A 72,089-nucleotide genomic window follows, 5' to 3' on the forward strand; every position below is an offset into this window, starting at 1 on the left:
GAATTCATTTGTAAAACCGTTGCATACATATATAGTGAATTTCTTTAAAACTTTGATGTTTTGGATGTTGAGCATTGAGGTACTGTATGTTGTCAAGAGTGATTAAAAAATCAGACCGTTTGATATAGTATAACTGGGGAAGATATTGAGCAGTTATAAATTTAGTATTGGTTGAAACTGGTGATTTTTTAAAATCATATATATTGTAATTAATTAAGCATTACATTTCATATTACATGTTTTGATATATCAATTGTTAAATATTTATTTTGAGCTCTGGAAAAGAAAATCATTGAGCTTTAAATCTCGAGTTCATCTCAAGCTCCAAGATTTACCACTAAATCAGCAAATGAATAGGGAAAACCAAAAGCTCATCTTTTTCCATTACAACACAATACAAACACGTCAAAATAAAAATGAGAGAGCACCAAATAGTACATGTTAAAAGGAGGGCATACCATTTTTCCATATCTCATAATTGTAGTGAACATTAAGCATCCCAGAAGGTAGTCCTTTTTCCTGTCTTCGACACCGTCTGAAGTACCGCATCGGGCTCGACTTGTCCCTTCACAGTCACTTTCTGCTCTTTTAAATCTACTTCATATGATTCCACACCTGAAATAACACTCCTTTTATCACAAAATATATAACAACAGTAACCGATCTTGGATGATGACATGTCTCATGGTGAAATGCAAAGACATAGATTCTCAGACAATCTGAAATAACCGGGTTTTTGAATGTTTCCCTCGCATCACGCTTAAATCGAAGGTATTAAGGATTTGTTACCTGCAAATGTGCTTCGTTTGATTCAAACTACGGACTTCTGACTTAAGGACGGGATCAATGGATGCCCATAAGCTTACGCAGGGCCAACATCCAAATCTCGGTAGGTAGAGAGACGCAAGAGAGGTGTCCTAAAACCCGATCATTACAAAATCCCCACTTAAATGTAAAAAAGAAGCAAATCCTTCACCGATTTACTAGCGAAGCAAGGGGAAATATCTAGAATTATCATTCTAAAGGAAAAAAAGGAAGATGATGAATGCAAACTTTATTTTCATACACCAACACTCCGCTATTTTATTTTTCTAAAGTATGCATGTCTGACACATATTCAGATACGAGTATAGAATAACCCTCCAAGGACCGCCCAATATTTAAAAAAAATAGAAACAAAATATACTTGTATCGAAGACATAGCTCGATATACAATACCGACCTTCCATTTTTCCTAAAACTCTCTTCACGGCTCCGACACAGCCCTCGCATGACATGCCAACCTTGAGAACAACAGTCTGCAAGCAAATCAAAATGAATAAAAGGTTCTATAACTTTATCGTGGAAAAAAAGAGAAGAAACCAACCTAGAAAACTACATTCAACAATCATGAAAGACAACAACAAAATAGAAATTTGGTCAATTTCAATCCTTTCTTTAAAGCATCAAAAAACCCAACTCAGTATCAATGGCATAACTTTATGCATCCATATATACTCAATTAAAAAAGTGGGAAGGATACATATAATCTAAGATTATCACCATTAATTAGAGATTTCTGAACATGGACCGACATACTAAAACTGTATATATATTTGCTGTCCTACATGATTATTATGCTAAATTATCAAATACCCTGAAATATTCAACTACATATATGGAAAAATTCAGATGTATTTAAGCCCAAAAGCATGCATTTTCCCCCTTTATTAGGCTAAAAGTGCAAAAAACAAGAAAAGGAAATCTAAATATGTCAATTGTTTATGTAATGCATTCTACCAAAAAATACCCAGACGAGAACAAAAAAACCAATAAATTTCATGAAATGTATGTAAATAATTAAGCAGAAATCTGTGATGATTCAGCCAATCAAAGAAATATGATAATGAAGAAATGGAGTTGGGAAACGAAAAAGCAAAGAAGAAGAAGAAGAAGGGAAATTTACCTGAGACATTGCTTTGGGTTTGGAAATTAAAATGAAAATTAAGGAAAAAGGAGAAGATTGAGCGTTAATGGCGAAGGTTGAATTTATAGAAGGAATGATTTGCGCGGTGTGAGGGGTGCCTGGACCATCTTCAACGCAACATCTCAAGGAATAAGTGTGGAAAATAATAATTTAATTTTTGCCATAATCTAAAATTTAAAAAATTGGAAAATGATAACTAGACAAGACTTACTTCTCAAATTAAGATAATATAATTTTTTACCATAATAAAATCTATATGTATCAAACAATTAATTATCTTTCCTATTTAATTTTAAATAATATATCAAGTAAAATTTAACATGTAAATTTTTAATATTTTATTTTTCTATTTATTAATTTTTAAATTTATCAAACAACCCTTTATTTTCACCAAGGAGAAATAGAAAACCATATTTGGTTATTTAATGCATTAATATATGAAATTTTTTAATTATTATTAGATTTTTTGACATGTGAATGGAGGGAGAATAAAATATTAAAATTATATTTTTAAAAAATTGAGTTATATGTAAAATGGTAATAATTTTTAAACATTGTATTTTTAGTTGTTTTAGTGAAACATTTTATAATAAAATAGTAAAACATAAAAACATTCTTATATTAATATTAAGTTTTTTATTTAAAGAAAGTTTTTAAATAATTTTCTAGTTAAATTGGTGTCGAGTTGGCTCGTACCACCAATTCAGTAAAATAATTTATTGAAATATAGATTTAAGCAGATGAATTGCTCCACAGTTGTCACATTCTGCTTTACCACCCATCCCTCTTACTATGGATGTATAATTTTGAGAACTAATATCACCTTTAAAGATATTGGATCATCCATCTCCGTCCCACTCTACTCCGCTTTTATCTATTTTTTGCTATTTATCTTTAAAATTTTTCATCTTTTTAAATGCAAGTAAATATTTAAATGTAAATCTTTTAATTTTTTTTGAAAATAAAAGAGCTTTAATAAAATCAAAACTTAAACAAAAACCAAGTAAGATAATCCCAAGCCAATAGGCTTACTCCCGTTCCTAATGTCCATCCTAATCCTAGCATTAGCAATAAGAAACTCAAAAAAGAGAATATAATTCAAACAAGAAGGGATAAGATCCCAAACAATACGACTTCCATATAATAAAGCTACCCTTACTAAAGAATAAGTGATATTTTATTTTAGTGTAATCCTTGAAAACTAAACCAAATTCTGACACTCGTGAACTTACTTGACCCAAAGCATTGAACACTTCCATGCAATCGAGTTTAATAACGACTTTGTCACAGTTTGAATCCTTGATCCATGAAAGAGCCTTGCGCATGCGTCCATGACTCCTTGAAAATGCCTTGACAAAGACCGAATAAACCTACTTGTAGCATCTCTAATAACACCAGCAAAACTGGTCTGGTTCTTGGTGGAAAACGTTGTTATGTCCACATTACATTTAAGCTAACCGTCCTCAGGTGCAGCAAACAGCGTAAGTGAATGTAAAATTAAATTTCCATTCACTGAAACTGTTTGAAGGAGGTTATAGATTCATCTAGTTTTTAAGACTCCTTAGGATTTCTACATATCACTTTTATCTCTTTTCCATCTATCTTATTTCATTTCTATGTTATTCTATTATGTTCTTGTTTAATTGTTTCTAATATTTAATTTGTACTCCTTAATGATTTATTTTAACTGTCATCCTTTCAATTCAAATCATCATTTAGCCAAGGGTCATAAAACACTCAAATGATTATATCATCACCAACTCGCCATCACACTCCCTTTAGGAGAAATTTACTTGCCTCAACAATGCTTTTCCAACAAAACCTAGGATTTGTAACAAGCTCATAACAATTTACTTCGCAACGAGTCCTGATTAGAAATAATTCTCTACCATTGCTTAAAAACCATGGCGAGATTAAAACAATGAAGGATGCAGAAACCCATCCCTCCCCACTTCTTAGGAGCACACAGTTTATTCCAGCTAGCCGAATGGATTTTTCGAACATTACCCTTAGATCCCCACCAATGAGAATTCATCATAATTTCCAACTCGTGACACATACTTAGGAAGAAGAAAACCACTTATAGTATATGTAGGCAATGTTTGTGCAACAGTTTTAATAACAAGCTCATGCCCGACCTTGCTTAAAAATCAATTCTTCCAACTGTCAAGCTGCTGCTGAAGCCTCTCTTGCACAAACCAAAAGCACTTTTTTATTTTTACCAACAAGCGAAGGCAAGCCAAGATAGCACTCATGGTCAATAGGCGACTCAACACCTAGAATAGACTGAATAATACCCGTGGTCACACTATTCATATTAGGCGTGAACATAATACTCCATTTCTGATAATTGATAGATTGTCGCGATGCTTCCTCGTAACCTGTCAAAATTGACTTTATCTTACGACTTTCTTCCTCAGTATCCTTGAAAACAAAAAGCTATTGTCAGCAAAAGAGAGATGAGAAACTCGTGAAGTACCCTTACAAACAGCAATAACATGGATATCTCCATGCTCTTCCGCCTGTCGAAGAAGACTTGAAAGATCCTCCGCACAAATAATAAACAAACAAGGCAAAAGAGGATTGTCTTGCCCTAAACCACACTGAGGCCAAAAAGGACCAAGCAAACTACCATTAAACGAGACATTCTATTGGACCGTCCTCACACCTAACAGAATCAAATCAATCCAATGACTGGCAAAACCCAGTTTCTAAAGCATAAAATGAAGAAAATGTCAATCCACCCAATCATATGCTTTACTAATATCAACTTTTAAGTGTTGCCCCCCCCCCCAAACTTTACCTCATTGTTTTCCTTTCGTGTAGTGAACTATCTCCAATGCAACTAGAACATTGTCCATTATAAGGCGATTCAGAATGGATGCCGACTGAACAGGCGAGATGATTTTCGGCAGAAACACCTTCAATCTGTTAGCAAGAACCTTGACGACAACCTTATAAATGACGTTCTAAAGAGCTATGGTCTCAAATACTTCATAGCCATCGGATTGCTAGTTTTGGGAATTAATACCAAAATAGTATCATTCAAATTATTAGGGAACTCACCACAATTTAACCATTGTTGACAATGCTGGACTACTCCACCTCCACCAAATGGCAACAGTACTTTTGGAAGAAAGCCGGGTTAAAACCATCAGGGCTGGAGCCTTATTTGGATGCATACTGAACCAGTCTCTATCTCCATCTTTGTAAATGGTGCTAACAATATCCTCATCAAAACTCGATATTGAACATGTGAACACTTTGAAAAATCATTAGACCCAGAGCTCAAGAATAGAACCAGTCTTTATCTCCATCTTTGTAAATGGTGCTAACAATATCCTCATCAGAACTCGATATTGACCATGTGAACACTTTGAAAAATCATTAGACCCAGAGCTCAAGAATAGAGTATAGAAATAATTAAGAATTCTATTTCACTTGCCTCAGTACAAGTAAGCTCTTGAAGAGCTCATACTGCTTGGGGATTACCCAGTCCCTGGCAGTTCCAACTAAGGCAAATCATTGTTGTCTGCAAGTCCAGTCGATAAAAAAGAAGTGGAAACAGAAGTGTTGATCGAAGAGACAGCATCTCCACCAAAAGGCTTCCTATCGACAGTATCATCCACAGTAGACCATGGCCTTTTCTTCAGATCATCAGTCTCCATAACAGAAGCTTCAGTATGTTTTATATTGACATCTAGTTCATCAACGGGTCCTACAGAATTATCCCCAAGACCATCACCAACAATATTCTCCTTATTAGCAACCCCTATACCCACTTTTGAACTAAACTTAAATTGCTTAGGATGGAGCGCATATCTCTTATCTATTCAAGAGGTCCGCTTTTCCTGCATATTAAAACTCGAAGAACCCTAAGAAGTAGCCACTCGATCAGCCCTCGAAAACAGTTGACCCTCCCTCCGCCATGGCAATGCATGTTGTTTCTACGCCTGTCGAACCTCCGCACGGATAGTTTCCAGCCAAGCACGCACCACACTTCCCCCTCAACGATATCAATGAGTTTTCTACAATTTGATTCGCTATAACCAATCAAGCCACATAAATAACAGATTGTAGGGATACGTTCATTATTGAAACTTGCATCCAAACAACCTTCGCCTTGTTTCCTTATCTTTTCCAGCGCAATAATGGTTGACGGATATCCAATCTGACCCGTATGGGCATATAACTATTCCATCGATTCCTGTTCACCTCAGTATCAAGAAAAGAAACCAAAACATTTCCCAAAATTTTCGCTAGAGACTCGGAAGAAAAACTCGACGGAAGATGGTGCACTTCAACCCACTAAATGAAAATCAATGTACTCGAGATTCTATACCTTAGCCAATTGATGGACTAGGAGAATGCAGTTGTTGAAAGACCAGGGCCCTCCATTCATAATCTTTTTTCAGATCCGCCTTATGGTAAAATTGAATAAGATATAGATAATCACCCACCCAAAACCCTATTATTTTCCCATTGGATTGGTTTCCACAAACTAAGGAGAGTTCTTTCCATCGCATTGAAATTTATATTCCGATCACCCAAGAATCTCCCGACCAAATAAAGATAATGATTGATCTCCCAACTCCTCTTCCTCTTTCTCACGGATTGACAATGCCTGAAAATCAGACTCCATTACAAACTCAGCAGTAACGCCGGGACAACAATCATTCAAAAACAAACAAATGAACACCAAGCACTAACGGCAAGACAAAATCCAAACACAGAAAGCGGCTGGACAAAAAACCTTGCACTCACAACTACAGAGAGTCGCCAAGCCGAAAACGGTAAGACTTACAAATAAGTTTTCTTAAATTATAATATTATTTGATTTCCGATAATCGAAAATTCTACAATTATAATATCATAAAATTTTTTCTATAACACATCATTCCAATAATGAAACGAAGAAAACATGTTTCATACCCATTTTCACTCTATCTAACCTTACAATCGAAATTTACGGAACAATTCAAAATTTGCCATCAAATATAATAACATGCAAAAGTCGTTGAAGAAACTGAAGATGATTGCATCTCCATCTAGTTTTGATGTACAAAATCACGTCATGTTGTTCTCCGGTTAAATTTTTGCACAAAATGGCATTTACACTTTATTTTCAAAAGGAAGCATTCTTCCATTTTCTTCAGAGGAGAAGTAGTAATTATGATATTATATTCCAATCTCTTGTCTTATCATGAATTTCAAAACATATTTCATACAGTAAAGTAGATGGTGGGATCTAGAAAGATGGTTGTTATATACAATAATTAGCTCAAAAATTCAAGAATGTAGCATAATGTGGTGATAGTTTAAATACTCTCAATATCTAACTCTATTTTTTAAAATAAATTTAACAATATGAAACCTCATTTTCAATTATATTCATAATTTTAAAGCTTAAAACCAACCTCATCTTTGTTTAGCATTAAGTTAATAGAGGTGATTGCAGATGTGAAAAGATTATGTTGTTCTAATAGGGTCGGAAGCCTGTAAATTATTGTACTAAAAAATCACACAAAGTTCAATTCCCAGGGAAGAGAGATGGATCACAAGGATCTCTTAAATACCAAGTCTTTCCTTAGTCAGAATATCCCTTCTATAGTAATTTAATAACACAATTAAATACTACTATTATATCCTCAAATATTGAAAGAAAAATAGGACAAGAAAGAACACAAGAGTTTTAACGAGGTTCGGTAAATTATACCTACGTCCTCGGGCACTAACACCAGATGATAAATTTACTATCTCCAAAATATTACAAAAAAATAGAATTCCTTAAGAATTCTCAAATGGGAGAAGACAGAAAACTAAGAGAGAAAGATTGGTTGGGATGAATTGAAATGGGAAATGAGAAGGCCTATTTATAGTTGAGGTTCAAGGATCAAACAATAAATAGCCCATTATCTCAAGGACCAAAAAAAATTATCCCATGCCACTTTTTCAAAGTCAACTTTAGGGTGCTAAACTTGCACCACTTGGATTGTTTGCCATTAAAATTGTCTGCCATTAATCATAATGTTAACAATCTCCACCTTGAGGATTTGATTATGATAATCACATCTTCACACACTACCTTCAACTCCCCAAATTTGATAAAGCTATCTTTTGTAGTGCCTCTAAATGCGCTCTTGAGCGCCATACACCTGAAGGTGCTCAAATTCTCAGGATGTTAATCAAGTTCAAACAATGATTAAACTTGATTGTTGTTACCACCTTGGTCATCATATCTGCGGGATTATCTGCTGTCGGAATCTTCTGAAGTAGAATTTTTCCTTTTTCAAAGATTTCCCGTACAAAGTGATATCTTATGTCGATATGCTTGGTTCTTAAATGATAGACTTGATTTTTCGCTAAATGAATAGCGCTCTGACTGTCACAATATAGACTAATGTGACTTTGAACAACTCCCAAGTCTTTCAACAATCCATTAAGCCAAATAGCCTTCTTAACAGCTTCTGTAACTGCCATATATTCTGCCTCTGTAGTTGACACTGCTACAGTAGACTGTAAGGTAGACTTCCAACTCACTGGGGCTTTCGCAAGAGTAAACAGATACCTCGTAGTTGAACGACGTTTATCTAAATCACCAGCAAAGTCGGAATCAACATATCCAACTACAAACTGACCAAGTGCTTCATCCTGTTCAAAAATTAAACCAACATCTATGGTTTTTCGAAGATACCGTAGAATCCATTTCACAGCTTGCCAATGTCTTTTTCTAGGATCATGCATATACCTGCTCACAACTCCAATAGCTTGTGAAATGTCAGGCCGCGTACACACCATCGCATACATCAAACTCCCAACTGCATTAGCATATGGGACTTTTGCCATATATTCTCTTTCTTCTTCAGTTTTCAGAGATAATTGAGCACTAAGTTTCAAATGAGAAGCAAGTGGGGTACTTACATGTTTTGTGTTTTCATTTACACCAAAACATTGTAATACCTTTTTCAGATATTGCTTCTGATTCAAACAAAGCTTGCCTCTCTGTCTATCTCTACTTATCTCCATGTCGAGAATCTTCTTGGCCTTACCTAGATCTTTCATCTCGAACTCTTGATTCAACTGAGCCTTCAGCTTGTCTATCTCTTTTTGGCTCTTCGAAGCGATTAACATATCATCAACATACAAGAGTAGATAAATGAAAGATCCGTCATGCAGCTTCTGCAAATACACACAATTGTCATATTTGCTTCTTGTGTACTTCTGCCTTTTCATAAAGCTATCAAATCGCTTGTACCACTGCCTCGGGGATTGCTTCAATCCGTATAGCGATTTGTTTAGCTTACAAACCCAATTTCTACCACCAGCATCTGTGTATCCTTCGGGCTGAGTCATATAGATCTCCTCTTCTAACTCACCATGCAAGAAAGCCGTCTTAACATCAAGTTGAGCTAGCTCTAAATTTAACTGTGCTACCAAGGCCAACAAAATTCTAATGGAGGAATGCTTTAAACAGGGGAAAAGACATCATTGTAGTCAATTCCCTCCTTCTGAACGTAGCCTTTAGCTACCAATCTTGCCTTGTAGCGAACATCTTTCTTGCTAGGAGATCCATCTTTCTTTGCGAATACCCACTTGCATTCGATTGCCCATTTACCTTTCGGTAATTGCGCCGACTCCCAAGTATTGTTCTTCCGGAGAGACTGCATTTATTTATCCATGGCGCATTTCAATTTATCACTTTCTAAGCTTTGCATTGCTTTTTGATAAGTGATAGGAATATCATCATCAACAACGGGAAGCGCGTAGGCCACCATATCAGTAAATCGAGCAGGTTTACGAAATTCTCTCCGTGGCCTTGCAACTGCAACTGGTTCTGGTGTAATTAATGGTTCTTGGGTCAGAACCTCTTCAACCTCTAATTCCTCCATTGTGGCTGGAGAATTAGACTTATTAACTGGGCAAATCCCCATTTGCTCAAACTCCACCTGTTTTGGAGTACACTCCACCTGCTGTGGAGTATCGCTCGTCTGAATATCTTTATTTGCTACCTTTTTCAATGTGGCAGATTCATCAAAGGTAACATCTCTGCTACAGATCATTTTCTTTGTGTCTAAGCACCAAAGACGAAACCTCTTCACTCCAGAAGTGATTCCCATAAAGAGAGCTTTCTTTGCCCTCGGATCTAACTTTGACTCCTTCACATGGTAATATGCAGTGGATCCAAACACATGTAAGGAATCATAATATGTAGCTGGTTTTCCAGACCATACCTCCATAGGAGTTTTTCTTTCTAATGCAGATGATGGCAAATGATTAACAAGATGGCCAGCGTATGTCACAGCCTTAGCCCAAAATTGCTTGTCCAACCCAGCATTGGACAACATACATCGAACTTTCTCCAGCAATGTTCGATTCATACGCTCTGCCACTCCATTCTGTTGTGGTGTATCCTAACTGTGAAGTGTCGAACAATACCATACTCTTGGCACACATCGAAGAATGGATCACTTTTATATTCCCCTCCATTGTCCGTCCTAAGCCGCTTGATTTTCTTGCCAGTCTGGTTTTCGATCATAGTTTTCCATTTAAGAAAAACTCCAAGCACTTCATCCTTAGTTCTCATGGTATACACCCAAACTCTTCTGGAAAAGTCATCAACAAAAGTAACAAAGTAGTGTTTTCCTCCCAACGAAGGTGTTTTGGAAGGCCCCCACACATCTGAGTGAACATATTCCAAAATACCTTTTGTATTATGGATAGCAGTGCCGAATTTCACTCTCTTTTACTTTCCCAGAACACAATGCTTGCAAAATTTTAATTTGCAAGCCTTTGCACCTTTCAACAATCCTTGCTTTGCCAGAATTTGCAAGGATTTTTCGCTGGCATGTCCCAACTTCATATGCCACAACTGCATTGAGTCCAATTCTTTGTTACCGGAAGCTGCAACGATTGCTCCAATAACTGTACTACCTTGGTAGTAATACAAGTTATTTTTCCTGATGCCCTTCAATATCACAAGTGCGCCAGATGTCACTTTCAAAATCCCATCTCTCATAGTAACAACTGAACCATTGGATTCCAAGGCTTCCAATGAGATGAGATTTTTCTTCAAACTAGGTACGTACCGAACATCAGTCAGAACTCTAGTTGATCCATCTTGATTCTTTAATTAGATTGAACCTATCCCAACAGTTTTACAGGCATTGTCATTGCCCATATAAACAACTCCCCCATTTAGTTCTACTAAATCATAGAACCACTCCCGGTTAGGGGACATATGATAGGTACAACCCAAATCTAATATCCACTCATCTGAATGGAACGACGATGATGACGCAACCAGTGATAGTTCAGAGTCACTGGTATCATGCTTTGCAACACAAGCATCTACAGTAGCTTTTCCCTTATTCTTCAGCTTTGGACAATTTTTCTTCCAGTGGCCTTTCTCATGGCAAAAGGCACATTCATCTTTCTCGAGTCTGGACTTTGACTTTGATCTCCCTTTCTGAGTTTTCTTTCGAGTGTATGAACGACCTCGGACTACTAAAGCTTCTGTATCTCTGATTGAGTTTTTCTGTTTGTCCTTCTTTCTCTGTTCATAACTGTATAAGGCCGCACAGACTTCGCTCAGAGATATATCACTCCTGCCATGAAGTAGAGTAGTTTCTAGGAACTCAAACTCCTCAGGAAGTGACCCCAACAGCATCAAAGCCAAATTTTCATCTTTGAATGTCTCATCCATATTTAGCAAATCAGTGACTAACTGATTAAATTTGGTGATGTGATCATTCATTGTGGTACTTGGGACGTAAGTGAAACGAAACAGTCTTTTCTTCAAGTGGAGCTTATTTTGACTGTTTTTCTTTAAAAATTTTTCTTCAAGTGCCACCCACAACTTATTTGTAGAAGTCTCCTTTGAAAAAGCATACCTCTGCTCTCGAGAAAGGTATGATCGAATTGTGCCACATGCCAACCGATTGATCGCCTTCCAATCTTTCTCCTGTACATCATCTGGTTTCTCTTCATCAATGGCAATGTCTAGACCTTGCTGAAAAAGGGCATCTAGAACCTCACTTTGCCACATACCAAAATGGCCCATACCATCAAAGATCTCCACGGCCAATCTTGCATTTGCAATTTTCGGTCTTGTCCACATTGACGATGTTGAAGCTCCTACACTGACCGTTTTCTCCATAATCTTTCAATATACCTAAGGAAATCTTTTCTGATGTGGAAGATCAGTTTAAACTGCAACCACAGAGCATACTACGATTAATCTTCGGCTCTGATACCACTTGTTGTTCCAATAGGGTCGGAAGCGTGTAAATTATTGTACTAAAAAATCACACAAAGTTCAATTCCTAGGGAAGAGAGGTGGATCACAAGGATCTCTTAAATACCAAGTATTCCCTTAGTCAGAATATCCCTTCTATATTAATTTAATAGCACAATTAAATACTACTATTATACCCTTAAATATTGAAAGAAAAATAGGACAAGAAAGAACACAAGAGTTTTAACGAGGTTCGGTAAATTATACCTACGTCCTCGGGTACTGACACCAGATGATAACTTTACTATCTCCAAAATATTACAAACAAATAGAATTCCTTAAGAATTTTCAAATGGGAGAAGAGAGAAAACTAAGAGAGAAAGATTGGTTGGGATGAATTGAAATGGGAAATGAGAAGGCCTATTTATAGTTGAGGTTCAAGGACCAAACAATAAATAGCCCATTATCTCAAGGACCAAAAAAAAATTATCCCATGCCACTTTTTCAAAGTCAACTTTAGGGTGCTAAACTTGCACCACTTGGATTGTTTGCCATTAAAATTGTCTGCCATTAATCATAATGTTAACAGATTAATCATTTAAGCTTATATATATGCACCTGTGTGCTTCCACAAATATAAATCTAACATGCTTATTATGCGGTCTCTGAAAATTGATTTGTATAATCACATAATTATATTTGGTATATTTGATTTTTGATTAGTATTTGGGATTCTTTTGTGAATGCATTTGCAAGTTGCAAATTGCATATCACCATCATTGTTTTTGTATGAATAGCAAATGATAGATGTAGAGTTGGAACTAAGTTATTATAACTCAACTAATGTATATCCATTCGGTTGACAAGTTACATTTAATATGGACACTTAATTGAAACCATTTATATTATATATATATATTTCCACAATTTGATGATTAGTTTGATATAAGGTGAATTTACTCACTTCATATATTTATTTATTTTTATTAAATAATAAATTTAAAAGTGGAGCTCAATTAAGAATGAATTCTAATATTATGATTTTAATTGGAGAAACTGAAAATTAATTCTAAATGAGATGGTAAACTGTTGAAGGAAATTGAGAATGTTATCCATTAGGGCTTGCAAGAGGCTATTAAAGAGTCCCTCAAGGATTACTAAGATAATTCTTCCAAGTGAAGTAATAATCTCCAAAGAGGAGAGAGAGTTTGGTTGAAAATAGAATGGTTGGAAACTTCTTGCGACACTTTGACTTAATATTATGGCAGGGTGAAGTAAATCTCAAACCCCCATCTTCAACTAACCAATTCAAATAAAAATATATCAAACTACTACATTATTGTTAATTTATTATTCTTAACCAATCAAGATGGTTTTAGTTTATGAAATCAAGTTCCCCCTTTTTTCCAACACCCCCAACTACCTGAATTTGATTAAAGTGGTATTTTTCATTTTTCATACCTGAATTCTCTCCTCTCTTAAATACCCTCAACCTTATACTCTCCTACCTCATTTCCTTACAAAAATGTCTATTAAGATTGCAAGACGGGAGTGAAAGAAGGTCTTATTCAAGTTATTTGACTTAAGAAAGAAGGATTTAGATTTGACCTGTAAAGAATAAATAAACAAATTTAGAAATAAAGAAAATAATAACACTACTAAAAGAAAAAAAATATTTGAGAACAAAGAATAAATAAATAAATATAAACGAAAATTAAAAAAACCAAAGTGGAAAATGGAACAAGTAAATTGATGAATATGATAGATAAGTATCCAATTGAGATATAAATCTCAATAAATTCAATTAATAACTCTAATAAACTCTCCAACAAATAATTTCTTGGCAAATTGAAGGATAAAGAATAAAAAATAATTGTATATTTAATGAGCAATGAAAATGCCTTTATATAGGCTAGCTAAGTACATCCAAATAAAACTCTCAAGTATACTTAAACTCTAATTAATCTAAATAAGAAGTAGTTTTAAATTAAACTTTTTTGTTGACTAAGAAATATAAAACTCTTAAATAACAAAATAATACAATCTAATAAGTACAATATCGGTATCATATATAATAAAAATTAAGCCTAAATATAGAAACCAATATGATTTAAACTCGAATTAAAATTTTGAAACTTGTAATTTCAGTAATAATCCCATCCATAAATTTTGTTTACACAGTATTCACTAAAATGGTCATAACTTGAGCTCCCAAACTCGAAATGAAGTGATTCAAAGTGTGTTTCGAAGATAAGAGATAGATCTTCAAACGCTATGAAGATGTCTTAACCAAAAAAATGTCTGGATCCTAACCAAAAAAATGTCTGGATCCCATCCAAAAACTCATCGCAAGTCAACTAATTTTCCGAACTTAAAAATTGGCACCTTTGGTGAATGGAATTTAATAATTTTCACCACATCTGTGTATGTATCAACCTATACTCAAAGTCATTCACGGTGGCAACATCCTTGTACATAGATATTGTGTCAAGCCAAAACAACAAAATTTCCATCTTCCTTGTCATTGCATCTTCCATGTATAGATTATAGATATAAATCTTATATACTGTCAACCAAACCATAAAATCTTAAATTCCAACTAAATAAAATAAATAAGGTAATGTAACATTTTCAATAAGATGCTATATAAGTAAATTTACATTTCAATAATCACGAGGTAATGTTACCTACCATCCATAAACTTAATTAGACTTAAAATTAGAGCTAAGTGAAAATACACGTGTCCATGACATAAGAAAATTGTATAAAGTTTTAACAAAATTCATGCATTACTACAAAAAAGATGGTTTTCATTAAAGGTGAGCATAATTTGATTTGACTCGAAAAATAAAAAAAAGTTTGAATTTCAAATTATTCGAATAAAATTAATCGAGTTAATTGAATCAACTCAAATTTTTTGAATTTCGAGTTTAAATTGAGTTGAATTTTTGAATTCGAATAAATCAAATATCAAACCCTTTTATCTTTAATAAATAAATTATTGCATTGTTTAATCATGTTGAATTTTTATTTATTTATGTTAAAATTGAATTATTGATGATGACATAAAATAATTTATGTTAATTTTTTTTGTTAGTATCAATTTCACATTTTATTTTAAGATAACTTTTATTAAAAATCACAATTTTTACATTTAATATAATTTTTAATTTCAAAATACATGGTGACAAGAATCAAATGATAATTGAAACAACTAAGCAAGCAAATAAGCTAACCCGTATATAAAAGATTAATAAACAAATTATGAAGGGATGAAAATTAATAACAAATTTGATTACGGTGGGTCGTAGTGACTATAAGGATCCAAGGTTATTTTTTTTAATTTAACTCAAACATATATATTCGATTCGAATTCCATCTCACTCGAATTGATTCGAGAAAATTTCAACTCGAGTTAGGATGATAAAATATGATTCATCAACTCGATTAATTTAAAATTTTTCATTCGAGCAGATTGAACGGTCACTTTTAATTTTCAAAATAAAATAGAGAAAAAAAGGAAGAAGAAACTATGACAAAAGAAAACCTTCCGAAAAATATGGAAGTAAATAAAATCAAAACGACAAAATGGCATATTAAGGACAATAAAGTGTTATTATTAGTGGATTCACCTTTCATTTATATTTCTCACTTTTATGATTTCAATAAAGGTATTCTTTAATTTATGTTTTTGATCATTTTTCTTTCTCCTTGTTTGTTTGTAAAGATATAGAGGAAGGTTAAAAGATTTATGGTTGAATTAGATTTTTGTGGTCTTCTAAACTGTGTACCATGATAAATCTTAAGATTTCATCCTACTTTCTATTTTTTTGAATTAGATTTTTGTGGTCTTCTAAACTGTGTACCATGATAAATCTTAAGATTTCATCCTACTTTCTATTTTTCTCAATTACATTTTTTGATCTTTCAAATGTATTATTCCTTTTGCTTTAAGTTTAATCCATAGTGTTAAGAAAATTAAAAAGAAAAAAAGACAAAGAAAAGAAAGTAAATCTCATAAGTTTAATATCTGAAAATCCTTTTTATTTTAATATTTATTGTAATGAATTAAATTCTATTTAATATATATCTCGAGGTTGTTCTCCATCAAATATTGCTTTTTTTTTTAAATTATTCATCATTGTTTATTTGTTGAGAAATTAAGGGAAGTAAAAAATTTATGGTTCATTTTGCTCCTTTGATCTTTTAAACTGTATTTAATAAAATTGTTATTTGGTTTACAAGAAAATGGAAGGAAAATAAGGGTGCGTTTGTTTGCAAGGATTTGATTTTCCGGAAAATATTTTCCTAATTTTACGATGTTTGGAAGCTTGAAAACATTTTACATTTGGAAAATATTTTCCAAACACGGGTAAAATGTCTTGCAATTTGGGGAAATGTCTTACCCTTTCAAATTCGGTAAGACATTTTCCGAAAAATGACGCCTTCTTCTCCCCTTTCCCCTTCCTCTTCCCCTTGGGTTGCAAATTAGTGCCATTACCAGGTACCCTACCCACCGCACTAAATCCCTCAAGAGCTGCGCGATTTCGAAGAACAGTGCTGAGAAAGTTTGGTCAAGGACCTTTTCCGGTTCCTCCTTCATCCAGGTAAGGCTCCTTCTCTTTCTTCCATTCTTCTTTCCTTTTCCTTCTTCCGTTCTTCATATTCTCTTCCATGTAAAAGTCCGTCGCATATCTTCTCTTCTCAGCATATTCTGTTTTGTTTCCTCTCTTTCTCTAATTCTCAGGCAAATCTACCATGAATTCTTCGTTGGGTCTTGGCTTAAGGCGATGATCGTTCTTTGATTTCTAACATTTTTATTTTTTAGTTTATATTTATTTTGTGTTTCTGGAAACATTGATGTTAAAGGGATCTTATTCCGAAATGCGGAACCTCCTTTGTTGTCTAACTTGTATACTAGGAATTTTGTGAGTTAATTTCGTTTAAGATTGTTGCTTATGTCATATTTTGTTTTGGTTTTATTCTGTATTTGGATGTTTGATCCATCTTGCCATGATGTGGGCAATTTGTTTCTGCTTATCATTTCATTTCTGACTTAAATCCAAAAATCTGCCATTTTGACTTGATTTGATAAAAAAAAGAACAAAAATCAATATGCTAGTAATATAAAGATACTTGAGTCAATAGAGAAAGTGTTGATAGGTGGAGAGAGTGACTCCAGTGCACGTTTCTTAGAGTTTTTGCGAAATAGAAATTAGCTTGCAAAAGAAGCTATAATTCAACTTAGCTAATATAAGAGAAGTTATTTTATTTCTTTTCTTCTTTTCTTTATCGAGTTCTATTCCCCTCAATGCTATGTTACTCAACTCTATGGTGAGTTTCAGATATGGGTATGAGTCCGACATGGGTTTGCTAAACTTTTTCTAAGTTCCTTTGTTTAAGTGGAAGATTAATCCCCCATACTCATTTCTAAATATTTGTTGAGCACATGTGTGGTATGCTTTATTTTAGGGAAAATGAAGAGTCCGAATAACATGTCCTCCAGTTTGGTGGCAATTATACATGTTTTATTTGTGAGCTTGACTTAATTCTGAATTGAGATTAACTTATTTGAATGTCTCTCATTTGGTTGCTTAATGTTTTACCCAAAAAGAAGAAAACTATTCTTCAAAATAGTATTAATCGATGGATTTGTTTTACCTTATGAATTTTATTTATGTTTACATTATGCATGCTACATTTTTTCTTTTCTCTTTTCATTTGCAGATTAAACGAGAAATTTCAACAATGAAACTCATCATACACCCAAATGTCATCCGCTTGTATGAGGTTTGGCACGAAGTTTTACTAGTTTAGTTACTTTATTAATCTCCATGCATTTCTTCCTTGCTTCTCATTTGCTCTCTTTCAAATCTGACTTGCATTTTGTCAGAAGAAGACTTCACTTGGCTTTTAAAAAATATTTTAAGTATGGTAAGGCTATATTTCTTGGTAACTTCTAGCAATATTCTTGGTATAGGTGATAGCTAGCAAGACGAAAATATACATTGTTCTGGAACTTGTGACTGGTGGTGAACTTTTTGACAAAATTGAAAGAAATTTGTGTTTACTCTTGGAATGTAAAAGTGCTTCAGGAATCAAATCTCAGTTGTGTATCAACTTTTTATTACTATATATTAATCTGGTTTTTATTGTCTTGTTATCTTCCTCTACTAGGCAAGCAAAGGGAGGTTGAAGGAAGATGTAGCTAGAAAGTATTTTCAGCAGCTTATGAATGCTGTGGATTACTGCCATAGCAGGGGTGTTTACCATCGATACCTCAAGGTACAATATATATTTTGTGTTGATTAGCTTCTTGCTTATAAATGTTAAATATTTTAACAATTTGTATCATTGGTGCATCCATCAATTAGTGTTGATTGTTCGATACTACGTGATTGTTATGAATCATTTGCAATGTACTGCTTTGGAAGATACCTTGTTGCTTGCTTGGGTATGTTCATTTCAAAGACCTTGAACTTCAAATAAAGATTTTATTTTTTATCTCTGGATCAGCCTTGCATGATATTTCATTTAGTTTACAGTTTTTGTGGTGACATTGTCTTTGTTATTTACTTTGCTTATGCCTTTGAATCTGAATTTTGGACACCTAGATATTATTTTCAATGTCATCGAATAGTCATTTCAACACTCTGCTATTTCATATCTTTACTTTTTAAGAATATATAGGTTCTTCTGATGTCTAACATACCATAATCATAATTCCCCTTAATGCACTAAAAGGAATATGCACTACTTTGTTAGTAAGCAAGGTACAGGATGTTGTTGAACTTTGGCCTGCAATGCAACAGGAAACCAACAGCAAACCAGCATCCAAGCTGAACCAGAGAAGCAACAGCATTTTTTTTATTTTGTTCATTTGTAACTTGATTTAGTTCCTTTGTAATTTATATTTAAAGTTAGTAGGAGTAATTGTTGATTTATGTTTGATGTTATAGCTGGTATGTCAGCTACATTTTGTGTGTAATTCTAGCTAAGCTTTAGTCATGTATTAGTGGGAGCAATTATACATTAGGTAACTGCTATATTTCATTGTAACATAAATGCTTTTCAAGTCAATGAAAAAGATCTAATTTTTGGAGATCAAATTCAGTTTTCTTCTTGTTCAAACTACTTTGCATTCGTTTTTCTTTTTCTCCTTTAGTTTTCTGCTAAAGAAACCAACACATGTAATCTAGACTACTTATGTATATGGCATATAAATTTATTAATATATGTAAAAACAACTCTTCCAGAAAATATTTTCAGGAAATCTGCCAAATAACAGAAAAATATTTTACATAGATTTATCCAAACACCAGAAAAGTAAATCATTTCCAGAAAAGTAAATCATTTTCCAGAAATTATTTTCCAGAAAACATTTTACTGGCAAACAAACGGAGCCTAAAGTAGAAGTAAGTGAATTGAAGATTATAAATTCTAAAATTCATTTTTATTTCTTTTTTTTTTTTATTTTCAATAAAATTTATGATATTTTAAATGTATTCCTTTTGCCTTTAAGTTTAATACATGTTTTGATGCTCAAGAAATTAAAAAAGAAAAAAAAGAGAGAAGAAAATAGTTCTTGTTCTAAGATTCCTTTTGCTTTTATATTGTTGTATAATATATTCTAATGAATTAAATCCTTCATTGTTTGTTGATAAAATAGTGGGAATTTGGAGATGAAGTAAAAGTGCTAAATATGATATTCCTTGTACTTTTATGATATTCTCAAAGTGATTGTAAATTGTTTGTTAAACAACTGTTTGGATAATTATTTATGATGAATCTTCCATTTACCACTTTAACTTATTTTTGTAATAAATGTGTGTTTCGCTATACAATTTTCTTGTACGATTACTGGATAATTGCTATAAAATATACATATCAAGAATTTTTCCTTTTAATAGAAAGGAATTTATGCACACGTGCATGCAAGATGCATTGTAACAACTTTTTGTTATCGTCGGTGTATTTGATGATTACGTTTTTTTATAATATTCTGCTGAAGTTCGATAGGGGGATTTGCAACCATTGTAGCGTTTACACTTGGCAATTACATGTTGGTTTTGATTTTATTTTTCTATTAGCAAATATTTTGTTGATGAATAAGTATTATGAATTCTTGAGTAGATTTATTATGCTATATTACTTGTAAATATATTCACACACGTCAACTGAAGTGAATCGATGTTTATACCTTTCTCTTTATTTGATGTTCATATAAAAGGCGGGGATAAACTATTTAAAAGAAGTTTGAATCAGGAGAAATAATATATGATAGTATAGTATGACAAAACTCAACCAAGGAAGTGACAATAATTGTTGATAGTGACTATAATGAAAATAAGGAATCGAGGTGTTTTTGTCTTTTTATGTTTGAGCAATACTAGTTACATACCCTCTAGCATAACCTTTCCCTTCATTTTTTTATGTATATCATCTAATTGTTACATGTATGATATATATATTTGAATCAACTGATACTATTATTGAATTGAAGAAGCATTAAGTACGGTTACCAATCTTAAGAGAATGAAACAATAGCTGTCAATAAATAACTGGTCACCAAAACGATGCCTTAAAAACTCAAAAAGAAACAGAATTAAAAACTACTCAAGGAAAACTTGCAAAGAAACTAAAACGGCAGAAATGAAGACTTAACTCTGGTAACCCTTCTTCTCCCACATTTTAAACCAAAACCACCCTTGTATCAGCAATTGAAGAAATCGATTTTCTCCCAAAATCAAACCTTTCTAGAACCACAATTTCTATCATCGAGTTAATCGGGCAACCAAAATCCACTGAGCCCGGACTCTACCTCTCCATCTAACCTCTATAGACACCGTTTCTTCTTTCTTGATTCACCAAAACCTCCACTGCGTGCGGCACCTCCTCTATCCAATATCGGGGATGCTCGAATCGGGCTCCTTCCTTTGCTATCGCGTGAGTTGTTTTATTGGCTTCCCTTGGTACATGCTTGAAATTCAATCTTCTGAAATTGAAAACTCTCCCTTTGATTTTTTAATCAAACTACTAATACTCAATCTATCTTCTTCCGCAGAGTTCAGTTTTCGTATAATAGTTAGTGTATCTCCTTTAACAAAAATGTCCTAAAACCCCATCTCTTCTACCATAATAATGGCTTGTAAACACGCCCTTGCTTCGGCCATAAATGGGCCTGAGATGTTTTCCCATGGAAAGGTACAAGCTACCATTGTCAAACCTTCTTTATTTCGTGCAATGATTCCTGAAATAGAACATCTTGTGATTCAATTAAATGAGGCGTCAAAATTAATTTTTATGGTATCATTATCCGGTGCTTTCCAGACTGAATCTTTACTTGCATGTGTATTCTTTAAGATTCCCTCATATTAGAAATTTCTGCATAGTAAGCCTTGATAAACCCAACAACTTCATGCACCTGCTTTCTTACTCCTTCATGATATAATTTGTTGCGATTATACCAAATGGCCCAGTAGGCGATGGATTTGATTTTGCATGCTTTTAAACTCTGATTGTCAAATTCTGCTACTAACCATGATTTCCAATTGGCTTCTCTATTGTATGTTGAAAATGACGTTTCCAAACCCCGCAAAACCTGTTGTGTGAAGGAACAATCCCTAAAGAGATGGTCCACTGATTCCTCTTCAAATTGACACACCGGGCATAAAGGGTTGACAGCTAATTGACGAACTTTTAGATTATGCAAAGTGGGTAAATAGTTGTTAGCAATTCTCCATATAAGAATACGAATTTTACTTAGCACCTAAAGCTCCTATAATTTTGTAAAGAAATTAGTAGGAATTTCATTATGTATTCTAGTACCCCCATCTGGAATTAGCTATCTGTAGCCGCTCCTTGCTGTATATATCCCAGTATTATCCTCTCGCCACACAAGTGTATCCCTTGGTCTACTGCTTGCTAATGGAATTGTGAGAATGCACTTCAACTGCTCTTCACTGAATATTGATTGAATGATGTCTTGCTTCCAGGTATTAGTTTCCTTATCAATTAAATCTGATACTTGAGTGAACTTGATATCCATATTCTGACATCTTATTCTGCACTGCCAGGTCTCAGAAGCCAACTATCGTTCCATATATTGACTGAATCCCCATTACCAATTGCCACCCCATCCCCTCCTCGAGAAGTTGTCTGGCTCCCCAAATACTATGCCAGGTATACGAGGGGTAAGATCCTAACCTAGCACTCATAAAATCTCCTTTTGGGAAATACTTAGCTTTCATAACATGTGCAAACAAGCAATCTGGTTTCGTGATAATTTTTCATCTCTGCTTTGCTAACAGGGCCAAGTTAAACTTTGACAGATCTTTAAAACCTAACCCTCCCTTCACTTTGGGGATACACATTTCACTCAATTTACACTAATGAATACCTTTATTTGTTTTACTAAACTCCATCAAAATTTGCACTTTAAATTCTCGATCTCTTGACAAAATGAAATCGGTAGCTTAAAGCATTGCATTGCATAGGTTGGAATTACTTGTAAAACAGATTTTAAAAATACCTCTTTTCCCCCAATTGATAAAAACCGCATACTCCAGTTACTCAATAATTGACACAACGCTCTTTAATAGCCACAAAAGCATTACTTTTTCCTATGTCCTACCATGGTTGGCAACCCCAAATATCTTTCTAGATTGTTAGATATTCTTACTCCCAAAATCCTTCCCACTTGTGCCTGTGTTTCAAAATCAACATTGCCACTGAAATAGATAAGAGATTTGTCAAAATTGACCAATTGTCCCGAGATCTTTTCATACTCTTGAATCACACCTTTCATATTAAATGCCCATTCACTTGATGCCTCACCAAACAGCACACTATCATCTGCAAAAAAATAGATGTGATACTGATACGTTTCCTCTTCCCACCCTTGTCCAAGAAAGCCTCCCATCCATCTTGGCTAGTGCAATTAACCTGGAGAAACCTTCCGCACAAATGAGAAACAAGTACGGACTTAATGGATCACCTTGTCGTAGCCCTCGTTGAGGTCTGAATTCTTCTCCCTGCCTACCATTGATCACCACTGTATATGCCACACTAGCGATACATCTCATAATAAGTGAAATCTAGCCCTCACAAAAACCCATGCTGCGCATCATTTTTTCTAAAAAAATCTATTCAATTCTATCATATGCTTTACTCATATCTAGTTCTAAAGCAAATCTTTTCTTTGTTGCTCCTCTTCTTCTTTTAAATGAATGTAAAATTTCGTATGCCACGAAAATGTTGTCTGTAATTTGCCTTGCCGGTACAAATGCCCATTGTGTATTTTCAATGCATAAATTGAGCACCTGTCAAAAACAAGTAACAATTACTTTTGAGATAACTTTGTATATCACATTGCAAAGATTGATGGGACGAAACTTATTCATTGACTTTGGTGACTTCTTTTTGGGAATAAGGACAATTCTTATTTTATTTATCTCTTCTACATTTCTTCGGTCAGTAAGAACATCCAAACAGTATCTAGTAACGTCCTCCCCTACTATATGCCAATATTTTTTTATAGAATATTACAGGAAAATCATCCATTCCTGATGCTTTAAGCAGTGCTATGGATTTTATCGCCCTAACAACTTCTTCTTCTTTAAAGGCTATCATTAACATGTTGTTGTGTTCCTCCGTGATGCATGGCAGAAAAGACTCCAACAATCTACCACAATTACTTACATCTTTAGATGAGAACAAATCTTTGAAATACTCAGTAGCCAAATTCGTGATTCCATCCATATCAGTGATTAAGCTCCCAGCTTTGTTTTCCAACCCTTAATCATATTTTTCCTTTTGCGTTATGTCGCACTCTTATGAAAGAATGCCGTATTTCTATCTCCCATACGAAGCCAATTAGCTCTTAATCTTTGTTCCTAGAACAGCTCTTAATCTTTGTTCCTAGAACAGCTCCTCCTTATCCGCTTTGAAGTTCAACTCTAATTTAATATTTGTAATTTCCTCCAAAGTTTCATCACTAATTTTGCTAGCTCCCAATTTAAACAATTTTCCATTTAATACTTCCGTTCGTCATTCTTTCAGCCTTTTCTCCTTTTTTGCCCAAGTACACAAATTCAATCCCAATTTCTGTAGTTTCTCCAACACATCCAGATTATTTGAGTTCTAATCCCATTTTATCCGTTCCTCAAATCCTGTATTCAAAATCCATTCCGCGTTAAACTAAAAATGCCCCTGTTGCATCCCTCCTTGCAACCCCTCCTCCCCATTTGTATCCACCATAACCGAACAATGATCCAAGAAACTGTGTTGTAAATGACTGACTTTATACCCTGGGAAAAGATCTCACCATTCTGTGTTAGCTACTCCCTTATCTAGTCTCTCTCTAATATTGTTATCAACTAAGCGACCTTTTTCCTAAGTGTACCACTGTCCAGAAAATTCCAAATCATACAACTCACAAAATTCAATTGCCTCCCTGAATGCAGCCATCTATCTTTCCTCCCAGATTCTTCCCCTTTGCTTTTCAAAGAGAAAAGAATTTCTTTAAAATCTCTAGTAATCAGCTAGGGTTTACTATTCCCACGCTTTAAGAATCTTAATAAATCTCATGACTCTCTTCTTTCCTGCTCCACTAGCACTCCATAGAACCTTGTAAACCTCCATGTATCAGACTCATCTTCATTCGCCATATCAACATCAATATGAGATTTTGAAAAACTTTTCAAAGTTAAGTTCAAGCCCTCTTTCCATCCTAATGACAATCCTCTTCTAGTACCAACTGTCTCTACATCTATTCCATTAAAAAAACCACATTGCCTTCTTATTGCTTCCATCTATTTACTTGAAACCTTTGTTTCCATAAGAAACAAAATTTGGGGTCGTATATGTCTCAACTTGTTTTTGAGATGTCGAACGGTTCGTGGTTGCCCCAAACCATGAACATTCCAGCTGAGGATTTTCATTATGTAAAGTCAGCCACCTTATGAGTGGCCGCTAATATATCTTCCTTTAAACCCCCTTCCGATAGACTTCTAAAATCACCCGAAATTCCTCTTTTTGAATTAAACCTCTGCCTCTTTTTACCGTCCAAAATTTTCATTGACATGTCTTTCGATTCCTCTTCTACCCTCTTATCTCCAGCTGTTTCGGAATAACATGACCTATTGTATCCATATTTTTCCTAATCTATTGTGTCAAATGTCCCCATGATCCTACTTCCCTATGCACCTCACTATTATTTGTAACCTCCACCCCAAATTTTCTTATGCTTCTTTCCCTGTCTATTTCCATATCATTCCATTTCTCTGTTTCTGACTCCTCTCTTAGCTATTTGCTCACAAATTGACCTCCCCTTCTTGGCACAGCTCTTAGTGACAGATCCCATCCAAATTCCACTTGCTGATTCCCTACAATAACTTTCACCATGACGATGCCGACCACATATAAAACAAAAAAGAGGCAACCTTTCATACTGGAATAAAACATAAATGAATCTGTTCTGCCTAATACCAATTCGTTTCTTCCTTTTAAATGGTAAACAAACATGAATTATAACCCTAATTCGCATGAATTTACTAACCCCTTTTGTCACCAACGATGTGTCATATTCCACAAATTTACCAACAAAATCTCTAAGTTGACGTGCTGTTTTTTCTGATGTGTAACCAATTGGTAAATTGTGTACTTGAACCCAAAAGACCGTGTGCCAAAGAGGAATTGAATTAGGTTATTCACCCCTACCAATTTGTGAAAGAAAATAAGATGAAGGTTAAAAAACCATGGTAAACCATCCAAGACTCGATTCAAATCAATCTCGTTGTAGAATCTAAATAAAATCCTATTATTCTCCATCTCTGTGATAGTCACCCCTCTCAACGGATGCCTTAAATCAGCTAAAGTATTTTTCAATGAAGGAAAATTCACAATGCTATCAGTAAGAACTCTCCCTACCAAGCACATATCACAAAACTGTTCCACGGTATTATCTTCTCCCAAAACCATCATGGGATTTTCCTCTTCATCCATAATATTGAGATTAGCTAGATCCGTATCCACCAGTTCAATATTGGCACGCCGTACCTTTTTTCCTTGAGACCGATTCCTCTCCAGGTGGTAGTAAGACCCAAAACCCTAGAAAATGCTATTCGTAAAAAAACCCTAATTCGTGCTACAATGTAGACTCTCTGCAATTTTAAGAAAGTTTTGAATAAAAAAAATAGTTCACATAAATTCAATGTTTGTTACCTACATGTATGATATATTTGTGTTGAGAATCTTTAATTATTTGATAACACTGATTAACTTTAGATATTATAGTTGATTTTTAGGGATTTTATTTAAAGATATTTTTTCCTTAATTGATTCAATGCTTCATGTATATATAGTTGTACATATTTATAAGAAATACATACTTTTAAGAGAGTTTTTCCTTAATATATTAGAGTATTCATCTCTAATTTCATCATGGTATCAGTTTTTATCAGATTTTATGGGATTTTTTTTATAATTTTAAAATTTATGCCGAAAAAACCTAGAAATACAAAATTGGTACTTTCCACCCTAGCTTTATTTTTTTCTCTCACCATCTCTACCATTGGAGTCGACATCCACTCATTGACTAAATCCCATAATCCAGTGACCAAAAGACCAGTGCGTGGGCCTCATGTGCTATCGCAAGCTTCTGCATCTTTGTTTCACGCATTGCGCGTGGCCTTTACTTGTTGTCCCCATGTTTTTTCGACACCGTCGCTATGCTCTCTACTTCCTTCCTGTCATTCTACTTTAAGTGGTGGTTTTTTTTGGCTAAGTTTTTTTTGGATCTTTTTTTTAGGATATCTTTTATGTTCTTTTTGGTTGTTTTTTCCCTAATTTTCCCAGTAGCTTTTTTGGGTATTAGTTGTTCCTTTCCAACATTATGTCTAAGGATGAGAAGCTCATGATTCCAATCGATAATCCCTTGTTGCAAATTAGTCCTGTGAAGCATGATGGACATAATTACCTTGCTTGATCAAGGTCGTGCTTGTTGTTTATCAAGGCTCATGGCTTGTAGGGATACATCACCGGTACAATGTCGAAACCTGAACTCACTGATTCAACTTTTAGTCAGTGGGATTCAACGAACTCTCTTGTTATGGAATGGCTTATTAATTCTATGCAACCCAATATTTCCAAAACTTATTTGTTGCTTGATATTATAGAAAAAAATTTGGAATGATGTTTCTCTCACCTATTCTCATGTTGGGAATGATGTGCAAATTTTTGAAACTTGTAATAAAGTCCATGGTGCAAAATAGGGAGAGCTAACGGTTTCTCAATAATTTGCTGAATTAAGTGGGTTGTGGTAGGAACTTGATTATTATCAAGATTTTCAAGTGTCTTGTACCAATGATGCCTAAAAATTTCAAAATATGGTGGAAAAGGAGCACATTTTCTATTTCTTAGCTAGGTTGAATACTGAGTATGATCAGATTTGGGTTCAAGTTCTTGGCAAAACTTTGTTCCCTTCTCTCTTTGAGACATACTTCTATATAAAATAGGAAAAGAGTCACCGCGTTGTTGCTCTATAATCCACATCTTGAGAAAGTCGGTCTCATTGCTAACTAGAATGGTACATCGAATGGTAAGTTTGCTAAGGATCACTTGACGTGTGACTATTATGGTAAGCCTTGGCATTCTAAAGATTCATGCTGGAAGTTGTATTGTCATCCCATTCAAGGTTGTGGTGGAAAATGAGGAGGCAATTCTCGGCCTCAAGCAAAATTTTCAACTCTATGACAACAGAGGACAAGTCTACTTCTGTTGGGAGTTTTACCTCGGACAAGATTCAACATCTCTGATGCTTCTTGTCTCAATTGGACTTTACCTCGATTGCTAAGTTTAATCATGCGAAATCAAGTGCTGTTTTAAATGCTCCATCTACTTATGAATCTTGGATTATTTATTCTGGTGCGAATAGACATATGATAGGGTCAAAGAAAAACTTATTTAATGATACTACTTGTCTATCTAAAGATAGTATGAGAATAGCCAATGGCTCTCTTACCTCCGTTTTTGGAACAAGTTATATTATTTGTATTCCCAATCTCACTTTATCCTTTGTCCTTCATGTTCCTAAATTCCCGATTAGCCTTTTATCTGTTAGTACTATCACTAAAGCCTTAAATTGTAAACTTGATTTTTTTTTCTCAATTACTGTGTCTTTCAGGACCTCTAGACAGGAAAGACGATTGGCAGTGGTAGATTGTGTGATGGCTTGTATCTTCTGGATCGATCGTCCAGTATGTCGCAAGCCTTATTTGGAGACAATAAAGATGTCAATTGGGTCTCCACCTTTCCACCAACACGCTTACAAGTTTCGGATCCAACTTACAGCCTCGGCCTACAAGGGTCAATTGCCAAAAAATGGCTTCCCTCAGGTATGGTTCAGTCAATGGCGATGGAAGACTAGGTAGATTACGAATATGGCAATGTAAAATTTGATCTTCTGTCTATTTACGTAAAAAAAATACAAAATATTAAGTTAATATATTAACAATGAAATAAAAAATTAAACAAAATTGAAATTTATTAAAATTTATTCATACCATTTGTAATTGAATGACGGAAATGTGCTTGTCATCATGTCGGATTTGAGAACCGACCATTGCTAAGAAGACACGAATTAAATTTTTTTAAAATATTAGTAAAAAATATAATAGAAAATATAATATAGATAGAAATAAAATTTAAGTAACAAATTTAAGAGAGAATTTTGAGAGTGGTTTGAGAATATTGAGAGATTTTTTAGAGAACATTGTGAGAAATGAGGAAGGGTGGGGGGCAATGACTATTTAAAATAGTCGTTGGAAAAGTATCCGTTGGGGGGGTAGGGAACACGTCTAGCTGGAAGTGTTTTTCTGGATTTCCCCTAAAGCGTTTTCCCTAGATCGGCCTATACCCGTAAGTAATCTAAAAATCGGCCTATTCTGATAATTTAAAAAAAAATTGGCATGTTTTTTGGTAATTTAATTGGAGTTTTTAGACTCCACAAATAATACCAAAGAGATGACAAATGTCCTATAGGAGTATAATAAAATATTTAAAAATAAATATTTTAAAAAAGAAACAAATGCAAATTTTTTAAGGTTGGTTGTGGGATAAAAAAATGCACTGAGAGTGTACAACATATTAACCTTTAAAAATAATTTAATTTTTTTGAAATTTTTTTATATTTTCTTTTTATGTATTCTAAAAAAAATTATACTTTATAATTTTTAAAAGATTTTCATGTTTTTTTTATTTATAATTTTGATTGGTAAAATTTTTTTTAGTTGAAATCGAAAAAGCAAATATGGCTTGCTGGGAGTGCACCATATCAAATTTTTAATGGAATTGAGCTTTGAAATAACAAGTATAATGATTTGAAACTGTAAGTACTAAAATTGATAAAAGAAAGCGATAACTGGACATAACTTCAGTTTCTAGCATTGTTAGTAATTTACTGGTGTGTATCAAAGTGATAACTGGACACAGCTTCAGTTTCAACCATTGTTACTAGTATATTAGTTTGTATCTATATGTGAAGCATGAGTTAATTGTGTATATTACTTTTATAATATTAGTTTTTATTTAATATTGTAAATGAATTTCATCAAGAAATTCAATTTTTTTATTAAAAAAATAATGAATTTAGAATTACTTATATTAATATTACTTAATCTTAAAAATATTTAATATTGAAAAATCATGGTTAGAATATTAATATTAATTTATTGTAATTTAAATAATGTTAATAATAACTTTTAAATAGGCTATTTATTTTATATATATTATGAAATTAATTTATTTTAATGTTAAAATTGTTATATTTAAATTTTTTATAATATTATATTTATGTTTACTCTACTTTAAACAATATAATTATAATATGTATTTAATTTTGAGTAATACACTATACAGAAGTTATAATTTAAAGTCAACACTTAATTTTTAAGTTATAAACCCATATGAAAATTTGTGTAATCTTTGGTTATCATAGCCTGAATCTTTTTATTTTTTTACCTTTTATTTTAATAAAATAATATAATCTTTGATTATTTTTGGTTAAATCTTTCTATTTTAATATAGAAATATTTGTTTATGGTACCTTATAAGATTTATTTAATGAAATTTATTAATTATAATTGTCATCATATTAGTGTGCCAAATGGCCGTGTATAAGTTCGCCACATAAGGTTTATTTCTTTTTTTTTTGTAGCATTATATTGCTTTTTTAAGGTAATATTATATATTACGAATCAAACAATAAAATTTTAAATTTCAATTAAATAAAATAAATAAAATAATGTAACATATTCGATAATTACGAGGGAATGAACTACTTTTCATAAACGTAATTATTGAAAGTAGAGCCAAGTGATGTTACACGTATCCATGACATAGGAAAGTTGTATAAAATTTTAGCAAAATTCATGCGTTACTCCGGATTATCACAGTAAACCAACTAGAGGAGGGAAGAACAAATGGCAGCAAAAAGAAAACCATACAATAAATATCAATTAAAAAAAATCAAAACCCAAAAAATGCCATATTAATAACAAATAAATAATAATGATGATAAGTATTATTATTATCTCAAATCTATAGCTAGCTGGATTCCCCTCTCATTTAATCTTTTCACTCTTATAATCTCTTTTATGATTTCAACCAAGGTATTGTTTAATTTATGTTCTTTTAAAATTTTTTTTTAGATTTTTTTCCCTTTGTTCATCCTTGTGTGTTTGTTTTGTTGAGATAATGAAGGTAAAATATCTATGATTTATTTGTGATCTTTTTAAATTCTGTATGATGATAAAATTGTTGTTTGCTTTTTTGAAAAAAATGGAAGAAATTTTTTTTTAGAAGAAAGCAAATTGAGGAGTATAAATTCTAAGATTCCATTGTTCTTTTTCTTTGTTTTTTTCTCAATGAAATTTTTTGATCTTTCAAATGTATTCCTTTTGCTTTAAGTTTTATTCATGTTTTGATTTTGAGAAAATTAAAAAGAAAAAAAACCCAAAGAAAAAAAAAGAAAGTTAAATCCCATGAGTTTAATATCTAAGATTCATTTTCCTTTTAATGTTTTAATGTAATGATTTAAATTCTTTTTGGTATATGTTTTGTTCTCGATCAAATATTTTTCTTTTTTTTAAAAATTGTTCATCCTTGTTTGTTTGTTGAGAAAATGGAAGAAAGTGAAGAATCTATGGTTCATTTTGTATATAATAAAATTGTTATTTGGCTTACAAGAAAATGGAAGGAAAAAATAAAATAGAAGCAAGTGAATCGAAGAATATAAATTCTAAGATTCATTTTTACTTCATTTTTATTATTTTCAATAAAATTTTATGATATTTCAAATGTATAAGTTTAATACATGTTTTGATATTCAGAAAATTTTAAAAAGGCAGAAGAAAGTAGTTCTGTGAGTTTGATATCTAAGATCTCTTTTATTTATTTATTTATATATTGCTGTATAATATATTGTAATGAATTAAATCATTTTTTTTATAAAATAGTGAGAATTTGAAGATGAAGTGAAAGTGCTAAATCTAATATTTCTTGTACTTTTATGATATTCTAGAACTGCTCGTAAATTGTTTGTTAAACAATTGTTTGGATCGCTATTTATGATGAATCTTCCGTACAATTTTAACTTATTCTTGTAATAAATACATATCTTGATATATAGTTTTCTTGCACGATTATTGGATGATTGCTATGAAATATACATATAAAAAATTTCCCCTTTACTAGTAAAGATTTTAAGCAGACATGTACTAGGAAAGGTTTTAAGCACACGTGTAATCAAGACGCATTTTTATCAACTTTCTATTATTGTTATATGTCACTTTTTCCTAGTACCCAAAGAAAAAGCTATTTATCCCTTCATCGTGTATATGTACAAGCCCCTGAATGTTTTTGGAATTATATTATATACCATGCATATTTTGCTTTATATGCCACCATGAATTGCTGCAGTATCTTAGTCTAAATGCCAAATCTGGGCCAAGTTTGAGAACCCAATTTCAATAAGGAGCAATTTATTTCTCAATACTACATTATTGGCTTTGAAATTCCATTAATGAGTTTTTGTATGAATGTATGTAGGCTTGCTGAGATTGGGAAGGTCTATCTGTGGTTGTACTTGTCACATTTTTAGTAAATCAAATCATTTACTTTAGCCTTGAGAAGTGGGTTACCAAAATGTGTTATTGAAGATGGAAGCTATTGCGTGGTTGATGTCTTTCTCTTCGTCTTTGAGGATAAATGGAATGGAGAAGTATTTGCAGAAGGTACTTATCTTTTCCTTCTAATAAACATTGATGTTAACCATGGGCTTGTTACAAAGTAATGGACCAGGTCCTAGTCTAATATAATGAAGGGTGACTTCTTGTCAATGAAGCAATTAAGTGGTAAGAAAGCTTTTTACACCTCATGTTATTTTTATCATGTTATAAGCATAAGGCATTTCACAGCTTGTTGAAATATTTTACCATTTGAAAGGTTAAAGCATTCTCTATTTTAGTAGAAAGAGTTTGGTAAATAAGGTTTGTGAGAAATGTCTCTCTGTCCTCTAAATGAAACTGAAATTAGCAATGAGATGTTGAAGTTAAATAGTTGTTGAAGCACTAAAAGTTGTGAGTACAGATGGTAATGGAACTCAACTACGCCTTAGTTGTGATCATTGCAGATATGAAGTCCACTGCAGGGTGTAACAATTATCGTGACTGTTTTATTTCTATCTGCACATATAATGCGTATGTATTGGCGCAAACATGACATGAAAAAGTAACATGATATGAATACACGATTGTCAAAATGTATGTAATTATATAATTCTGACATGTCAACTCTTTTGAAAGCATGTAACACCTTAAGCATGATATGACATGAAAAATAATACCAACACAACACAAGACATAGATAAACGAATTGCCAAGTCTAGACTGTATTACAGATTGGAGCATGAGTAGGGAAAAATATTTCTGGCTATTATTGAAAAAATGGCTCTCTTTAGAGCATGAATTTAAATAACATCACAGTTTTGTTAAATTGACAGACTACATTGGTCCACTTACCATGGGGTTCAAAATTTCACTAACAAACAGTTCGTTCTGATGTGCTAACATGGGTAAATGCATCTCATGTTAGACAAAGAACAATTGTGTACAACAATGTCAGTAAAAAAATTTCTTCTCTGCTACGGCTGCAAATTTTTGTTCTCTGTAAGGGCAGATACTGGTTGGCTATTTTAGTTACCTTTACGGATCAACACTAGTTGGTACCTTGCGGTAACAATCATCTTTGTTTTATGGCTGGTTCATTTGTTGTTTTCAGTCTTCATCTTGGCCAGCTTACTGGCAGGAAAGTGCAATCTGGCCATTAGTGGCCGGGGTGCTCGAGTTTTTTGGTCAAATCCCCTTACGCAAACAAATCCTGCAAATAATTTGAGTCAGTTAAAGGTGCATGGGTGAAAGCATGCTAAATTGCAAGATCATCATTCATCGCTAGTTCTCAAAAGAGTGAAATATGGCTTGACTGAACTTCATTCCATGGTAATTGCAATACTTCTGGAAGGATTTTGAACTAGGGATGTCTTATAATAGCTGTTATTCTTCAATAAATGCATGGTCGCTTTTTAAAACCTTTTTAGAGTGTTCAAAATGTTAGAGAAGAAAAAAATGATAAAACCTGGTTTTCTAGTAGGAAATTATTTGTAAGTGTATGAACTTATTGTATTAAATAACCATTCCTTTGTGTGCCTAATGAGAAGCTTGTGTTTGTTGCATGCAGATATGATATTCAAATACTTAGAAGTATAATTTCATACCTTTCCAAAAGCAGTACTGAATTCCCTCGGTCGAAAGTCCTAGTAGACAAAGATTAGTTTTGTAAGTAACCTTTCTCCTTTACTACTGAACCAGGACAACAATTTTAATGTTCAAAAGCTTGGTGGGTAATTTCTTACCTTTAAATATTGATGATACAGATGTTCCAAAGTATACAGTTCGTCTTGGTAAATTCCAAATCCATTCCCTTGGAACGTCGATTGGATTGAGGCTTGAATCATGATCTGCAAAGACCTGCGTGGTAATAGCAAATTAATTTTATAAACATCTAATACTGAAATAAATTATACGTGCTAGGGAGTGTAGGAATCAACAAAATGTTAGTTCTTGAATACTGAAAGATAATTTGTAAGGTTTTGCCTTCTGGTTTCCCAGATCCCACTTGACCCCTTTCTTCTGACTTCTGAGGCTTCTAAGAATTAGAGTTGGCAATAGCCTGAACAAGATTACCTCATTAACTTGAAAATAAGTCCCATTTAGGGGAAAGCTTCCTCTCATTGCAGTTCTACAAGGTATCTGTACACATTGTGATGCCAATGTCAGTGAATCTTGGAGGTATTTGCGAATTGTGCTTCCATAACATTTATATATGTGTAAATCTTGCTCACCAAGATGGTTCCTCGGACTGTCTCAGTGTTAGCTTCTCTTACACTGTTGCAAGCAAAGCAGGTCTTCTCATTGCACAGTCTTCCTGGTTCCTGGGACCCACAACTTTGTTCTGGTGGTTGAATTGAGTTTGCAGTTTCACCTATTGAATACATGTTTACAGAAGCTCATCTAATTAATTTGTAGTAAAGCAGACAACATCTTTTTGAGTAGCACTTGTCAATGTGTAGTTTGAATTCTAACTATGATGACATATCCTATTAACACAACGACAATCTATGGTGTGATCTTAACATTGTATCCTATTTACAGAAGTATATCATAAACGGCATGAGCTGTGTTGTGCCTATCTCTTAGCCTGCTTTATATAGCTTGACATTCAAAGGTATTCTTTTTACCTGGTGTCCATATTGCAAGAAGATAGGGGCTAGGATCATCAGGTTCCCGCTTTTCCATCTATAAATATTGAAAGATGGAAGTTAGAATAGTATGTTATGCATTGAAATTGCAGAATTTTGGAGAACTCAAGAATAACTTACCTGTTTCAAGAGAGGATGTTTATCTGGAAGCTCATATCTGCATCATTGCAGCTAGTATCAGAATATAATGTAGTTTATTGCACACAGTCACAATTATAAACTACTAATTAGTTGACATCAAAGTTCTCTGATCTAGACTTCTTTTCCCTCTATACCAGCAAGTCTACTTTTTAAAGCAATTTCCAAGTATAACTGTAGGCCAAATTTGGGAGCAGGAAGTAAGTATGTTGAGCACATTTTTATCTAGAGTGTATTCTACTGATACATTTTCTGGGCTAATAGAACTTTAATGAGCCATTTTCATTCAATAATTTAGCCCCTTCTGACCACTATATTAACAGGGTTTTCCATGATCATAGGTTGGTGTTTGGACTTTGGTCACACGATGGGGAAAATATCCACTTACACATAGTGCTCTGTTCGTAGCCTGCTTACATTCTTCAATTTTGGAGTAGGGATAGAAGCAGCATCAGGATTCAAAGCTACTAAAGCCTTTGACAAGTCCCCTTCTTGGAGTTCCATATTGCCCTGCATGTAATGCTGTAGGTTTGCTGTGAACTCTTCAATGTTGAGTTTTATTGTGGGAATTTCATCTGGATCATCATAGCTTGCATCTTCAATATCACTCTCTGATCCTTCTGCATGCTCTGGTTCAGGTGTTGCAGGCTCCTCAATGATAGGTTCATTGTTGCCAACATTAGGCCCTACTTTAAGCAAGTTATGCACTGGCGGAGGTAATGGAATTTGATTCCCAGCTCTGGTAGGGTTTGTCTCAGAGATCATTGGAGCAGTTGAACTTGTTATACTTCTCTCTTCAGGTCCCGGTAGTGCGAACCTTGCACTGCATGAAGGAAAGTTGGCACAAATGTGAAACATAAAGTTCAGACTTTTGGAAGCCAAGGTAGGTGGTTTTAAGAGTTCCTGACCTTTCTGTTTTTATTTTTACCATTGATTTAATCCTCCTAAGTTGTCTTCTTTGGGTCTTGAAGGTGGATGTATTTCATTTTTATCACTATATGCATTTATTTTTTTATCTTATTACTTTAAAGTTTGTTGGGATATTAGTTTGTTTTTGCTTTTTGGAGACTTGGATTCCTTGGCTGATGTGTGTGCCAACTTCACATAGAGGAAAGAAGCATCTACACTATTGGGAATTTGAAAGGTTTAAGACAGGTCCTTTTTGTTTTATAGTGGGATACCTTGGACTCCCCTTTATGTACACGGCACAATTAATGTTTCCACATCAATGGGATGCCTACCACACAACTAATTCATGGCTATGTTAAGTATCTATGTGATTTTAGATCCAGGTAGTTGTCAATTGAAATGACTGAATACCAAATTAAATACTAGTTATTCTTGGATGCTTCAAGACCTTTACTGCCTTAGGGAACAAAGACCAATGTTGGACGCCAATAGAAGTTGAAGCTAGTGGCTTGGCATGTTTTAAGGTTGTTGAGTTTCTCATATATGTTTCTTAGTTATGATTACGCAGATAACAAAAGTAAAACATCAATAAATGATTACTAATCAGTAACTCAGCAAAGAACACTTTAAAGACTTAGATTCTGATATTGATTCTCTTGCCTGAAATTTAGATATATGCTGATGAGCAATGCTTATTTCTATCTGCCTGAGTTATTGTGACATTATAAAGGCAAGCTGGAAATAGGCTGGACACTAACCTTGCAAAAGCACTTGCAAAGTGCCTGCATTCCCCTCTCATTGGACATGCATTGCAATTTGGTTTACTCTTTGTGCAGAACACCTACATAACACGTTAGTGCATGAGCTTATTGCTGCTCTTTAAAGGCCTGACTTCAAAACATGATTCTAATTTATGAAGCATTGATGTAAAAGTGAACCTAGTGAAATACCTTTCCGAATGTAATCATTTGATAATGTAGTTCATACCTGTACCAGTAGTGCATAGATAAGTAAAAGTCTTTTATGATTTCACATATATCTAAAAGAGGGGTTACGAGGTTACAATGTATTTTGATCAAGTTTGCATAATCTTGGCCAGAGATATTTTTGAATTGACTCCAGTATTGGGTACCTAAGAGGAACTTATTAGCATCTGTGAGCAATGAGACAATGAGAAAAAAATGATGTTAAGTGGTTAAATGTCTATTACTTACAATTCTAGGAGGTGCAACTGTAGTGACTCAGGCAGTGGTTGGAGAGGAACCCATCCCAGCCTAACTGCTATTCGTCCAACATTTGTGTCAACCTTCAAAAAATGTAAATGTTACAAATTGGATGAGCAGTGTTGTTGATCTTGTCAAAACTAGAATTGTAAGTAAATTTTTATTCTGAGTCTTACTGGAAAAGCAAGATGGTGAAGAGTTAAAAGCCGTACACACTCCACGCTTTTCAGCCCCAATCCCCGTATGCTTAAAAGATAATCCCTACAACATAAACAATTTTATGATGCCATTAACATAAACTTCATAGATGCAGGAGATCAGTTGTTATTCACTCTGATTTAGTTGAAGCCATGAAGGCTTTTGTTATTTATGAAGGTAATAACTGTAACAATGAAGAATTAACTGTGAAACTTGAGATGGCTTACTTTGCTTTATCAGGGGGGACATCTCTTAACCATTCCAGATCAATGCTTTCATGGTCTCTAACCAGTCGGTTCAAGAAATCCTGCAAAAACTTTCAAGTACTTTTAAATATGTTGTAAATGTTGCTTAATAAATACTTCGAGCTACTCCTAGCTAATATTAGTTACTTAGAAATTGAATTCATTTCACATGCCTTGATTCGTTCTGCTAACATGTTGTTCATCCCTCTTTCTTTGATGGTGTTAGAAATCTCATTAACATTAGCGTTTCTCATTGCTTCATAATCCAGGGAATCCATGGTATCTTTGCTTCTTTCCTTTTTTAAACCATTGGCCTGCACCTGTTTCCTCAACTGGTCCCAGTCAGTTGCATTATTTTTCCCTTCCTGAGCCTTTCTTCTTTTGGGCTTTAAGCTGCTACTTTCTCCAAGCTGGTTTTCAGAAGAATGCATTGGTTCCTTTGCATTGGATTGAACCTCTCTGTTTTCTGTAGCTTTGCCCTTATCTGATGCAGTCATCCTTTCAATATCAGAAGGTCTTTCTGTGAGCTTGTGGGTATTTGCAGCAGATAATGAGGTACTTTTCTGCATCTTAGCTACTGCATCAGTGGTTGGAGGCATTGTGACTGATGTGCTTTCTGATTGGAAGTCCTTCCTCTTTTCTTGATGATTGTTGCAAAGTTGATTACTTCTAGTATGGACTTCTTTTTGGTGCATTACGTGCTCACCTGATAAGGTATTCAAGGTTGTCGTGGCCATATCTTGACTTATTGGTTGTCCATTGTGTTGGACCATGATTTTACCTCCATTTTGACCTGGTTGTTTTGGCTTGTTGAGTCCAGAAGCAGTTGAAGCCCAGGAAGACATGCACTCTTCTCTGAAAGGTTCAAGGCCTTCTCCTTCCCATGGTTCAGACTCCAAAGTCATGTGTAGGGGATGGCTGCTCGCTCCAAACACTTGTACCCGAAATTGTTGATTTCTAAAGTTGTTATCTTGATTGAATGAGGAAGACCATTTGAGATTCTCTGTTCTTTCCAGCCTTGATGTCTGCCCCTCTTCTGTAACTTCTGACTGTTTATATTTTATTCCTTCTTGAAGTTGTGAGCTCCCACTTGCACAATGGTAAAATTCCTCAACTGAGGCACTGTTCTCTATCTGGTCAAGGGTTGAACCATGAATGCTGAGGAATTTGCAGCTCATAGTAGGATCTTCTGTTTCTGAGTAGGAGCCTGAGTAGGTTCTAATTCCTCCATTTGCTTGAATAACTGAGGAATCAAAAGAACCTTGCGATGATAGCACTTCTTCCTCCAAGCTTTGACTATATGTTCCCATAAAGCTTGTTCTCTCTATACCTGAATACTCACTGTTCCTCTGGTAATCTGTTGACCTGTTGGGAGTCATGGAGCTTTGGCTGTCAAGTTGATGCCTGAATGGCTTTTCATGCCATTTGATGGTTTCTTCTGAATTCAGTTCACACACTTCTGGTTCTTCAATTAGTATTGTTGTTCTCTCCGCATTGCAGTCTCCTTTGCATGATGACTTCAAAGGAAACTTTGCTGCTAGAGACATGAAGGCAGAGCTGCATGGTAGGAAAGTGGGAAAATGTTTTTTTGCTTGCAATTTTTCATGTTTATATGTACTTCCAGTATGAACAATAACTTACCTTGACAGGTGGTCGGAAACATTTTGGGTTAGGAAGACTCCTATTACAGAATCCACCACAGATCCCTTCCATTTTGAGAAGCGCCTATCTCCTGCAAGGTTTTATGACACTGGTCAGCATACATGCTACAATCTACAAGACCCAAGTGAAGTGTTTATGCTGAATATTAAGGTAATTTTGATCGATACAATTTGTTGCATGTGGGCTACACAAAAGGCACTAAAATTCCAAATTCTCTCATGAAGGAACTTAGATTTAGTCGGAGCTGTAGTATAAATATATAGTTTCTATTATGGTAGTTCAATTATTTGAAGTTCTTATCTTGTTTGAGTGAACTTCAATTTTCAGATGCCATAAAGCTATTTTACCAAAAAAAAGTTCCAGTAGTTTTAGAGCAGTGAATATTATGCTAGCTTGGCAATTTTGTGATGAATATGGCTGGAAATATTTCTTTATCATGCTGTAATATCTTGTTGTTTATGCAGGCAAACCAGTGTTTCTTATACCCCAATGCACAAAAAACACACTCCTAATGGTTTTTATCATGTATCAAAAGGTCCAGGACGACATTAATCTGGGGAGCAGAAGCAGAACTCTTTGTACTACAGAATATTGGGACCAAACATGTAAAAGGCTGTACCTTGTACAAGATGCATTCTTGCTATAAATGAATCAACTCTGCCATGAAAAACTCTCCTTTCTTCTTCCCACCATTTTTCCTTATCTGTTCCTTCAGTGTCTTCTCCCTCCTTTCCCATCAACAAATTCCATACCCTATTTGTCTCTGGATCAAGGTCCACTCTAGGTCGTACTTTTTTCTTGATAGACTCAAACCCCTCAAAAGGGACAACTGTTCCAGCTCCATTGTATAGAACAAGTGCATTCTGCAGTTCTGCCTTGGGTTTGTTGTTCTTTTCTTCAAGAGTGAGACCCTTGAATCTATTAATTATCTCCTCGACTGGATTGAGAGATACATGTTTTGCTGATGGCCCTGCATATTTTACCAAGAACAGTTGATGAAGTGGTGGTCAGTAGAACATTTTGGGAAAAATTTGTAGACAAGAGTTTCAAGGTACTACAGTTGATGAAAGATAAAAGTTTGTTAGTACCTCTTGCTTTGGTGGACTGCTGGTTCTCAGACACTCGTTTCTTTTCTTGCACCATCTTTCCAACTGTGAATGGAACATTTCTGGGCAGACCAGGTTCTCTTTTCTTGTTTTCTGAAACATTGGTATGGAATGTTTGGCCAACCAATCCAGTTCGAGGTGTAGAGACCTTCTCAGGGGTAGTTGGTAGAAGAAGATTGCGGTTCTCAATTGTGGCTAAGTTATGGACTAGAGCTAACCCATTTATGTTTCCTACTTTTTCGATGCCTGAATGCAGTTGGGACAAAATATTTTGCTTTGAAGAAGTCAGATCACCAGCTGTAGAGTTTACATACCTGTTCCCTGTGAGTTGGCTAAACACGCTACCTTTTCTCCTGTCTATGTTATCACTTCGAAAATGGGGATCAGATGTTCCACAATCTCTCAGTGATGTAAATTTTCCTGCATTAACATCATTTGTGCCTTTTGTTTGAAGTAGTCCTGCAGCATGCGACACTGAACACTTCATTCCGTACTTATATGCATGGAATTCATCCTCAATTATCCTTCTTTTCGAAGCCTGGGGAAAGGCTGCCTCATTACTGCAGCCATTTCTATAACCTTCATCCGCTTGGAATATCGCTTGGGATAGCAAGGAACTCATAGTACCTGCTGTGCTGAATTGTCCCTGCTCAATGGCATGATAGTGATCTCTCTTGGATCCCCTACCTTCATTAAAGTTGGACAAAACTGTTGCTACTGACTGAGGGTGTCCTTCAAACATGAATTCCTTGGTCCCATCAATATTTTCCCAGTTTCTTCTTTGTGAAACAAATTGGATAGCTTGCTGTGCGGAAGTGTACCCATTTCTGTAGCTATTTTGGTTCAAATCAATGTCATACATGTTTGCATTCCTTGCCATGACATTTACATTTTCCATCAGCTCCTTTGCTTGAAGTCGGGAGGCTGTAGCTGCTGTGATACCTGGCAGGGACATGTAATCAATTGGCATCATTTTCTTCATGAAGGGGGAGTGACTACATTCAGCTTGTAGTTGTGGGTTTTCCACAGCCAATCCACTCTGTTGATTAGACTGTGTAGTGAATCTTGTTTTAAACCCACTATTTCCTACACTGGAAAATCCCATGGAGCGAGATTCAGAGGACTTACTACTGAGCATCTCTTGGTGATTAAGTATACCAGCCAGACTTCCATTTCCAGTGTTTTCCAAGTCAAAATTCAATGCTCTTCTGCAGGATCTTGGAGCACACACGGGACTAGGATCAGAGTCCCTTATGCAATCTCCTTGCGGACTTGCTGATTCTTTCTGGTTGGTCTCGTGCATGCATTTCCCCCTAATAGTTATCCCAGCATCACAAGCAGATTTGTTTGCAGAACCTATCAGTTCAGCAGCTGGTTCTTTTGGGCTTTTCTTGCGTACATACTTCCTCTTCGCTGGAGTTCCAGCAGTTGAGTCAGACGCCTTTGTTGGATCTGCATGTTGAGTTGCTAGTTCTGTCAGACCTTTCCTGCGTACATACTTCCTCTTCCCACTTGGGTTGTCCTTGGAGTTGACGTTTGCTGTAGTGGTCGGCTTTGGAGTTCTTTTGGGTTTGCCTTCCACAATAACCTTGGGCCTGTGTTTTCTTCGTTTAGGTGGTTTTTGCTGGGGAGTCTTATTCAGATCTATACCTTGGACACTTCCCCTTTCAGAGTCCTTTTCCTCCATTGGTGCTGAAATGATCACAGATGATGAATTGACAATATTCTGTAAGAGATCACAGTTCTGTTGAGAAAATTCCTTTTTATTGCATACAATTATACTTTCCTGCTCCTTTTCAGAAACTGAGTTTTCGTCTGCTGCAGGATTCTGCTTCCTTGTCTTCTGTGTTTGATCTGGTGTTGCTAGCAAGGATTGAAATGAGGTGTTGAAATGAGAGGGTGCACCGACTTCTGTCCTCGCTGGTGAGTTTAAATTGCAGATTGGCATAGAAGGTATCGGAAATCCATCTGTAAAAGTAACATTCAATAAACAGATTTACTAATGACGAGAATCAAGCACATTTGGTTGAACCAATGTTGTCGTGACGCGTTTTCCATGGCATTGTAACGGACTTGCACAATTTCATATAAAGTTTATTGAATTCTGTTAGCTTAATAAAGAGAATCTGCAATAATGAAAAATTACAAAGTTCTGCAGGATAAGCGCAAACCGTCTGTTACATATGAACTCTGAACTACTATAGTAAAAGAAACAGTAAAATCAATTGCCATATACTTGTGTTTGGAAGTAAAATGAAAATTTGCACAATTTTCTGTTTTAAACAGGTTTAACCACTTACATTGCGGCATCTGGAGGAAGCCGTCGGTATTTCTCATGAAGTGCGAACTTGAGGATTGGTGTGAGCTGGAACGTCTCCAGTTTTCGTCTTGAGGATGCAAATTCGGAATTGGCAGTGTATTACCGCTGCCTAAGCTGGCGATTCTGTTTGCAGAGGCAAAACCATCTGCGGCATTTCTGGTTGCCAGAAGATTTGCCCAGGTATGATCATTCCAACTCGAGCTTTCATTTTGAAGAACAAGTCTATAAGAACCTGCAATGTTATTGATCATCCTGTTATTCTTTGCTAAATTTATGCTGCCAAAATATTGATCCTGGTTGAAACTGTGAGCAACTCCATTGTTATTTAGGATATCTTGAACATATCCCGTAGGAAATTCAGCAAGTTCCTGCCAATTTTCATTTCCAAACTGGTTCCCTTGCCCGTTCACCTGGATCGGATTCGATCCTGTTGGGATAGGCTTTTGTGGGGTTACCGGTATCCAAGAATCCGTAAACTCGAATTCTTTTCCCTGTGGAATTGAAAAATCTTCACCAAAATTCATCTTGGATTGTAACGCAAAAATCCTTGAACCAGCTCTTTCTTCCACTTTTTATTCTTGGAAAAAAATACTTTAAATTCTAAAGAAGGTCCAATTCCTGAAAAATTTCCAGGAAAATCACCAAAATTCCAATATTCTCAAGAAAAAATTCCCACCCCATTGCTTTATCCTTTCCTCCCAAATCACCCAATCTCCACCTAACATCCTCAACATAAAAAAAACCCAGAAACACCTGAAAATAATTTATAAAAGAAATGTCTCAGGTAGAAAACTAGCATAACAAATCAGCATCTAAGATATAAATAAATGATTTAGAAAGCCATTTCCAAATAAATTCCCAACAACTAATAAAAAGTTAACATACCATTTCTGTCCTGGAAAAATATGGAAAGCATGAACGAAATGGGAAACTAGATAAAAGCAAAAAAGTCATGTAATTCAATTTCTGTGAACAAAAATAAATTGTATTACTCACATAATTAAATCAGGATTTGTTAACTAAAAGAATTAGCTAATATCTTCGAAGATTCTTGTTGATGATATTAAAGAAATAACAGCTGAATTGAGTTTATGCCAATGTACATGAACCAAGCTAAAACCATAAATCAATGTCCAAAATTTTATATAAAAAAAAATACATATTAATGCTTAGCGTAATCTCACCGTTATGTTGTTCTGGGTCAGCTTTGGTTTCAGAGCATAGTCAATGCCGGAAAAAAACCAGTCAGTTTCTATGGTAAAACCAGGAGAAAAAAATAAGAGAGAGAAAAAAATGAAAAACTTTAATTCATCAAATTTAAAACTACCACTTTGGGCACTCCACTTAGTGTTTTACAAAACTGGGCACCCCTAAATTATTTATTAGTGTATTAATGCTTACTTTATTTCCGTGAATCCGGTTTAGTTAAATAAATTATTTAAAGTTCATAAAATAAAGAAAATTTAGTTCGCTTTTTTTTACGATTCAATTGGTTCTAAGTGGTTCATAGGAGAACCAATTTAACTTCGATTCAATTGATATGATGTTGGATTTAAACAACCTCATGTTTTCATGTGTTTCTTTTTTTTTTTATGATTTTAATATATTTTGCAAGCATGTATTCTTGCTTTTCTTACTTTTTTAAAAAATATTGGCAATGAAGCAAGGAATATTAGTTGTTCTTTTAACTTTTTTTTTCTTGAAAATTAAGTGGTGAATTTTTAATTTTGCATTTTCAAAAAAATAATAATTATTGATGAAGTAAATGATTTCTAAAATTTTGTGGTGATTTTTTATTTTATTTTATTTTATTTTATTTTTTACTTTAATGAAATTCTAAACCTTTTCTTTCCTTGATCCAAGGCAACTCTGGTCCCTGTTGAGTTTTTTTTCTTTTTTGTGTTACCATAAGGAAAAAGAGAAAAATATGTTTTATTTGAATGTAGTTAGAATGAGACAAATACCATTGGAAATGATGGATCTGTCTTCATGTTTTTGTAATAAAATTGTTTTGAATGTTAAAATTGGGAAATTATTTAACCCATTTTAATGGAGGTAAAAGAAGTTACTGTTATAAATAAATAAAAACACATGTTACTTGTGGAAATAATAATAATCTATGTAAATTGGACAGGTTTAAAACAGTAGTTTTTATGGTCCCGTACAATTTTCATTCAAATATGTATATATATATATTTTTTTGTGTGTGTGTTAAAAATAAAGAAATTGGTTATAAACGTTTAAATTAGAATTATAGATTTTAGAAGCAAATCTATATGAAAACGGCAGGTGGTGAAATTTCATGGATTTTAGGCCTGACTTAATAAATTTATATTTCTTGATAGTTATAATAATAATATTCTATTTTAAAAAAATTGTTGTTTTATTTACTTTATATGTCACTTGCCAAAAAGACAACAGTTTTAAGAGGAACACGTGGTGGTTTTGGTCCACATGACCTAAACACGTGATTTAGCTTTGAACTGAACCGGCCGGTCTTTTTTTTACTTACTGGAGTCTGGACTGCCACAACCAAAAAGAGAAGGGGTGCCCACATTAAAATAAAAACCGTAATAATAATAAAAGTTATTTTAAATGCTTGCCTGCATGATGTTACGTACTATATTCTCTCATTTCATGTTGCCGTAATGTAAAATAATCTCTTTATAGGTTTTGTTTATATTTATTTTTTTATACGATATTTAAAATTTTGTATAGTCTTTTTTTTAATTAATAAATAAAAAGATAATATTAAATAATTTTTATTTTACACATATAGTTTAGATTAAATTATATTTTTTAAAAAAATTAATAAAATTAATAATTGATCTAACACATTTTTATGTTTAATTAAAAGATTATTTTGATTATTTTAATTTTCATTTAATGAGGATTTAATTTAAATTAAAAATAAAAAAAAAAATTGTTCTCTTTTAAAGAAAAGGTCCCACCAATATAGCCAAAATTAATTAACACAATTATTTAATTTTGTACTATTTTATCAATAAAAGTTATTTTACTATAGATCTAGTTAATTCATCTCATAATTTTATTTATTTTTTTAAATTTGAGTAGTCATTTTTCAAATATTTGGGCAAACATGTTTTAACCATAAATCTATAATTTACTTGCATTTTTTTTATAAAATTTAATATATTTTAAAATTTTCTCAATTATTGTGCTAACTTAAATATGGGCATTTGAAATAGATTCAAGAGATAGTAAAAATATAAAAATAGGAAAAATGTGTAAGAGAAATTAGCTATTTAAAATGCATTGGAAATATCCAATATTCAGTTTTTTTTTTAATTTTTAAAAATATTATATAAAGTTAGATGCTATTTTTGAAGAGAAACACCTAACAATCTACTCAATATTGTTTTAATTGTTGACAAATGGGAAATTAAACCATAGCTAATTGAAACTTACATATCTATAAATCTCATTAAATAGATTAACATAACATGGAAAAAGCAACTATTAATATATAATTTAAAAACATATATTATTGTTGAACACCGTAAAACTTATCATTTATTTCAGTCAAAAATCTAATAATAATTACTTGCATTTTTGATTCATATTTCATTATTTGATACATTCTCAGTATATTAATGTTTCATCAGTAAATAAAATATATAATTTGTATTATTCTTCACAACATATATTAATGAGTAAATAAAATAAAATGGAAAATATGAATCAAGGCAGATTTTGCTGTCTGGCTGAGTTGGGCCTTCTTAAATTTCTTACCTGATTTGGTTTTTTTTTCTCCTTTTCAAGTATTATTTATTTACAAAATTATTTTATAAGTAAATAAAAAAAATTATAATAAGATAGGAATTGGGGCCGGGAGAGCTGCGAAAAATTTCAGAACTTTGTCTGAGTTCCAACTCAAATGGAGGGATAGTTTGACCTTTGGCTAAGTGTGTGCTAAGATGATAGAAGATGAATTATGAAATTAATGGTACTGACCAAATTGACTTTATCCCTTGGGATATTTGGATTCAAGTATAATCAAGACATTAGCACAAATCTAAGGTGCAATAGCTACTGAAGTAATTCTTATAGTTGAGTGAATTTTGGGGGTCTTTCTTCCATTGAAATCATAGAAAAGATTTCTCAAAATAATATGTTCTTAATACACCTATTTAAATTTCCACCTAAAGTTTGTCTTAAATAATTTGGGTTTACCCAAATTACTATTTTAATAATAATAAAATATGACTTTTATATAAGATTAGTCCTGTAGTATTTTTTTCCCACTTATATATATATATATATATTAAAAGAATTACTTTTCCTTTTGCTCCCTCAAACACTTGATTCCAAAAGCTAAAGCAGTTTAGGTAAAAACAAAAAAAACTAACATGGCAGCAGGGGCAAATTATGACTCTAACACATGGCATTTTTTTTTCATGTCAGAACCTATGTGGTATTTTAATGATTTATAGGGCTGTAAATCAATTTAGTTTGAAAGAATCAACCTTGTTCATCTTCGTTTATTTATTTTTAAGTTTATTTTTATTCAGTTTGTTTTCGTTTATTTAAAATTATATATGTTTAAATTTGTTTGTTTAATTTAAACAAACATGGTTCGTATGTTTACGAACCATGTTCATTAATAACTAACAAATAAACAACATATATATATATATTATTTTTTAGATATAAAATAATCAAATATACATATTAATAATTTTATTAATATATTCTAATGGAACAATAAACAACCTTTAAATGATTTATTAAACGAGTTTGTTCATGAACATAAATGAACTAAACAAGCTTTGTTTGTGTTCGATTTGTTTATTTAAAATCTTGTTCATGTTCATTTATTTAGTTTAATAAACAAACAAAAACCAAACTCTACATGAACAATTCATCGAGTGCTCTGTTGATTCCCAATTCATCTAAGATAGCATTGTGTTATAATCTTCTTGTTCTTACTCATTCAACGTTAACCTAGTTGTTAAATTTTGTTCTCTTCTTACTTTCAGGTTATTCACTCGATACTTTGAGTTATCCATGGTTATTGTGGATTGGGGGTACAAATTTACATTTCCGATACTTATTCAAGCAGCGGAAAAAAATTATCGGTGATCATACAGTTGTGTTTACCATTGAGGCTTAAACCTTGATTTCAAACAAAAAAATTTGGTAAACAAGCAGTTTTTCAAACCAAACTTTGATTTTAAACTAGGGTTTTAACCCAAGCCAAAAGTTAAAAATTTTGGCTTTTGAAACTTTTGGAGAAGCATTTTTCAATGAAGTTATTTTTTTATCTCTCCATTAAATTTTACTTTACGACATCATGTCTAAAGTTGATATTTTATCTTTTTAAAAGTACTTTTTGACAGCAATGGTTAACACTATCAAATTTTTCAAAAATATTTTTGAACCTCAGTGATAAACTAATTTCACAAAGAGGTACGTGATTGTAAATTTATTTATTGAATTTAACTTTTTTTTTCTTTTTATGAGTGCTGAAATTGAAATTCTTTATTTAATTATTTTGGTTGTAGAATGGGTGTGCGGTTCCAATGTCTTTGAAAGAAAGCATCAAGAGGTAACAGTTGGAATGTGGTGGAGGAATTGAGAGCTGAAAATTCAAGTTACTTGACTGGGGACAAAGAACCAAGGATTAAAAATATAGCTGAAAAACAGTTAAACCAGAAGAGGGTTTCTTTGGATTAAAGTGCGTTTACTTTCAGTAAAGTTAAAAATAACAGTGACAGTAAAATTAATTATTATAACTATAAAATAAAAGACTTTATCGCATCATGGTCATAGTCTACTGTTGTGGAATCTGTCTTGGAACTTATTAGTCTACTGTTGTGGAATCTGTCTTGGAACTTATTTGACTTTGTCTTTTGAACTTGTGTATGGTTGTGGTTTTGATACAAAAAGCAAAATATTTTTTTTTCCTTTTTAGTAATATGGGTTCGGTTAGTCTTTTAGGATTTTTTTCAACTAATTGGATTTTTGTTTTTTTTAATAATAATTTTGGGTTTTGAATTTTTAGATTTATTTTGAGAATTTTTTTATTGTATGGCTTTAACATTATTTGTAAGTTTTTTAAATAATTTTTTAAAAATAATTAAGGTTTAATGACAAATTTAGCCATTAAGGTTTGCAGTTTTTGTCAGAATAGTTTTAATTGTATTTTTGAGTTTTTTTTGACGGTCAACACTTTTTTTTTCCAAACTATTTTTTTAACAAATTTGATGAAAGTATCGTTAAAATAATTGACTGGGATAATGTGAAATTGTGAAATATTTTTAATGAAATGTAAATTATTATTTAATTAACTCAATAAGATATATATGGAAAATAATAAAATAAATAATACATGAAATTAAAAAAATAACTTTTAATTCAAAGAAAATATGATTATTTGTTGTATGTCCTGTTGAGTTTGTTGATTCCATATGTTAGTTCTTTGACCATTTTTTAATATAAAAATGATCTAAAAATTTTAATTATTTTAAAAAAATAACCTACCTTGAAAATCATGTACATAGTTGACTCATATCTAGGGCCACTACTGACATTGGCGGCACAGGTATAAATACATGTATCCACCCGTTTAAAATATCTTATTCCCTAAAAAAAAAATTATTTTAGTAGGTTCTGCCAATGACAAGTTTTTATTTTAAATAGTGTTTTTTGGTGCCACCGTTGCTCTTGGTGGCACTAGTCAAAAAAAGAATATTTAAAAATATTTGATTTTTTTTTGCTATTGTTGTCATTGGCGGTACCAGTTAATTTAATAAAAAAATTCAAACCTAAAACTTAAAACTACACCGTTTATGGTTGTTTAAAACCTTAAAAATTCAATATAGCTTCAATTAAAAAGAAAAGAGCAAAGTTGAAGAGAAGAGTAGAAGGGAAGCAGAAATAATGAATGAAGAATAGAGGTTCCGAGTGAAAGGCATGTTGAATGCTGTAACTTTTCTGAAACTTGAACAAATTTGATCTTCCATAAAACAATTAAAAAAGTGAAAAAAAAAGCTTGGAACAAAAAAGAAGAAGGGAAAACTGTTGGAACCAGGGAGAAGAAAGAGGGGATGAATGCAATAAAGAAAGAAGAGTAAAATGGAAAGGTAAAGAGGAAAGAAGTTAAAGCAAATGGAAGGAAAAAGGATGCACCTTGGGAATGAAAGAAAATGGAGAAGTAAATGCATTAATTAATTGTCAAATGATATCAACTTTCATTTTTTATATTAATTAATTGCTACTTAGTTTCTTTTCTTTGTTTCACTCGATCAATGATTCACTTTGTCATTGTTGCATCTAGTGCAAAGCCTATCTCTTTTGAGGCTCAGGTTCTTTTTTTTTTTCATTTCAACCTCACCTTTTTATTTAAAATAAAAATTAGAGAGGTGTCGGCAAAGGTAACGACGACACCAAATTTTTTTTACTTATCTCATCATATTTTCTGACACAAGTTTATAAAAAATAAAAAATAGGTGCCGCCAATGACAACAGCGAAACCTACAAAAATATTATTTTTTTCTTACAAAATATCACTATTTTTAAGTGATTGTACAAATATACATATTGATGTCGCAAATGCCAACATCAGCACCCAAAAAAATTAGTTTTTATTAAACTAACCAATGATTAGTCAATTATAAAAGGTGGTGCCGTCAATGACAACGACGACGCTAAAGTTCATTGTTCAAAATAAATCATTTTTATACAAGATTTTGTAAATAAGTTATTTTCGTAATTAATAAAATATTTTGGGTCATTTTGAAAAATAAGCCTAGTTGTTTGGTGTCTAATGGCATGAGTTTCAGTCGTTAACAGTGTATCGTTCTTGAATACGACTCGACATTTCTTGGAGCTGAGTATGGTAAACACTGAATCAATTGTCACCTGTCATAAATCAGCTCGTTTGTCAGGTTCAAATCATTCATATGTTTTCAACTCTTCGAACTCTACTAAACATATGTTTTCAACTTTGGCTGTGATTAAACTGTATTTTTATTGCAATACATGATTGCTTTTTGTTTAGTTAAAATTAAAATAAAGTTTAAAAAAAAGTCTTATATTTATATATTTTTAATTAGGGTAATAAATTTGATATTTAAAAATTATTTTTTTAAAAAAATTACCTTTATAGTTTTACAAAAATATTTTCAGCAGAAGGTTTTTTTTATTGATTTTTAATTTTATTTTTTAAAATCATTTTTAACTAAACACATTTTTTTTCATCACCTTTATTTCTTGAAATTTAAGGGAGATTAATTTTTTTTATATAATTTAAGGGTGAATATAGTTAAAATTTTGTTTTATTGTATAGATTAGATTAAATTAATCTTTCTAATATTATGTTTGTCAATTTAATTCTTGTATTAATAAAAAAAGAATCAAATAAGGTTAATTTTTAGCGGAGTTAACATTTTTTTGTTTAAAAAATATCATTTATCGTTTAATAGAGTAAGTTACTGAAGGTTTGATTGGATAGTACAAAGTAATTGGATGAAAATGTAATTACTGAAGTGGTAATTATACTCTTATAATTACAAAGAATTGTAATTCCTTAATATATTTGGTTGATAAAATGTAATTATATATTAATTTCTTATGTCATATTTAGTAGTATAAACTGTACTACACAATTACATAATTTATATATTAAAAAATATTGATTATTATAAAAAATTATTAATATGATAAAAGAATTTCTAAATGAGTAACAAAAATTAAAATCAAACCATCATATGCAATATATTAGTCTAAGAAAGTAATAGATAATATGATTACATCATATTCCAATTTATCTAAGTGCTCAGCATTTCATATTTGTTAGGTTATTTCCTCTTTAACGTTTAATATATACTCTTTACTGTTATTTATTGGTTTTTGACCAAGTTCATCATTTGAATTTGTATCGTAAAGATTATCAAAATCTCCTTCTTCCACAAAGTATGAATCATTCAATCCTACTTACGAGTAAAGTTATAAAGTAAGCAACATGCTAGTACAATCTATTATTATTATTATTATTATACTAAGGTGATATTGTTAATATGATAAATTTTTTTTTAAAACAAAAAATATTCTCTTAATCATGTTTTAAAACATTGAATGTCTCAAATTAAAAAGCTTGCGAGCTATCTCTGGTGATTGTATTTGGCTTCATTTTCTTAAATGGTATAATACCACATGTTATGGTGCAAGAAACTTTTTGCATTTGAATAATTAGCATCTACTACATAATATTTGGGTTCACGGTTCAAAAAGTCTATAGCCTTGATTATAAAAACTCATATAAACTCATTTTAGAAAAAAAGACTTATGCTAAGTTATAACCCTTTTTATAATACATAAATTAGGTTTAAAATAATATAAAATTTTGTAATATATAACCTTCATAAAAGAGGTTTTATAAAGTGTCTAATAATTTTTTGAAGTGTCTAATAACTTTCATTACACTCCTTATAAATAATATATATTTTTCATAAATTTAGAAAGTTATTCTTTTATAAATAAGTTATGGAAAAAATATATAATATTTTTTTATAAATAATGATAATTATTTTTTTATAATACATAGCATTTGCGCAAAAATAAGTTATGTTCATATTTTTTGGCAATAATTTTTTTATAAATGAGTATATTATAACACTTTTATAATATGTAAATCATTTTTTATAATATACTTTTTGACCATAATTTTAGAATTTGTTTAAAAATGAAATAATATAATTTTTTGTTATAACTTTATTAAATACACATAAATTATTTTTATAATTTATTTTTTAGGATTTATAATATAACTTTAAAAGTTTATAATATAAATTTTATAACTTAAATTGTATAAAAAATCTTTCTAAAAGCTAAATCATGTATGAGTGTTTGGAAAGTCATAGGGTAATTGGATTGGGGTGTAATTACCCACATAATTACTCCAATTTTCAACCCCATAAGAATTGGAAAGTGTAATTGGGGTGCTTCAATTACACCCAATTCAATGAGACCTATTGATTTGCCGCAATTCGTTGTAGCAAATTAAATCCCTTTTTGTACTTAATGAGCTCATAAGAAAGCAATTTAGTTATGTTTTTACTTAATTTTCATCATTAGCACTTAGATAATAAAATGAGCAATTTAGGCATTTTATATGACATTGTGGGCTAAAGTAGGCCTAAAGGTAGACTAATATGACAAGCGAATGTGCAAGACATCGCTTTAGGGAAAAAATACAGTGGACTACTCCCGATGTTGCAACACGGAGTTGGGATGTCGCAACAAAACAAGTAGAATACATAAGGAGCAATTTGTCGAGGATGTTGCGACACAAACCATAGGGTGTCGTGACACAACCCTGAAGACACGCCCAAAGAAGCAATCTAGCATCAGTGTCGCGACACAAGCTTGAGGGTGTCGCGACACCTATGCGATGTGACCACTTAATGAAGCAAGTGTGTTTTCATTTGTACAACATACTTTAATGAAGATTAGCCAATCATTTTAAGTCAACAAGAGGCTGTTAACCTAGGCCTATAAATACTATTGTTCAGAACTATTTAGTGGGCTTTTGCCTCCCTTTTAATTTCATTTTCATTCTTAGTTTTTATGTCTTTACTTTTAGTTTTTATTTCTATTCTTGTTTTGTTCTTTGAGAGATCCGAATTGTGGATTCATTAGACTTTGTCAAGAATTACGCTTCAAGTTTCAATATATATTCAAAATCTTTCTAATCTCTTTATTTGATTTTGCAAATGTTTCGGTTCCAATTCAAATCTATAATGTTCATTAGATCCATGAGTAGCTAATCCCTTAGGAATATTAATGTGTGGATGTGGGAATAGTTGATGACTATGTAGGATTTCTTAGTGGATTAATTGGTTGGCAAATGAAGAACTTAAACCCTAGGATCGACAACCCCAGGAAGTCATGTAGGTAGATATGAATCCCAAATCGATATGGTCTACCATGAAAACCTTACCCTGACCTGGTCTGACCTGTGACATCGAGAGATAAATAGTATTTGTCGACTCATTAGGTTAGTGGAAGGCCGAGAGACCTTGCTAGGTTAATGACTAGCTGATTAGATAGAACCCGCAATATGAGTTAACTATGAACACTGAAACGAGTTAGTCTTCTGCCTTTAGATCTGATAATATTTACAATTTGTTTGTGTCTATATTTTATTCTTTCTCTAAATTTCCTTTTTATCATCATTTTGTGAATTATCGTAACATAAATTGGTTAGAGTACTAGTTAGACTTGTTAGCATAGAAATTAATATTAGTGTAATCAAGCCTTCTTTGGGTATGATCATTGGAGTACTTTTTGTGCTTCGTCGTACAAATTATATTACAACCTAACTCGTATACTTGTGGACACCGCCTTATTTCATATATTTAGTTGCAGCATTCCCTCACCCGAAATTGGCACATGAGCACTCGAAACCGCCTTTCTTCTTGTCCCACCAGTGTTTAAAAACAAACCTCCGCTATTATTATACTTTCTACCACGAAAACGTCGATGGGATGTACTTAGGTGCAGAAGCCATGATTGGTATAGTGAGGCTAGCTTTCCCTCTTGACCTAGGCTTAGGCTGGTATAGAAGAGTGGGAACAGTCTCCAGGGTATGTGTGATATTGGTATTTGAATACACAGTTATCAAGAAGTCAAGACAGCAAGAGTCGGATGCGCCAGAATGAATATATGCGGCCAATTACTTCTTACTGATATCCAAAGATTCCCTTTAACATGATGGTTTTAAATGATGGTTTATTACAGGTTCTGGTGGCATGAATAGGATGAGCATACGAATGAGCCGGAACATGGATAACGTAGTGGTTCGAGCTGGCATGTATAGGAGTTTTGGTCATTTTAGTATAGTTTGGTAATGGATTTAGCCATTTGAGTTGGCTTGTAATTGATGAATGGTTTGTTATGTTTTTGGCCATATGATTTGGCTTATTTTGGTTGATTTGGTTGCGTATAATATATATATATATATATGCAAATGGCTTTGTTAAGCATTTGGTAATGGTTATGTAAATACTTGTGGTGTATGGTTGTTTGTGAATTGGTAATTTGAGTACCATATAGTTGATATTTGAGAATTGGCATGCTTGTGGTTTTAGGTAAAATGATGCTTAAATGGAAGTTATCATTTAGGTGATTTAAGAATGTAAAATTGGCATGAATTGAATGGTATTTTGTGGTACATATGTGCCTTGTTGTTGTTGGTGTTGAAATGGTATGACATAGGCTTGATTGAGATTGGTTTGATTATCTATTTATGTTGTGTTATGTGTCAATTGGTTTGGTGTAGGTGTGTGCTATTTGATTGAGCAAAATGGCTTTGGTAAATAGCCTATTTTTGTCTACACGGGCATAGACATGGACGTGTGTCTCAACTGTGTGTGACACACAGTCCAGTGAGACGGCCCTGTGTCCCCTAGTGTGTAATTAGAAATCAAGTCAGTATGCATTACACGGTCTAACACACGGGCGTGTGACTTGGCCATGTGGCATAAGTCAGTATACCCTACAGGATTGGGACGGCCTAGCATACAGTCTGGTGAAAGGGTACACGGGCTGGTCATACTGGCTGGTCATATGGGCATGTGGTTGGTCGTGTGACCCAAGTCAGGGAGTTACACAAGGTAGGACATGGGTTAGGACACGGCCATGTGATCCCATTTCGAATGTCCACATGGCCAGGCCACACGAGCATGTGTCCCCTGTATTTTGCAAAATTTTCTAAGTTTTCCAAAAAATATTTTTCTGAGTTATTGGTTTAGTCCGGAACCATTCCTAATGCATGTTTTGGGCCTCGTAGGCTCGTATTAGGGACAATGTGATTGTTTATGAATGATGTTTATATTTGAAATGGAAAAGTGTATGAGAATGGTATGTGTAATTGTGTAATAAGTTCGGTAATGCTCCGTAACCCTATTCTGACGTTGAATACGGGTGAGGGGTGTTACATTAAGACATCTCATTTTTAGGAGGTAATCTTCAAGCAACCTAAGCTAAGTTAAATTTACCTAATTCCCCGTCACATGTTCTAAGTGTATTGAAGAATTTAAGCTCATCATCGAACATCATAAGTAAAGATTGTACTCTGCATAGACAAAATAGTACTTAATAGTTACGTGGCAGTGGAAAAAACAAATTTAATGAGACTAGAATGAACATGCATACTAGATATATTATGTAGCCTAAATGTACAATACACCCCCAAACCTAAGGGATGTATTATCCTCAATGCACGTACAGATATTTAACAGAAAAATAAAAATATAGATATGTATAGAATGTCATGGCAAAAGAAATAAAATGCATGACGTAGAGAAAATAAACTTCCCTGGCTTGGACTGGAGTGTTGTTACTTCATTCGGCCCTACGAGTGGATTTATGGGCACTGACTTTATAGCACAACTTCCTCTTCATGGGGTTCATTTTGTCCTCCTTCTTATCATTTTTCATAAGCTCATCAATAAGATGATAGATGTCACAGTCTTGTGTAGTCGTGGAAGCTAGTGGGGTGGAGGAGGGAAAAATAAGGGGATTTTAGGGGGAAAACGTGGGGTGACCTAACCCTAAAATAAAAGTTTTGGCTTCTCCTCCTTAGGCTACCCTAGTAACAGAATAGACCCAGCTATCCAAAAATCTCTCCCTTAGACTTTTCTGTTTGGTCAACCCATGTTACCTTATACCTCAACATTCATTCACACAGTTTATCGTAGTATAATTTCCTTCTGAGATGTCGCGACAAAGTCCTCTTATTATCACAGTTGATAATCCCATACTTTTATTCTGTCTCCAAAATCTAGAAAAATTACTCATTAATCAAAGATAAAAATAGAAATCAAACAACATTAAATAATTAATGATAACAAATAATAAAAACGAAATGAAAGTAAAACAATTAAAGAAAGGAAAAATAAAAATAAAACTGCTAACTTGGAGGTCAATGGATTACTTATCACGATCTACATGAGCACCCCAGAAGTGCTTCAAGCATTGTCCATTAACTTTTAAAGTGACTCCCATTTTTAGGTTTTTGATACTAACAACTCCATGCGGGTATACTTGAGCTACTTCAAAGGGGCTTAACTAGCGAGATTTTAATTTACCAAGGAACAATTTGAGCCTAGAGTTGAATAACAACACTTGTTGCCTTGGTTCAAATTGCCATGGCATAATTCTGTTATCATGCCAACGTTTGGTCTTCTCCTTGTATAGTTTAGAATTTTTATATTCTGGTGCCCTGAATTCTTCCATTTCATTCAGTTCTAACAACCTTTTATGCTCAACAGTGACCCAATCCATGTTTAACTTTTTAATAGCCCAAAATGCTTTGTGCTCGAGTTCAACAGGTAGGTGAAATGGCTTTCCATAAACAAGCTTAAAATGTGACATCCCCAACGGTGTTTTAAATGTAGTATGATAGGCCCACAAAGCTTCATCTAGTCTGGAGGACCAATTATTACAAGTTGGTTCACCACTTTTTCTAGAATCTTTTTAAGTTCTTTGTTAGCAATATCAGTTTGTCTATTTGTTTTGGGATAATATGCTGTGGCAATCTTATGTTTCACCCTATATTGATGCTGGGCACTATCCACTAGCTTGCAATCAAAATGAGATCCTTCATCACTAATAATGGCTCTAGGCATACCGAATCTTTTGAAAATGTTCTTGTGCGACAACTTCATTACTAAATTTTCATCATTAGTAGGAAGCGCAACAGCTTTGACGCACTTAAAGACATAGTCCACTTCCAATAGTATGTACAGGTTGCCTATTGACGGTGGAAATAGACCCATAAAGTCTATTCCCCATACATCAAATAACTCAATCTCCAAAACATTTTGCATCAGCATTTCGTGTCTCCTAGATAGGTTTCCTTTCCTCTAACAACAGTCACACGACTGATAAAATTCATGATCATCCTTGAATAGAAATAGACTCCGCCAATAAAATCCTAGCTGAAGTAATTTGGCAGTAGTTCTCATTCCTCTAAAATGTTATCCGTAAGGAGCTAAATGACAATACTGTAGAATGCTATGTTTTTCGTCATTAGGGACACACTTCCTAATTATCTAATCAGCATAATGCTTAAATAAGAAGGGTTCATCCCAATAATACTTCATGGCATCATGAAGGAATTTCTGTCGTTTTTGGCTATTGAGATCAAGTGGCATTAACCCACTTACTAAAAAGTTCATTATATTGGCATACCAAGGTAATGCCATGGCAACTAACAGTTGCTCATCTGGAAAGTCTTCTTTAATAATTTTTTCATTGCCATCTTCATTTCTAGATTCTAACATTGACAAGTGACAAACCAATTGATTTTCAGTCCCCTTTTAATCTCTAATTCCCAAGTCAAACTCCTGCAACAAGAGTATCCACCTAAACAATCTTGGCTTGGCATCTTTCCTGCTCACAAAATACTTAATAGTAGAGTGATCCAAGTAGACTGTAACCTTGGAACCAATTAGATAAAAGTGGAATTTATTGAATGCAAACACCACAACCAATAACTTTATTTCCGTGGTGGTATAGTTAAGCTGCACATTCGTCAGGGTTCTACTCGCATAATATAGTGCACATAGTAATTTGTCTTTCCTTTGCCCCAACACTGCTCCCACAACATAATCGCTGGTGTCATACATGAGTTCAAAAGGAAGTGTCCATTTCGGAGCTATTACAATTGGTGCTGCTACCAGCTATTTCTTCAATTCCTTGAAAGCTACCAACAATGTTCATCAAAATTTAAAGGTCTATTCTGCTACAGCAAGGTGTACAAGGGTTTAGATATCTTTGAGAAATCCTTAATGAGTCTTCTATAAAATCTCGTATGACCTAAAAACGTTCTAATACCCTTAACACTGGTGGGAGGTGACAAATTTTATATTATTTTAATTTTTACTCTGTCCACTTCAATCCCTCGTTGTGATATCCTATGCCCTAGAACAAAACAAAATTTGTTTCTTCACAATAGCACAGAACCAATTCCAGATTTTTTTAAACAATCTTTAAAATCATTTCCAAATGCAGAGAAATCATCCATGAAGACTTCAAGGAAGTTCTCCACCATGTCTAAGAATATGGCCATCATACAACGCTGAAAAGTTGCCAGGGAATTACATAATCTGAATGGCATCCGTCTAAAGGCAAAAGTTCTATGTGGGCACGTGAAGGTGGTACTTTCTTGGTCATTATGAGCTATGGAAATCTTATTATACCCTGAATAACCATCCCAAAAATAGTAGAATGCTTTCCCAGCTAATCTATCTAGCATCTAATCAATAAATGGTAGGGAAAATGATTCTTTCTAGTCGCCTTGTTAAGCTTGCGATACTCCATACGTACTCTCCATCCTGTGACAGTACGAGTCAGAATGAGCTCATTGTTATCATTACTCACTACTGAGACACCTACTTTATTGGGTACACATTATACAAGACTCACCAATGAGCTGTTTGAAATCGGTTAAATAATGCCAGCATCAAGTCACTTGATGTAATTTTTCTTGACAACTTCTTTCATGATCGGATTCAATATTCTTTCCTGTTCAATAGGATTACTATTGCAATCCTCCAACAAAATTTTATGCATGTAGAGAGCAGGTTTAATTCCCTTTACATTAGCAAGTGTCCATCCTTATGCCTTCTTAGATTGCTGAAGGACTTCTAACAACTTGACCTCTTGCTCGGGTGTCAACTTCGATAGAAATTACTACTGGTAAAGTGTTGTTATCTCTCAAATATGCAAATTTTAAATGCTACGGCAAAGGCTTTAACTCCAGTGTGAGAGGTTCCTCTATAGAAGGTTTAGGAGGATTGAAAGAGCAATCTGATAAATTTAAGGATTCAAACTTCTTCTCTGGTCTATCCACAAACTGGTTGGCTTTCATAAGTTCACCAATATCCTTAAAAATTGCTGTGTCACTCCATTGAAATGAGTTTTCATCACTATCAGAATTGTTGTGGAAAAATTTTGCAAACTGTTCCTCTAATGTTGTTTCTGTAAACCTAATGGCGTGGCATTCTTCATTCTCGGTAGCATATTTTAAGGTATTAAATATATTAGAAGTGATCTATTGATCATTTACCCTCATGGTCAGTTCGCCTTTCTGCACATCAATTAAGGACCTACCAGTAGCAAGAAAAGTCTTCCAAGAATAATTGGCACATCTTGGTTAGCTTCACATTCTAAAATAAGGAAATTTGCATGAAAAATAAATTTATCTACTCTTACTAGCACGTCTTCAATTTTACCTTTTAGATGTGAGTAGGATCGATCAGCTAGTTGCAACATAATTGTAGGAGGTCTTGCTTTCCCAATTCCTAGCTTCCTCAAAATAGACATAAACATTAGATTAATGCTCGCTCCTAAATCACATAATGCTTTACCAACATAATGATTTCCAATTGAACATGGGATAGTGAAACTCTCTCGATCCTTCAACTTTAGAGGTAATTTATTTATCAACATTGTTGTGCACCTTTTAATGAGAGCAACAATCTCAAATTCTCCCAATCTGCACTTCTTTGACAATATATCTTTCATGAATTTCACATAACTAGGCATTTTCTCCAAAGCATTTACTAGCGGTGTGTTGATATGGAGTTGCTTCAAAACATCCAAAAATCTTTTGAACTGAACATCCTGTTTAGAATTATGGAATCACTGAGGAAAAGGTAGAGGTGGTCGTCCTTCAGGTTGCTGATATTGTTTTGTTGTGGCATTTTTGTTGGCAACATGATCTTATTCTGTTGCAACGTTCTTCTGTTTACCTTTTTCAGGTGCATTATGCTTTTAGATTGTTCTGATTCTTTCCATGATTGAGTCTGAAGTTGTCCTCTTCTACAATGGTATCTTGAACAACATCATCCAACTGTATCCCACATTTGAGAGTGATGGCATTGTAACATTCCTTCCCTTGTGTTCTCAAATTCTCAGTTTGCTTGGCAATGCTCTTTGTGGCATCGAATTTAAAACATTTGCTATCTGTCCCACTTGATTCTCAAAAGCTCTAAGGGACTCAGCCTAGCCCTGAATTACAACATCATTCTTAGCTGTGTATTCCTTCAACAAGGCTTCAATAGAGGTAGAAGATGATGTTTGACCCTATTAAACATTTTGCATTGGCATAAGATGATTATAACTAGGTGGTGCACCAGTAGCATTCTATCTCGCAACATTGTTTAAATTCCCCACACCTTGATTATTATAACTAAAGTTCGGATACTGTTTCTACCTTAGATTATAGGTGTTGGAATAAGGGTTATTATTCTGGTTAAAATTAGCCGTGTAATATACAGATGATGGGTTTGATGGGCATTTATCAAATACATGGTCTTCACTGCAATAAACACACGATAGTTCAGCTAATTTCATCTCCTAGACTGTAGCGGGCCGCTTCATTTTTTGATCATATTAGCTAAAGAATATACTTAGGCTATCAGTGAAGTGATTACATCAAGCTCTATGGTACCAACAGCTTTCTTACCTATCCCAGCTCCTATGGTAGGATATTGATAATAATTGTTGGCAATTTTTTCCAAAATCTCATATGCTTCATTACAAGATTTATCCAACAAGGTACCATTTGCAGTAGCATCAACTACCATCTTCATATGTGTATTCAACCCAATATAAAATATCTCTATCTGCGTCCAGTGTTGGAATCCATGCATCGAACATTTTTGAAGTAATTCTTTAAATTGTTCCTAAGCTTCATATAGCGTTTTATCCTTCGATTACAGAAAAAATATGATGTCATTTCTAAGTTTGGCATTCATATTTGGTGGATTATACCGTAACTAAAATCTCTAGCAAAGTTCATTCCATGATGCCACTATTCCCAACGATAAAGCATTAAGCCACGCTCTTGTATAATCTCTTAAAGAATATGGAAATAGTTTAAGCTGCAAATTGTATTTAGGAACACTCTGTTGTCTCAATGAGTCACAGACTTCTAGAAAAGTCTTAAATGTAGTCTTGGATCTTCAGTGGGTAATCCAGCAAACTTTCCTACTATTTGCAACATCTAAAACATTATCGGTTTCAGCTCAAATTGCTGAGCTTATATGTATGGCTAACTATCCCCAGATTCAAATCATCCAAAATTGGAACAGACTGTTCCCGAATTGGTCTATCTTGATCATCTATCACATGATGATTAGGAAGATGAAAATCCTGACCATTTGGATTCAGTGGATCATTCAGATCAGGATCATTTAGATCAGGATCATTCCCTTTCCTAGCCATATTACGTAATTCCCTTCTCCTCCTCAAAGAATACTCTTCGTTAACAAGGATGCTTCTACTCATGCATTGATGGAAACCCTACAGTAATTATATATAATCAAGTTAGCTAAAACTAAGAAAACAAAAGAAAATAATGAAACAAATTTCACCAATTTCCAATCCCCGACAACGGTGCCAAAAACTTGTCGTGTGTGAAATGATAAGCAAATTGTGCAAGTATACATGTCAAATCAAGTAATAAAATGATAAATGAGATTGTCTTCATAGGGATTAGAGCGGTATAAATTGGTCAAGTTTTTATAATGAAGTATGATTAATGTTATGAAAAAAATAATGCTAAGAATGTAGTGGTAATTTGAAGGAATAATGATGTGTGTAATATGTGTAACTGATAAATAATGGAAAATGCTGTGACAAGATAAGAGTAAGAATGCAATGGAAAATTTGAGAATAATTACGTGAATAATATGCAAACGAACAAGTGAACAATAAAAAATGCTATGGTGAAGATACTACAGCAAATGATAGAAGGTTTACGATATTGATTTGGAAGGTCAGGATTACTAAATCTGCCTTTACTAACAGTAATGTCTCAGCAAAACCATACTCAGCCTAATGCTTAGAAGAGTCTTAAAATGGCCTGTTTCTTTCGAGAACAAGACCTTAAGTTACCTTGCCTTAAGCGATATATGTCTATAGGCCTTTAGCATGGTACGCTGTATTATTTTATTTTATTTTTGTATGAACACTGCTCTATGTCTAGAGGCTGCTACAAGTATTTGGTTGAACACTTGCTCATATCATTCAATTTCAATTTCATTAAACATGCAATTTTGTAAAAAAAACAATTAAATGAAAAAATTGTATTAAAGCTTATCTACACTTCAGTCATTAAAGAAAATAAGAGTTTCATCAAGTAATCCCAACCCTATGAGATTTAGCTCATGGGTTGGCAAGTAACATTCAAATCCAAAGTAATTCAACATCGTTCCCATCAAATCAATTCATAAAAGTAATCAAGAAATAACAGAATAACTTTAGGAAGATAGCTTCTGCTTATCCAGCCCACATTCCAGCGATGCAATGTCTTGTGGTGGTTGAGAGAGACTGTATTCGTCTTCCTTTTCTTGTTTCTACTCAGCCACTACCCTCTATTTTTTCTCGTTTGTTTTTTCACCCCTTTTAGGGTTTCCTCTTTTGGCTTTTATAATCGTTTTCCCTAGGGTAAATCCAATAGCTCATGATTTTATTCCCTCTTTTTTAGGTAGATATATTTGGTACAAATTCAACTAGAGTGCTGACTGGACATCTTCTCGGCATTTCCACGACATTTGTGTTGACAAACTGTCCAACCTTTTTCCTCGGCAAACCTTTACTCCTTTGCTTCTTATTCCTCATCCTGCACCTACCAATCTACCATGGCATACAACCTTTCACAAGTAATTAAAAATAACTAGCATTTAAGTACAATCCAAGCTCCTGATGTAATGCTAAAAAAATACTAATGGAATGTCCTAAAATGCAACTAAATGTACCTAAGTACAGATAATTAGCTAGATCTAAATGCATGAAATATAACTCTTTTCAAAAGTTATCAGTTAGCCAAGAGAATAATATTCTTTTCTTAATGGATATTCCGGATACAACTAGATCTCCATACACCTTAATGATTAGGAGAAAACTATATTTATATGTCCCTTTGGTACATATGGCTTCAAACACATGTTATTCAGGTTATACAATGCTCTGAAAACTTTTATGAGATGCATGACTGCTATCTTTGCAGACATGCTAGAAGATGACCTCGATGTGTTCATGGATGATTTCTCGGTATATGAAGACTTGTTCAGGGAATGTTTAGATAATTTGGAAAAGGTATTAAGGAGATGTGAAGAAACCAACTTGATCCTTAATTGAGAAAAGTGTCACTTCATGGTTAAGGAAGGAATGGTTTTCGGGCATCAAATCTTTAAGAGAGGCTTAAAGGTGCACAAAACTAAGATCGAAGTCATAAAAAATCTACCAATTCCTCTACAATTCTTAGGGTAAGAAATTTTTTAGGACATGCTGGTTTTTATAGAAGATTCATAAAAGATTTTGTACAAATTACAAAACCACTAAATTAACTATTGTAGAAAGATGTACCCTTCATGTTTAACATAGAGTGTATTGATGCTTTTAAGGTAATCAAGAAAAAACTCACTCTACTGTCACACTCGATTTTCTTTATGTCTAAAAATTTGTAATAATTAGGGATGAAATTGAAAGAAATTGTAAGTTGACAGCTTATACTAAAAAATCAGTAAAATTTAGAGTCTAATTTGGACATAGTTGAGTTTCAATTTTGGTTCGGTTGGACTAGAACCAACTGGTTCCTTAGTGGGAGACAAAATGATTATTAATGAATGATTTTTATAAGATTGAAAACCTTATGTGAAGGGCTATAAATAGCTGAGAAGGGAATGCTCGGGGGGAGGGTTCTTCTTAATTTTATTTTATTTTTCTCCATTTTCTTCTTGGTTGATATGAAGAAGAGATAAGTACGAGAAGCTCTACATGGATCAGTGATCGTGGGGTTTGAGTCTGAAATGTAGAGAATCCAATAAGCTGATAAGGTTCTAAGTCCTTCGATGTTTGTAAATTTAAGAAATGAAGCTAAGAATTTGTAGAACTTTTAAGAGGTTATGCATGTTTCTGGAAAATGAGTTTTTAAGCTGAAATTGCTAAGTTTAATTTATGACTTTGGTTGTCATGCTTAGCTGCTGAGAGAATGGAGGCTCTGGCTTCAGAAAGGATAAACTGATGAGGCAAAGAAAAATTAGGTGAGCTTTTATTCTCCATATATAGATGTGCTTTGAATGATATGTCTTCATAAGGATGAGTAGGTATATGAGTATTCACAAGTGTGTCGATATGCATGAATTAATTGTGGTACAATATATAAAATTTGTATACACCATGTTACCATTTCATGTGATAAAATGCATGTGCCTGTGTGTTTATGAATTGTGGAGTATGGAGGGAAATTATTGAAGGGATGAATGGTTTGGAGAAAAAGATATTCCGTGTACCGCCATCTAAAATGGCTGGGTGCAAACTTTGATGTGTGAAGCTCCTAACCTTACAGAGGGACACTATGGTGTTCAAGCATCAATGTTAGAAATGATGAAATGGAGGAATAGGTGGATAGATAAGGAAATTAAATTTCAGTTAGATTTCACAATTCGATATTTCTGGTTGCAAACCATGATATACGAAGCTTCGAGCCTTGTAGAGGGGACTCTTCGATGTTCGAGCCTGAAGGTTAAATGTGAACCTAAAGAATATCAACTGTCTCACGCGACATCGTGACAAAGGTTTATAGGTTCCATAGAGCAACATCACAACGATGGTAAGGTCTTTTAGGGAGACACTGTAACACCCCAATCCCGTATCCGTCGCTGGAATAGGTAAAGGGGCATTACCGGACTTGAAACTCATATCAGAACTGTAAAATTTTGAACTTTTTCTTGAAATAAGATCATTCATTTAAATAAGTACTAAGCACAGCCAGGGATACAATTTAAACTTCTATAAGTACATATTCAAAAGATGCCACTTTCGCATGGCTTATATACATTAACCAAAATATTCTTCGACCACTGGTCTATTCTATACATGCCATAAAATAATTCTAAGCATAACAGTAACAAGCAGTGGATAGTGATAGTGTGACTAGTTGCTGACGATCCCCGAGCCTGTAGCTTCGAAATCAGATCTATAAAACAGAGAAAACAAGGTAAACGGAGTAAGCATTACAATGCTTAGTAAGTTTTAAGCAGTGTCAAAAGATAACAATCAAATTATAACATAGTTGTTCATATTTTTATTTCACTCTTCCTTCGGGCATACCATCCCTTTACCGAATATGCACATCTCATCATATACAATAGGCAGATAAACTTTCACATAAAAGTGAGCTCATGTGACATAGATATATTGTATAATTTCACATAACCTCTCACACTGATCCGATGTCACATAATCATAGGAGTAGTCTCATAGATTGCTCTCGTATGCATCACATAACTACCTTATGATTTAATTCAAATCAAGCTCACATATAAACTTGGAGTACATACCTGTTTAACCTTTCGCATTGAATATATTTATAAGCAATTCTTATTACGAAGTCTTATAGCTTTAACCTTTACTCGGATTATCGGCGAGACCTTTAGCTCAGACGAAATCTCCATACGAAGTCATCGGGTCTTACCCGGACAAAATCTCCACACGTAGTCATCGGGTCTTACCCGGACATAATCTCCACACGTAGTCATCGGGTCTTACCCGGAATATATTTCCAAGTTTCATGTACATTTCATCACATGTTACAACATTCACATCGACTGTCATATTTGTAATTCATTTGCCTCATCAAATATCTAATAAAACACACCTTCTGCCGTCTGTCATTTGGCCACAACGTATATATATACACATCTCATACATATCTCACATTAGCCATTTGGCTTTACCACATATCCGTCTCATACACGTTTCGCATTAGCCATTCGGCTTCGCCACATATATACACTTTCACATTCATCACATTGGCCATTCTGCCTTATCACATATATGCGTGTTCACATTCATCACATTGGCCATTCGGCCTTATCACATATATGCATGTTCACATTCATCACATTGGCCATTCGGCCTTATCACACATATGCATGCTCACATTCATCACATTGGCCATTCGGCCTTATCACATATATGCATGTTCATATTCATCACATTGGCCATTCGGCCTTATCACACATATACACATTCACATTCATCACATAAAATCCTAAATCAAAATATAAATTTTCATGTATTCACATCACAATTATCCAAATATACTTTACATACCACATATACTATCATGTATACACTTTGTCTTGGCCGAATCTACATCGATCAATTTCCAATGAATAATTCAATTTCACGCCATACTATCATTTCATATTCGAATACTCATAAACTTACAATTTCACAAATTTTAATATCAAAGATCCATCTAACACTCATATATCATTTTACAATATCACGATTTAGAATTCACGTATGGGTTTAATCAATAGCTTATGAGCAACTAAAACAAGGTTTATCCATGTTTACAACAAAATCACATATTCACTACAAGCTATTTTCCTAAGCAATAGTCACTAAATTATTTATAAGTGGAGCTACAAAACTCGAAATCACTTGCCGTTAATTTTCTCTGAATATAGACTCGTATACCTTCCATCCATAAAATTTTCAGAATTTTAGGTTTGGCCAATCAATACCAAATTTTTCTTAAAGTTTCCCCTGTTTCACTGTTTGACTAATCTCACCACTCTTCACTACGAATCAAATTTCTCATTGTACAGAATTCAAAATGTGTTCTATATGATTTCATTTGAAACTAGACTCATTAAGGAGTCTAAGAATATAAATTTTATCTTATAACCATTTTTGTACAAATTATGATGATTTTCTAAAAACAGAACAGGGGATTTCGGAGTTATTCTGACACTGTCCCACACAACTTTAAATATCTCTTTATAGGAAATTTCTTTGCTTACACGGCCCCTTTCATAAGAAACTATACTAACTAAGCTTTGATTACATATTTTATTCAGCCTATAATTCCACACCAGTGATTTTCTAAAATCACGTTACTGCTGCTGTCCAAAGCAAATTATTACAATTTGCACTCAAATTTCCAAGTCGAAACACTTATGAACTTACCATTTGAGTTTAAGACATATCATGGCCACATCATATCTTATTAAATCAACTCATTATGTCCTATTATGATTGAATTTACTCAACGTTTAATCACTTAAAACTTACCTCGGAAGTGGTCGACGATTAGATATCCACGGCTATTCGTTTACTTTTTCCTTCCCTTTATCGGATTTAGTTCCCCTTTGCTCTTAAGCTTAATTTAACAAATAAATTGATTTAATCATTAGAACATCAAAAAGAGAAACTCAAGGTACTTAACCCATATATACATTAGACATTAGAGTCACATATATATGAAATCATGATTCAACTCAACATATTAGACCACACTCTCTTTTAGCCGATTATCTAAGCCAAGATAAAAGCATCAATATGCTTGCCTCTAACCGAATACATGCAACATCAATCTACCTCATGTGGCCGAATATGCAAGTCTATGTTGAGGCCGATTCTATACTTAATACATTCTACGAATATGGTTACTTGTATTGACTAAATACCATTTTGTTTCAAGTTCAAAACTCGGCTAATACCCATATATACACTAGCAATCAAATATTAACATTTGTACTTCACCTTAATAGCTAGCTTAGCAAACCTTAATTTAACATATAATTTTTCATAACACATTTAAAGCATCCTCTCCATTCCATCAATTCAAAACACATACATTAACCTAATATCAATTAACTAACCACTTTAACAATTTTTTTTTCTTTAACTACACACATTCGGCAATGACAAAGACAATTTAACAAACCTTAAATTCAACTTATAACAACATATACTCAATATTCAAAGCATTTAACATCACTTCATCATGCTTTTACATCATGGCCGAATGCTCCTTTTAACCCATTTACCCTCACAAAGCATGAATTTCATCATCCAACTTACAAGCTTACAATCCCATGAATTTTAACCTCATAATATCTATCCAACTCTCACTCATTAGCTTCTATCATCAATCTCCAACAACATTAAATAAAAATATACTTCGTGGGTCTAAGGTAGAACCAAGAAAGGAAATCATAAATATCAAGATGTAAGCAACTACCATTGTTCATCTAGATTTAGCATGAAACAACAACCATCACCCTTATTAATCTCCATAGCCGAAAACCTTACTCATTCCACACTCAAAATTTCAACATGGGTTACAAAAATAACTTGATATCTCACTCCATATCAACTAAAATTTCAAGAACTAGTATAAACTTTCTTACCTTAATATTGACCTAGGATAACCGAATGCTTCACTCCCTTCTTCCTCTTTTCATTTCGGCCAAGAAGAATCGATTTCTTCTTTTCTTTCTTTCTCAAGTCACGGCAATGGGGGGAGGGAAACATGGATGAGACAACTTTGTTTTCATCACCCCTCCCCTTTGCATTACTTTATTACTAACCTTTTATTTTATTCTTTCTCCCATAAAACACTAACACCAAATGTTTTTAATAGGCTTTAACTTATAGCATGGCCGGCCACCATCTTGTTCTTTGGTTAATTTGACATGCAAGTACAATTATTTTGCAACATGCATAAATAGGCCACTTACAATTGCCTAGCACATTTCTAAATTTTTCCCACATAAGTCCTATTTAATAAAATTCACTTACAATTAACAAAATTCCAATATGAAATTTTTATACATGCATACATACATATAATAAGCATCAACTATGACGGTTAATTATTTTTATGACTCGGTTTAGTGGTCCCGAAACCACTTTTCGACTAGGGTCACTTTAGGGGTGTCACAGACACCTCGAAGAAGTTTAGGGTGTAAGAACATAGCTTGACTATGGCGACCAATAGATGTAACATCCCTTACCCATGTCTGACTCCGGGACAGAGTACGAGACATTATCGAACTTAAACATAACCAATCATACAAAAACGGGCCATAAAATTTCATTATATTAAAACCATTCATACACATGCATATTGTCCCTTATACGGGTCCACAGGGCCCAAAACATGCATTGGAAGTGGTTCTGGAGTAAACCAGAAATTTTGGAAAACTTAGAAAATTTTTCATCAAAACAGAGGTCACACGCCCGTGTGGGTAGGCCGTGTGGTCACACACGCCCATTTCCTCAGCCCGTGTAACTCTCTGTTTATGACGTAATGCACAATTTGGGATCACACGGCCAAGTCACACACCCGTGTCTCGGCTTCGTGTCATTCACACGACTGAGACACACGGCCGTGTCTCTGCCCATATAGCCAAGAAAATGGCTATTTACCAAGCCATTGGCCACCCTCATTTGCACACTCACATACACACTTTCAATGGCACTTAACATGGCACAATTAAGTTACCAACACAACCATAATCAAGGCTTAAACATATCAAATCAATTATTTACTGTTCATAACAAAACTGTCCACTTGAGTCATAGTCACTAAATTATTTATATCTTGAGCTACAGAATTATAAATTAAGATCCGCTTGATTTTTCCAAAACTAGACTCAAATATATTCCTTCCATAAAATTTTTAGAATTTATGGTTTAGTTAATAAGTACAATTAATTCTTCAAATTCATCCCTGTTCTGCTATTTGATAGTTTCAAACTTTCTTCAATAAAAATTAATTATCTCTTAGTACGAGATTCAGATGATGTTCCCTTTTGTTTCTCTTGAAAATAAACTAATTTATAATTTAAACATATAAATTTAAACCCCAAAGTATTTTTATATAATTTTTGGTGATTTTTCAAAGTGATACTACTGCTGCAGTCCAAAACTATTTTAATGCTAAATTTACTCTTTCATAATCATTTTTAAATAGGAATTTATGCCAATCCATTTCTCCTTTCATAATCATTATGCCATAAGGTAAAGGGATAAACATAACATGTCTCAATTTAATTTGGCCTAAAAGCCTCACACATGATCATCAGTCAAATTTGCTACATATTTATACATTAAAAGTATAGACCTATAATCACAAGGTCATCCCAAAATCATTCTCATATGTATGAATTACTCATTTACATTCTTACCAAATGTCCAATATACATTGAGTTCATTACTCATGAATTTTTTGTACATACTTGTACCCTTTCGACATGATTATACCTTTTCACATCTTTGACATAATCCTTGAATTATCCGGTGAACCACTTGGAACACTAAAGGATACTCGGGGAAACTTGTACACATAGTAAGATGCCAATGCCATATCCCAGATATGGTCTTACATGGGATCACACATATCGATGCCGATAGCCCAGCTATGGTCTTACACGATGTCTCATATCAATGCCATGTCCCAGACATGGTCTTACACGAAATCACATATCGATGGCAATGCCATATCCTAGATATGGTCTTACATGGGATCTCATATCGATGCCAATGCCATGTCCCAGACATGGTCTTACATGGGATATCATATAACCCTAATGTCATGACATTTGTATCCTAGCTATTCCTAAGGTTCAACTGGGATTTCGAAGTATCAATTCTTCGTCGATTCGTTATCGAGTCATCATTAATCAAATCCATAGAAACAAATATACATTTCATACAATATTAAAGCATTAGATACATAACAATATAATGTTGAATTATTTACACACGAACTTACCTAAATACCAAAAATGGTAAAAAAGACCTAACCGTCCAATATCCGTTTTTCCCTCGTTCTAGGCCCGAATCTTGCTTTTCTTGATCTATAACAACACATTTAGCTCACTTATTAGTCACGTTATTCATTGTGACCCAAAAATCATATTATAGAAAATTACATTCTTGCCCTTAAGTCATATTTACACTTTTGCCCCTAGGCTCGTAAAATGAAATGTGTTCAATTTCTTTACTACCCATGCATAGCCGAACCTATTTTATACTTATAGCAGCCCACATTTTCATTAAATAACACTTTTATGACATATTTTGTAACTTTTACAAATTAGTCCTGTAACACCACTAACCTGAATATACACAAGTACACCAATTAAAAAAAAACCTATTGGCCGAATATATATGTATATAAATATATGAATACGCAAAGAAATTTCAGCACATACTTTCCTTTACTTTATAGCTCATACAATTAATTTAAGTCACATACTTTCATATAATGACAGACATCGACCGAATAGGTCATGCTCTTATTCGTAGATATAGTAATCATTCACACACATATATCGTTCTTTGATACTAATAATTCACCTTAAAAATCAAT

General features: G+C 33.5%; 3 protein-coding genes, 2 long non-coding RNA genes and 1 other non-coding gene across 12 annotated transcripts in view; 5 read left to right on the forward strand and 1 right to left on the reverse strand.

The window, feature by feature from the left end:
* Nucleotides 1–50, forward strand: part of LOC107918157 (neutral/alkaline invertase 3, chloroplastic) — a 5,163-nt gene extending 5,113 nt beyond the window's left edge. For all 3 annotated transcript variants that reach the window (XM_016847688.2, XM_016847689.2, XM_041111185.1), the window contains one exon: nucleotides 1–50. This exon is cut by the window's left edge. The gene's annotated coding sequence lies outside the window, so the exon portion shown is untranslated.
* Nucleotides 51–15,968: 15,918 nt separating this feature from the next.
* LOC107917424 (CBL-interacting protein kinase 23-like) lies at nucleotides 15,969–19,238 on the forward strand. Its single transcript, XM_041111186.1, has 5 exons — nucleotides 15,969–16,807; nucleotides 17,928–17,990; nucleotides 18,181–18,252; nucleotides 18,378–18,485; nucleotides 19,013–19,238. Exons 2-5 carry the CDS (start codon nucleotides 17,949–17,951, stop codon nucleotides 19,094–19,096), a joined length of 306 nt encoding a protein of 101 aa, XP_040967120.1. The 5' UTR covers nucleotides 15,969–16,807; nucleotides 17,928–17,948; the 3' UTR covers nucleotides 19,097–19,238.
* Nucleotides 19,239–30,693: 11,455 nt separating this feature from the next.
* LOC121228063 (uncharacterized) lies at nucleotides 30,694–40,068 on the forward strand. Of its 2 annotated transcripts, XR_005925577.1 has the most exons (9): nucleotides 30,694–30,868; nucleotides 32,307–32,491; nucleotides 33,993–34,090; nucleotides 34,189–34,289; nucleotides 35,553–35,735; nucleotides 35,850–36,094; nucleotides 38,056–39,350; nucleotides 39,436–39,598; nucleotides 39,913–40,068. It is a non-coding gene; the product is annotated as an uncharacterized lncRNA (long non-coding RNA). The 2 variants fall into 2 exon arrangements; XR_005925578.1 differs by lacking the exons at nucleotides 30,694–30,868; nucleotides 32,307–32,491 and adding an exon at nucleotides 33,624–33,754.
* LOC107918161 (transcriptional activator DEMETER) lies at nucleotides 33,170–44,218 on the reverse strand. 4 transcript variants are annotated; one of them, XM_016847693.2, is made up of 21 exons: nucleotides 44,059–44,218; nucleotides 42,855–43,627; nucleotides 41,683–42,522; nucleotides 40,537–41,496; nucleotides 40,068–40,418; nucleotides 39,428–39,518; nucleotides 37,960–39,343; nucleotides 37,769–37,848; nucleotides 37,520–37,604; nucleotides 37,335–37,426; nucleotides 37,184–37,252; nucleotides 37,071–37,107; nucleotides 36,879–36,961; nucleotides 35,600–36,034; nucleotides 35,194–35,230; nucleotides 35,053–35,110; nucleotides 34,657–34,796; nucleotides 34,499–34,564; nucleotides 34,168–34,282; nucleotides 34,030–34,068; nucleotides 33,170–33,635 (listed from the first exon to the last, which is right to left on the reverse strand). In XM_016847693.2, exons 2-21 carry the CDS (start codon nucleotides 43,396–43,398, stop codon nucleotides 33,520–33,522), a joined length of 5,622 nt encoding a protein of 1,873 aa, XP_016703182.1. In that variant the 5' UTR covers nucleotides 43,399–43,627; nucleotides 44,059–44,218; the 3' UTR covers nucleotides 33,170–33,519. The 4 variants fall into 4 exon arrangements, with proteins under 4 accessions (XP_016703182.1, XP_040967128.1, XP_016703181.1 ...); XM_041111194.1 differs by lacking the exon at nucleotides 44,059–44,218 and adding an exon at nucleotides 43,871–44,016; XM_016847692.2 differs by having other exon boundaries at nucleotides 40,537–42,522.
* On the forward strand, nucleotides 42,141–48,658 carry LOC107918162 (uncharacterized). Its single transcript, XR_001689954.2, has 5 exons — nucleotides 42,141–42,282; nucleotides 42,379–42,477; nucleotides 42,841–43,054; nucleotides 47,875–48,304; nucleotides 48,400–48,658. It is a non-coding gene; the product is annotated as an uncharacterized lncRNA (long non-coding RNA).
* Nucleotides 48,659–61,549: 12,891 nt separating this feature from the next.
* Nucleotides 61,550–61,656, forward strand: LOC121207011 (small nucleolar RNA R71). Its single transcript, XR_005902175.1, has one exon. It is a non-coding gene; the product is annotated as a small nucleolar RNA R71 (small nucleolar RNA).
* Nucleotides 61,657–72,089: the final 10,433 nt, after the last annotated feature.

This window comes from Gossypium hirsutum, chromosome A01 (assembly GCF_007990345.1).
Source record: "Gossypium hirsutum isolate 1008001.06 chromosome A01, Gossypium_hirsutum_v2.1, whole genome shotgun sequence".
NCBI classification, from domain to species: domain Eukaryota; kingdom Viridiplantae; phylum Streptophyta; class Magnoliopsida; order Malvales; family Malvaceae; genus Gossypium; species Gossypium hirsutum.

What these genes read in the sequence shown, in the direction of transcription:
- LOC107917424 (XM_041111186.1), top strand. Translation starts at nt 17,949, where the DNA reads ATGAAACTCATCATACACCCAAATGTCATCCGCTTGTATGAG. An exon ending in GTGAACTTTTTGACAAAATT is followed by an intron (nt 18,253 to 18,377) that starts GAAAGAAATTTG and finishes TTCCTCTACTAG; the next exon opens with GCAAGCAAAGGGAGGTTGAA. An exon ending in TTTACCATCGATACCTCAAG is followed by an intron (nt 18,486 to 19,012) that starts GTACAATATATA and finishes GCAATGCAACAG; the next exon opens with GAAACCAACAGCAAACCAGC.
- LOC107918161 (XM_016847692.2), bottom strand. Translation starts at nt 43,398, where the DNA reads ATGAATTTTGGTGAAGATTTTTCAATTCCACAGGGAAAAGAATTCGAG. An exon ending in AAGAATGCATCTTGTACAAG is followed by an intron (nt 39,519 to 40,067) that starts GTACAGCCTTTT and finishes AAAACCTTGCAG; the next exon opens with GAGATAGGCGCTTCTCAAAA. An exon ending in TCTTGCAATATGGACACCAG is followed by an intron (nt 34,797 to 35,052) that starts GTAAAAAGAATA and finishes TGTATTCAATAG; the next exon opens with GTGAAACTGCAAACTCAATT.